The following is a 72089-nucleotide window of genomic DNA, read 5'->3' as shown; positions in this document are numbered from 1 at the left end:
ATCAACTCTGTCAAAATGAGTCACGTGTCATGCACGTGAACCTGAATCAAAGAGCAAATATGGAAAACCAAATGAGAAAAATGTAGCAATTGTCCCTCAACTTTAACCCAATTGGAGCAATGCTCCCTCAATTTTATCCCAATTGTAGCAATGGTCTTTCCACCATGACTCATTTTGACAAGAGTTATAGTGGTGTAAAAATAATCATAGCTACACGTTTTGATGAGTTAAAGACTAACTATTCACAAAATTTTAGTTATGAGATCATTGCTCAAATTTGATTAAAGTTGAGAAATTATTGCTACAATTTTCTCTACTAAAGAAATACAACATATGTCCCAAAATCTTATTAAAAAAATGGTATGATCCGAAATTTCCCTGCACTTAGTTGCAAACCCAACAAAACATCTACCGTGAAAGTCATATATATCCATAACGTTTGATAATTATCCTATTTTTTTGGTTTTTAATTTTCACTTATTATCCATCATTTCTCTCATAATCCGTTTTTATATGTCAAATACAAAACTGAAAACCATTTTTTTATATACACTAAGATATTCTATTCTAAGAGGAAGATAAATTAGGCTATGCCACAAATTGTTCTTTTTTTTTTTTTTTTTTTTTGTCAAACGCACAATTGGTTAGCAACTAATTAGGTATCAAACTTAACACAAATATAATATGTCGACCTGAAAAATCTCACTTGTAAATGAAAAAAAATACTACCAAATTATAGTACTAATTGATGATGAGAACAAAAAAATTTATATTTATCAAACTGACAATTAAAGTTATTGTATTTAATGGGTCAGTAATCAATAGAATAAATTGGTGGGTCAATAAAACCTTAAGGCTATATGTTAGTAATTTCAATTTGAGATCCCGACCCGAGCCTCTACACTCAGACTTTGTTTATTTACATGCACTTCCTATATTTAAGCCATTATATCAATCGAACGATTTAAAACTTTAAACGTCACCTAGAATTAAGTTTAGTTTTTAGGAGAGTAAATAAAATTCTCCCGAACAAAGTCCAAATGCAACACTTTTTATAAAGGAAAACTAATGAAAAGAGCTTGAAAACATTGAGTTATAACGATAAGAGCAAAATAAATGGTAAAATGAATAGTACCAGGTTTGACTTTTTAATGTAAAAATATGGTTTTTCGTTAAAGTGAACTGTATGGTGGACTTTTCATTAAAACTCTCTTTTTATAATAGCTTAACGGAATGTGGGTAGATGCGGAAAGTCAAAATATAAATGCTTGGAATCCTTCCGATGTGTGAAGAGACATACTACAATTAGTCATAAGTTTGAAGTTCATGTGACAAATAACGTTATCAGACAGTCATAAATTAGAAGAACAATTTTGAAATTCCTGTGAACTTTAGAATATGAATAGATTAATGACTCTATTAGACATAGTAACTAATTCCAAAAAAAAAGTTGTCCTTCCATACAGATCTTTGAAGCATATAAGCTCAAAATTCTTTTTTTTTTTTTTTTTTTTTTCAATTCCGCCATGTTTTAGAATAGAGTTGAATAATAACGTCATTAGAAAGTGTGACGAACACTTTCCAGTCTCACATATACCTCACCGCTCACACAATAATAGCCGTTAATTAGCCGTTGATCCCGTTGTAGGCCCCGCCCTGATTGTAGAATCCGAGACTAGTTTGAATAATTTCCACCCAAAAGCATACACATGACTCACCGACAACCTAGCTTACAGACTGTCCACTCCTCTCTCTCTACCTGAAAGAAATAAAAAACAAAAAACGCCTGTGGTACATGTGAGGGTGATGCTCAATATTTTGTTCATTATTAAATGGTGGTAATGTTCGTCATTTTATTTATCATTTTTAATGAGATTAAATTTTAAGATTTATATTTATCTATTACACATATTTGGAAATTAAACTCATTTAACTGTTATAAATAGAGTACGAGCATTATCATCATTTGATCATAATAAACAAAAATATTTCCCCAGTAAAAAGATAAGAGCAAAAAAATTAAATAAATAAAAAAAAGGCCATTGCCAGTAGTACCATAGAGGGAGGCCTGCCTTATTCTTCTCTTGCTGCCCTCTCCTCACCAGTCACCACTCTCGACCTAACCCTTTATATAACAACCCTAAACTCCCTCCCTCTCCCTCCCTCTCCTCCCTCACATTCTCTCTCTCTCTCTCTCAGAATTAGGTTCTGCTCAATTTTCTCTGTCTTTTTTCATTCAAAGTCTTTTGCTTTTAGAGTTTAATAGATAGAAAAAAGATGGCACATTGCTTTGGATTTTCTAAAGCACTTTTTAGAGTTGTTCTAGTCTCTGCAATTGTCTTGTTTGCCCTTCTATCCCCATCTGCTGCTGCCACTCCCAAGCCCTCGGCTGCTGCTGGAACTCCTTCCTCCGCCCCTTCTTCCGCCGCCGCCGCCCCTGCCCCTGGCTCTACCAGTGATGGTAACTCACATTTTTGATTTCTTTTGTTTATAATTAGATCTGCAAAGCATTTTGTCGATTTTTGTTTTGGGAAATTTTCTCCCCTATTTTTGGCACTTGAGTTTTGTTTTCCCTTCTTGGGTGAGCAATGAGCGCGTTGGGTTCTCTTTTTGGGGTAAATTGCACTAACAGTACAGTAGTTTACTCGAATTTTCACTTTCTAACGTATTTTCGTACTTGTAGTTTCATTCGGTTAAATACCATTAGTCTAATCCGTCAAAAATCGACTTAATTGACGATTGGACTTAAAGTGAAACCAGAACGAAACTATAAGGTTTAGTTTATAATTTTGGTTGTAAAATGTGCAGGGACATCAATCGACCAAGGGATTGCATATGTGCTGATGCTAGTGGCTTTGGTGCTGACATACCTCATTCATCCTCTGGACGCATCAGCATCCTACAATTTCTTTTGAGTTGGATTCTTTTTAGATTAATTAGTTAAAAAAAAAAAAAAAAAAAAGAGAAAATGGTGGTGGTTTTTTCCTTTTTCCTCTATTATTTATTTGAGTCTGTGTGTGGTTGTTTGTGCATATTTAGAGAAATGGATGATTGGTAATATTTGAGGCTGATTTAGCTTCTTTTAGATAATTGTTGTCAAATTATTGTTCCTTTCTTCCTCTCTGTTTCATTCCTTGCTTTTACCATATTCGCATTGACGACACAAACACGCTTTATTGTGTTATCCTGTCACAGACTCTTATCTATTTGTAAGAAAATCTTATGAGTTGGGATTAAAGTCTACTGCGCTTGTTTTGGCCCTACTCAAATTTAGGTTCGAATCCATGGATGTGACCTGACACGCCTGAAAAAGTATTATGCATTCATCTTCTCTTTACGTTTACAAAGCATGACTAAGATTAAAAGTCGAGAAAATACAAGTAGAGGAACTAGATCCCAACAAGAAACATGCAGTTGTGATACACTTGAGTCTGGGCATACAGAAAGCGAAACAGATAGATAAGAAGTGAATTGTCTAGTATGCTCTGGTTATTTTCTATTTCGGAACTTTTGGTTGTTAGATCTTGGAGCAATCATATAATGATTAAGATTTAACGGTGAAAACCCTTAGAGAATACCCTCAAGTATAATAGAATTTTTCAAATAAGATGTTCAGCAACGCACAATATAATGGAGTAGGATTCTTTCCCCTCCTATTCCCTCCCTCTCATCCCTCTCCCTTCCCTCGTCTCACAGATTACTTTTTGTCTTCTTCTAACTATTAAAAAGTTATTACAAAACGTTGATGTAGCTTAACCGTAACCATTCAAATAGGAAGGAAGGAAAGGAGAGAGACTAGCAAGGGAGAGAATCCTTCTCCCAATATAATTGAATTTTCTGATAAGATGTTCAATCATACACAAGCTACCTTGCTGCGGGTTCTAGTTGACGAACGTGGATTCTGACAAAATTCTCCACCAAATGAATCAAAATCTTATAGCTCTAATCACATGAACAGGATACCAATTTCCGGTATGCAATACCAAAACATGCAAACTCACGGCCAAACATGACTAAAAACAGGCAGAATAATATGATGTATAAAGAACTAAACCAGGAATAAATTCTGGAAAAATGATTTTCTTTTGAGCCATTTCGAATTGAATCTGGGTGATTACTTACAGAGTAAGCAACACACATGTAACTGACAGAAAACTAACAAGAACAAGATTAATTTTTATATTAACTAACCACGAAAGGCATACTAAATGCATCCCTTACCACCTAAATATTCACATTTCGAGATCCACTATCGGGATGGAAATTACAAAAAGAAAAATGACATTAGTGTGGAGCCTAAAATAATCTAAAAAATTCTAGAGGCAACATGTGAACCTTTGCTCAAGAAACACAAGATTGCCCTCATTAAATGGGCAGGCTTCTCAAATACTCCCATGCGTAGCTCACACATTGCAGCTAAATACGACATCAATTAGGGATAGTTACTCTATTATCTCAAGATATTATTTCCTATTTAATATTTTGAGAATATTTCTCCATAAACTTTGACCAGTAGGATGCTGTCATGTGTAGAGAAAAACTCTAACACCATGGCTAGCCACTCCCCTATATATACCCCTAATTTTAACAAATTTCGGTAAACTTTTGCTACCCCTAAAAGCCCTAAACACTTACTCTTTTTTAGAAAAACTAATTTAGGCATCAGATATCCATTGGCCTAACCCCCCCTCCACCTCGTGGGCGCGTGAGGTTTAGGTCCTTGATCAAAGACGATGATTGTGTTGCAAGTGCATTTTCGATAAAGTTAGAGATGACGGAAATTTACATCAACAATTAGTGTAAAAAATATCATTGTTCAAAAAAAAAAAAAAAAAAAAGAACAGGACTGCTTGAACACGAACCTGGCACAGGAACCGCCCTTCCGGAATTTAAACAGATATGACATTGGTGAACACATTGCCACAACAGGATAGAGGGATATAAGGCAAGCAAGTTCAATGCACACTAAAACTATTCATCCATCGGGCTTTAGGGTTTGTCAAAACGAAAAAAATCACAATCCTCAACAAACACACACATCCATACATTGAGAGAGATGTTAAGATTATTAAAGTACAAATTTGATTTGTGTCATAACATCTAAATTTGATTCGATTTCTGAACCAATAATTTGAAATCTGATACACACTAGAGAAATAAAATGCATGCGTGTAGAGACATGTATGCCATGAAAAAAAAAATCAATGTAACACGAAACACGAATTGACACACCACAAATTGAAATACAAGTGGATGAACATCAATGCGGTTTTTCGACTTGTGACCGGTCATCTCCGACATCTCAAATGCGGTCACTTTACAGGTTTCTATTTTCTTCTGAGGCCGCTTTTTGGCGGTTTTAGACGACCACAGTATTGGGTTTGATGTACTATTTGGATTTAGGCCTGTTTTCTGGAATGCATGCATAAGTAGCATCCCATTGTATGTTACAATATTTTTCTAGGGCTTTTACACTACTAAATGAGAGTTACTAGATCAAATAATCTAATGGCTTTTATTAGAGCATCTCCAAGCTAGAGGTGCTGTAAGACAACCAAAACTCTGTTTTAAATATCGGTTTATTGGTATTCTTTTTCATTTGTAAGTAAAATATTTTAGGTTCAATTCTTATCATGGGCGAATTTGAATCATATTATTGCTAGTCCATTGTGAGGCTTAGTCCACTCCGCCATCCCCTTAATGTATTCTAATCCTAATCCTAATCCTACACTACTTAAGTTCCAGCTGCTAGAGCCACCCCTTAGGATATTTCAAAGGCCATTTGCACCAATGCAACCTCAACCACCTCCGACCCAACCAAATTCAGGTATGTCTTTGGATAATGATAAAGTTATTCAATTACTCACCTCTTTGACGTAGAGAGTACAAAATCAAACCAAAGAGATGTAAAATCAAGCTAAAGAGGTGGACAAATTGAAGAAAGAAGAGAAGGATTTCAAAACTGCCAAGGTTATCACATTAAGAAATGGAAAGGAAGTTGGAACCGACCCACAACAATCCAAATCAAGCCAAAAGGAAGATGAAAAGCTGTTGCATGAGGAGGAGGAAAAAGACAAGGCCACGGCAAGGGTAGAACAACCTTTGCCACAGCCTTCTAGGGACCCTAAACCATCCAATTCAGGTAAGTTAGGTCCAAGTTTGGTTAATTCTAACCCTATTCCACCAAGTGTGCCTTTCCCTCGCAGATTTATGCAATCTAAGAAAGAAGAGAATGACAAGGACATTCTTGAGATGTTTAGAAAGGTGCAAGTCAATATCCTGCTCCTTGTTGCAATCAAGCAAGTTCCAAAGCATGCTAACTTTTTGAAAGAACTTTGCATAACAAGGAAGAGGATTTCGAACAAGGAAGTTGTAAGGGTAAGTGAGAATGTTTCAGCAGTTTTACAAAGGAAACTACCCCCTACATGCAAAGATCCAGGTAGTTTCATAATCCCTTGTGTTATTGGCAATACTAAGTTTGAACATGCGATGCTTAACCTAGGTGCATCCATTAATGTCATGCCTTATTCTATTTATGCATCTATAAACTTAGGAGAGCTGAAAAATGATAGAGTTATTATTCAATTAGCTGATCGTTCTAATGCATATCCGAAAGGAGTTTTGGAAGATGTTTTGGTGCAGGTTAACCACTTGATATTTCTAGCGGAATTTTATGTGCTTGACATGGAAGATTCAACCCATTCTCCTCCTTTGCCGATCCTACTTGGAAGACCATTCATGAAAACAGCTCGTACCAAGATTGATGTGTTCAGAGGGACATTGACAATGGAATTTGATGGCGACATTATTGATTTCAATATTTCTAAAGCCATAAGGTATCCTATTGATGATCATTCTTATTTTTCTATTGATATAATGATTCATTGGTGCAGGAATATCTTGAAGACCTAAATGAGGATACCCTTGATACAACCATTATAAAAGGAATGAGACTCAAAGAACAAAGGACAGAACCTAAGCACACTCACGGCATGCATAAGAATTCCCTTGCTGTGCCCAATTGTGAAGAAGTGGAGATGATGGCTGCCCTTGAGTCCTTGCCATAACATATTGGTAACTCTCCAATCCCAATTCCATTCCCGTTTCTACTAATAAGTTGTTACCCTTAATGATTCAGGCACCTTCCCTTGAGCTTAAACCGTTATCAAATCATTTGAAGTATGTCTTCTTGGGAGATAAAGAGACTCTGCTCGTCATAGTTTCTTCATCACTCACGGCATTGGAGGAGGAAAAACTAGTTTGGGTGTTGAAAGAGTACAAAACAGCCATTGGATGGACCTTGGCCGATATTAAGGGGATAAGTCCTACAATATGCATGCATCGCATACTTCTAGAGGAGGGGGCTAAACCAACTCGAGAGACTCAACGTCGACTCAACCCTCCAATAATGGAAGTTGTGAAGAATGAGATTATCAAGCTTCTTGATTGTGGAGTGATTTATCCAATTTTGGATAGTCGTTAGGTTTCACCGGTTCAAGTTGTTCCAAAGAAATCTGGAGTCACTGTGGTAAAGAATGAAGAGAACGAGCTTGTGCCCACCTATATCCAAACAGGTTGGAGAGTTTGCATTGACTATGGGAAGCTCAACGCCACCACAAGGAAAGATCACTTCCCTTTGTCGTTCATTGACCAAATGCTTGAAAGGTTAGCTGGTCATTCTTTTTATAGTTTTCTTGATGGTTATTCGGGATATAATCAGATTGTTATAGCTCTAGATGATCAAGAAAAGACCACTTTTACTTGTCCATTTGGTACTTTTGCTTATCATCGAATGCCATTTGGTTTATGTAATGCACCAGCCACCTTTCAAAGATGCATGGTAAGTATTTTTTTCAGATTTTGTTGAGAAGATTGTTGAAGTTTTCATGGATGATTTTAGTGTTTTTGGTGACTCGTTTAATGATTGCTTAGCTAATCTCACTTTAATCTTGAAACAATGCATTGAAACTAACTTTGTTTTAAATTGGGAAAAATGTCATTTCATGGTAAAACAAGGCATAGTTTTGGGTCACATGATTTCAGAAAAGAGAATTGAGGTTGATAAATCGAAAATAGATCTTGTACGCTACTTACCCTCTCCTACTTCGGTGAGAGAGATTCGTTCTTTTCTTGGACATACAGGATTCTATAGACGTTTTATCAAAAATTTCTCGAAGATCTCTACACCTCTATGCCGACTCTTACAAAAGGATGTGCCATTTATGTTCGATGAAGCATGTGAGAAGGCCTTAAATCACCTCAAGGAAATGCTAACTTCAGCCCCCATCATAGTTCCACTAGATTGGAGTCTTTCTTTTAAGCTCATATACGATGCCTTTGATTATGCAATAGGAGCTATTTTAGGCCAAAGGAGGAACAAGCAGCCACATGTCATCTATTATGCATCCCGGACCTTGAATGACGCTCAATTGAACTACTCCACCACTGAAAAAGAACTTCTTGCTCTTGTGTTTGCTTTAGATAAGTTTCGTTCTTATTTACTTGGCATTAAAGTTATTGTTTATTCTAACCATGCAACGTTAAAGTACTTACTCACCAAGAAAAAGGCCAAGCCAAGGCTAATTTGCTGGATGCTTCTACTCCAAGAGCTTGATATTGAAATTCGGGATAAGAAAGGAAGTGAAAACGTGGTGGCTGACCACTTAAGCCGTTTGGTGCACAATGAAGAGTCACTACCTATCCAAGAAACGTTCCCAGATGAGCAATTGCTGACCATTGAGGTAAGTGAACCATGGTATGCTGATTTGGTGAATTATTTAGTGACTAAACAAGTTCCAAGCAGCCTAAATAAGCACCAACGTGATAAACTCAAAAAGGATGTATGATTTTATGTGTGGGATGACCCATACTTGTGGAAATATTACTCTAATTAGATTCTTCATAGGTGTGCACAATTCTGAGTTTAATTCAATTTTAACTTTCTGTCACACTTATGCATGTAAAGGTCATTTTGGCACACAACGCACATCCCTTAAAGTGTTAGAATGTGGATTTTATTGGCCTACTATCTTTAAGGATGATAGAACTTTTTGTATGACTTGTGATCGTTGTCAAAGAACGGGCAATATAGGTGTAAAATATCAAATGCTGCAAAACCCTATCTTTTCTGTTGAGATTTTTGATGTTTGGGCATTGATTTCATGGGTCTTTTTTCTTCATCTCATGGGTTCAATTATATTTTACTTGCGGTTAATTATGTATCAAAATGGGTGGAAGCAAAGCCACACGTACCAATGATTCCAAAGTGGTTGCAGATTTTGTCAAAACTAACATTTTTTCCAGATTTGGGATACCGAGAGTGCCAATAAGTGATGAGGGTTCCCATTTTTGTAATCGAACCATTGAGGCGCTGCTCAAGAAGTATAACGTCACATATAAGGTTTCAACACCTTATTATCCTCAAACAAGTGGGCAAGCCAAGGTTTCTAATCGAGAAATCAAGCAGATTTTGGAGAAGACAGTTGGGCCAACTCGAAAGGATTGGAGTTTACGTTTGGATGATGCATTGTGGGTGTATCGTACAGCTTACAAAACACTAATTGGGATGTCTCCATTTCGGCTCATCTATGGGAAACCATGCCATCTTCCCGTGGAATTAGAACACAAAGCACATTGGGCAGTCAAAACTTTCAATATGGACATAGATGTGGCTGGACTTCATAGGTAACTTCAATTGAATGAGCTTGAGGAGATTAGGAATGAGGCTTATAAGAACACTCGTATTTACAAGGAGAAAACAAAGGCATTCCATGACAAGATGATTCGTAGCAAGACATTCTCAAAAGGGCAGAAAGTGTTACTTTTCAACTCCCACCTTCGATTGTTTCCATGTAAGTTACATTCTAAATGGATTGGTCCTTTTGTTGTTATTCATGTTTTTTCTTATGGTGCAGTCCAAATTCAAATATTAAAGACCGGACAAGAATTCAAAGTGAACGGACACCATTTGAAGCCTTACTATGAGTATTTTGAGGAGCATGTCATGGAGGATGTACCCATCCATGTCGTAGGTCCTAGTGAAGCTTGAATGGAGGTATCACCCGACTAGAAGACGTTAAAGCAAGCGCTTCTTGGGAGGCAACCCATGCATTCAAATAAAGAAGACCTAGGAATCTCCGACTCCAAAAACCAGATTTGTGTTCCTTAACCCTACTCTTTATTGCTTTTACTTTGCCATAATTTTCATATTTGTTAGTTGTGTTGTCTGATTGTTTGTGTGTGAGTCTATGTTTGAAACATTGAGGACAATGTTTGGTTTAAGTGTGGGGGGGGGGGGGGGTAAATAGATGCTTTCATAACTTATTTTTGAATTTTATCACCTATCACTTCTAAAAGTTGTTACTCACTGTTTTATTGTGTTTTGGAGTGTTTTAATGTGCCCTATAACAGAAAATCCGAAAATTTTGAAATTTTTTTTTCGAAAAGGCTTTGAAAAACCCATGAAGAGTCATTTTTTATATTTGTTGTGTCTTAGGGTACCTTCCAACACAATGATGAGGATTTGGTTTTTAATTGCATGACTGTTAAAGAAAGTTACAAACATGGATGGAAGTTTGATTTGCTCTTTGGTTTATGCTTAGTTGTAGTTGTCGTTTACGAATTCACATGTAATCACAAAAGGGAAAAAAAAAAAAATCAGTTTTTGCAACATGCTTGAAGGAAGGAACTCAAACTAACGCTACAACCCTGAGAAACTTGAGCCTAAACTTTATTTGGAGAGTTATTAATCTGTGATTTTTTTGTTTTCTAAAGTAGTTGCATGATCTCATTGTTTCTTTGCTTGGTTTGTACTTAGAATGCGTTTTCATCATTATAGATCCAAATACTAGAACTCATGCCCGTTTCATTCAAAGATTAAAATTGATTGCATAACATACAATAAGATGAAGTTGTTTAGTTAAACCAGAGCCAAAAAGTCTTATCCCTTTGCATTTGTATTGTAGGTTTAACCCCTTTAATCCTTATTTAGCCTATTTTCTTTGTTAGCCGCATTATCATTACCTAGCCTAGAATAGGACTATCCATACCCTTGTTCTTAAAGAATAGTGGAGCATGACTAAGAGGGAATTCTTTTGATCTACATTATGCAGAAAAACAAGTGTGGGGGAAGGTTTCTCGTTGGAAATATATTAAAAAAAAACGTGAAAAAGAAGAAAAAGAGTTGAGAAATAAGTGAGAATGAATTCATAAGTATTGGTTGTTGAAGAAAGGGTCCAAAAGTTTGAATCTGGCCCTAGTTGTTGTGTGAATCTTCAATGGGTGTTTAAAGTTGGTTTCTGCATTCAAAAGTGAATTCTAAGTATTTATTTCATTACTTTGCTTACTATTGCTTTAAGAACCCTTGTTTATCCTTTACCTTTCTTTGTTAGCCAATACCTTAGCCCCGTTACAACCCTTAGACTTCTATCTTGATTGTTATGTGTTTAAATATGTGGAGTTTGAAATTGGTATGAGCATATGGAATCTCTGGTTCTCACTTCTAAGTAGTGACATCCCGTTCATGAGATCATATACATGTTCATATCAATAATTCCAGAAAGTGCTTTCTTTGTTATAATATCAATCTTCTCACATATACCTAGTATAGGGAGTGTAGTAAGAAAATCTATGTGAAAATAGAGAGTATATCCGGTGAGGAATTGAGGGAATTCTCTAAGGTATGTTACTACTTTTAAAATGTTGTTTTAATTGATTAAATGCGAGCTAGTTAGTGGTGACTATGGTTAAGTGTTTACTCAAGAGTAGGGATGGCTAAAATATGTGGGAATAGTGATTTTTAATATGTCATGTTTCATTGAAAATCCCTGAGGTAAATGTTGGAAGGTCTAGATTGTGTTTTGTTTGTTTTGTTTTGCTCGAGGACTAGCAAAAGCTAAGTGTGGGGGAATTTGATGGGAGCATATTTGTGTGACTTTGTTAGCTTATTTCCTTGCATTTAGTGAGTTAGTTTCTATTTATTATAGTGATTTAAGCTATTTTTGTGTGTTTGTAGGTTCAATTGGCTAAAGTGGCAAGAAAAGGCAATTTGGAGCATTTTAGAGCAGTTTTGGGCTTGGAATAGATATCACATGCATGGAGCAAGATGGATGGACAAATTTGAAGTTCAAGAAGGGCTAAGAATATGCCAAAGAGATGGAAGAATTAATTTAAGACAAAGAAGATTTGGAGCTTAACAAAGAAAGAAGGTATATGAGCCAAACTAGCTTATTTTGTCTTAGCCAATCCTAATCCTACACTACTTAAGTTCCAGTTGCTAGGGGGATCCCTAATTATATTAGGACACCTAAATATATGATTCTAGAAGGCTTAATCCTAATTATACAAGGTGCCGCACCTATTCCTTCTAGAAAACCAATTTCCTTGCCGTGCACTCCTTCCCCTTTTCCTTTAGGATCCTGCCGCATCTTCTTTCCCTTTTCCCTCTTGAATTCTAATTTTAATTAGCCTTTTTCCTTGTGGATTTCGATTGCAAATCCTTCTCCAAAATTAATTATTAAGGTTTCTCTCTTTAAATAAATGTTTTCTTCCACACAAAAGAGGGACCACTCATCCATATCTCGCCATAATTTGCACCACCCCATCCACAATACACTTTAACCTAATTTCAGAGACAAACACCTTTGTGCCACAACTTTGCAAGGAAGGAGAGGATAACTTGGAGTCGTACCTGCCATTCAAGACTTTTTGGATTGTTGGAGCGTTTCTAGGTGTATTCAATCTTTTGTTTTCAATGTTTAAATTTAATTGTACGTGTTTAATTGCAAACACGAGGAGCTAAACTTGTTTTAGCTAGGGGAGAATTCAAAGCCATGAACATATATGTGATATAAATTGATTTCATCCAATTATTGTTTCGTAAAACGTGAATGTGATTTACTTAACTGTTTGATTGATAACTTATTCTTGTATGTTGATTAAGGATGCATACTTAGTTTGCATGCATGAATTTGATGCTAAAATATAAGGGAATTTCACCTAATCGTTATGAACTTATATTTATAAGTAGTGGAGGCCGCTAGTCACGATTGTGTTAAGTAAATTCCTAGCAAGAGTATCATGCTTTTCGTAGTTACGAATGCCTTGTCAATGCTTATGATTTTCATAAAACTTAATGATCTTTGATATGTATATCTATCATGTTGTTCATATAGGGAACTTGATAAGAATAATTTGATTGCGTCCCTGAGTCCAATTCAATGAAATTAGGGAAATCTGAGAGTTAATTTGTGCAGTTCACAATTAATTTGGGGCATTGTCATTCATGGTTTATTGGAATAATAATTGGAAATTGATTTGTATGCATATGTGTCATGTGTGGAGAAGAACCCTCCAACTAACCTTTCACCCATCAATTCAACCCAAATTCGTATCAATTTACTTTGTTTAAGTTTTAAATTCGTCAAAACCAACTCCCCTTTTAATATTTTGTGTTTACTTAGTTAGAACCTATTTTAATTTGTTTTTATTAGTGTTTTGAATCAAGTGAAGTCAAAATTCGTCCAAAGTTACCCTTAGTTTCTATTTTGAGTCAATTTGCTTGTTTTGTGCTGTTTTGAGTCATTCTAGTTTGTTTCGAGTCATTAGAGTCTAGTTTTCTATTTTTGAGTCTAGTTTAGTGTTTTAGAGTTTAAAATTGAGAGATTAGCAACGGATTAGAAGAAAGTATCATACGTGAAATTTACTCTTGCCAGGAAAAGCATTCACAATTAAAGACAGTATCATGCGTGGAATTTGCTCTTGGCAATAGTTTTAGCATTGACATGGCAGTAGTTTCATGAAACAAAAATTTGAAGTGATATAAAATAGCACACAAACTTAAGCCCTTTTTATCTAGTAGTATGAATAAATAGGGATCGTTATAGGGCGGGGTTTAGAAGGGATGCTAATCTCTCAATTTTAAACTCTAAAACACTAAACTAGACTAAAAAATAGAAAACTAGACTCTAATGACTCAAAACAAACTAGAATGACTCAAAACAGCACAAAACAAGCAAATTGACTCAAAACAGAAACTAAGGGTGACTTTGGACGAATTCTAACTTAACTTTGACTCAAAACACTAAAAGAAACATATTTAAATAGGTCCTAGCTAAATAAAACACGAAATATAAAAGGGGGGGGATTGGTTTTGACGAATTTAAAACTTAAACAAACAAGTTACAGAAATTAAATAAGGCAGTTTTAACAAAATGCCCACAGTAGTGTTCACTTTAACGAAAAACCACATTTTTACACTAAAAAGTCAATCCTGATACTATTCACTTTACCCTTTATTTTGTCTTTATCATTAAAACTCAAAGTTTTCAAGCCCTTTTCATTAGCTTTCCTATTAAATAAAGGGTACGAATTTAGAGTGAATTGATGGGTGATAAGCTAGCTAGAGGGTCATTCTCCACACATGACACATACACATACAAATCGATTTCCAATTATTATTCCAATAAACCATGAATGACAATGCCCCAAATTAATTGTGAACTGCACAAATTAACTCTCAGATTTTCCTAATTTCATTGAATTAGACTCAGCGACGCAATCAAATTATTGTTATCAAGTTCCCTATATGAACAGCATGATAGAGATACATATCAAAGATCATTAAGTTCTATGAAAATCATAAGCATTGACATGGCATTCGTAACTATGAAAAGCATGATACTCTTGCTAGGAATTTACTTAACACGATCGTGACTAGCGACCTCCACTACTTGCAAATATAAGTTCATAACGATTAGGTGAAAATCCCTTATATTTTAGCATCAAATTCATGCATGCAAACTAAGTGTGCACCCTCAATTAAGATACAAGAATAAGTTATCAATCAAACAGTTAAGCAAATTGCATTCACGATTTATGAAACAATAATTGGAGGAAATCAATTCATATCACATATATGTTCATGGCTTTGAATTCTCCTCTAGCTAAAACGAGTTTAGCTCCTCATGTTTGCAATTAAACAAGTACAATTAAATTTAAACATTGAAAACAAAAGATTGAATACACCTAGAAACGCTCCAACAATCCAAAAAGTCTTGAATAGCATGTACGACTCCAAGCTATCCTCTCCTTCCTTGCAAAGTTGCGGCACAAAGGTGTTTGGCTCTGAAATTATGTTAAAGTGTGTGGTGGATGGGGTTGTGAATTGTGGTGAAAGATGGATGAGTGCTCTTTTTTTTGTGTGGCAGAAAACATTTATTTAAAGGGAGAAACCCTAATTAATTTTGGAGAAGGATTTGCAATCCAAATTCACAAGGAAAAAGGCTAATTAAAATCAGAATCTAAGAGGAAAAGGGAAAGAAATGTGTGCCAGGATCCTAGAGGGAAAGGGGATGGAGTGCACGGTAAGGAATGGGTTTTCTAGAAGGGATAGGTGCGGCATCCTTGTAGAATTAGGATTAAGGCTTCTAGAGTCATATATTTAGGTGTCCTAATATAATTAGGGATTCCCCTAGTAGCTGGAATTAAAGTAGTGTAGGATTAGGATTGGCTAAGACAAAATAAGGTATTTTGACTCATGTTCCTTCTTTCTTGCTATGCTCCATATCTTCTTTGTCTTGAATTAATTCTTCCATCTCTTTAGCATATTCTTAGCCCTTCTTGAACTTCAAATTCGTCCATCCACCTTACTCCATTCATGTGCTATCCATTCCAAGCCCAAAACTACTCTAAAATGCTCCAAATTGCCTTTTCTTACCACTTTAGCCAATTGAACCTACAAACACACGAAAATATATAAACTAACTGAGTAAATGCAAGGAAATAGGCTAACAAAGTTGCATAAATATATTGTTTTCCAAAGAAAAATATCTCAAAAGAGTTATGTCCAAAAAATGCTATAAAAGAGTCTCTATTATAGCCTACTGCTAGTAGGTTTTGAATGAATGCCGCAATACATTTATTTGTTTATATAAATAGAATAGGTCACTGGCTTGCTTCTAGTAGATTGTTACGTATACATATTTGTTTTGTCTTGTATGACTTGTTGCTTCTACTTGTAATACTTGTAATCAAACGGTCTTTTGTTCCCCTCCACCCCCCCCCCCCCCCCAAAACACCTAAAAAAACATCAGTAATTACTTACATAAATACATACATATATCATCATCATCATCATAATCATGCGTTATCTTTCCATGATTGAGATGTGAAAGCGAATTTTTATTTTATTTTTATTAAATACTTTGCTCACAAGACTTGACTCAGAAACTCTAATGAAATGTTTAAGAGATTACATTGGTTCCCATAGTGAAGAAATGGAGAAGGAAATGTATTATAGACCAAATAATACATATTTTGATTAAGGCAGGGGGCATAAAAATAGTTAATGCACTCTTGTATGCATGTTTATTGCAACATTTGTGTGTTCTGCCTTTTGCTCTTGAATATAGTTGCTTTTAAAATGGAGGGAATTATGGTGGTTATGCTACTGATCATCTTCTTACATGTAAGTCTCATGTGACAAACTGACAGTCCATGTAATTAAGCTTGATCTCCGAGGCCACAATCTTTTGGGAGGTACGATGATTAGTCCTAAATTGGTTGAGTTGAAGCATTTGAAATATTTGGATCTTTTTAGAATTCTTTTCAATCAGAGCCAAGTTCCAGATTTCATGGGTTCTCTAACCAACTTAACATACCTCGATCTTTCTTTGTGTTGTTTTGGTGGAAATTTTGCAAGCCATATTGGAAAACTTACCAATTTGCAGTATCTCATTCTCAGCACTAATGACTTTGCTAATGTAGAAAATCTCAATTGGCTCCCTCGTCTTTCTTCCTTTAACATATTTGGACTTGAGTTCACCAATCTCAGTAATGTTTTTGATTGGCTAGAAGTAGTTGATAAACTCCCCAAACTAATAAACGTGTCATTACTGAGGAGTAGCCTTCCTTCTCCTCGAGTTCTTTCCACTATTTCAAACATAAATTCTTCTAAATCTCTTTCTCACGTTGATCTTGCTTTTAACATCATAAGAAACGTAGTGTGGGAGAATAAATTTCTGTGTGTATTCATCACATAGGAATTACAAGTTTATACAATGACTACCACAATTGTATCCTATTATGTTGCCTACAAATAAGGCTAATCAAGGACTAAACAAGACAGTAAATAACTAAATATCAATTTACAATATTGACTAATCAATCTAAGATCCCTTCCTTAACACTCCCCCACAAGTTGGAGTGTATGTTAATGACACCCAACTTGCTGAGTAATGTTTCAAATTGTGTCGAATTCAATGCTTTGGTGAATATATTAGCTGGCTAATCACTCGTTCGTTTGTAGGCCGTACGTATCATTCCTTTTTGAACATTCTCTCGCTAGATGACAATCAATCTCCATGTGCTTTATTCGTTCATGAAAAACAGGGTTCGAAGCAATGTATATGGTGGTTTGGTTGTCGCAAAACAATGAAACCAATTGTTGGTGATTCATTTTCAAATCCTTTAAGATATCATGTAATCTCACAACATGTAGTGGCTATAGAACGGTATTCGGCTTCTATGTTGGAGAGAGATACGATGGTTTGCTTCTTAGTTTTCCATGAAATCGGTGCTTGGCCAAGTAAAACAAAATAACCCATTATCGATCTTCTAGTATCTCTGCATCTGGCCCAATCAGCATCACAAAATGCTTATAACTATAATGAACCTGTGGAAGGGAAGAAAATACCTTGCCCAGGTGCATGTTTAATGTATTTGAGTACCTTGTGTGCAGCATCAAGATGTGGTTGCCGAGGCTTCTCTATGAATTGACTCAACACATGCACGGCATAGGCCAAGTCTGGTATTGTGATGGTCAAATATATCAATCTACCCACAAGCCTTCTATATGAAGAGGGATCATCCAACAACTTTCTTTGCATTTGCATGAGGGCCAAATTTCAGACTAGAGGAAACCGGGAAGGTTTCACGCCTAGAAACCCAACATCATCCAATACCTCCAGCGCATATTTTCATTAACATAGAGTGATTCCATGCTTTGATCGTGCAACTTCTATCCCCAAGAAATATTTGAGCATCCCCAAGTCTTTCAATTTAAAATAGCGAGAGAGAAAGTGTTTGGTCTTTTCAATTTCACGTAAATCATACTCTGCCAATATTACTTCGTCAATATAGACCAGCAAAGCAATGAATGTACCTTGACGACTTCGGACAAACAATGAATAATCTGACCAAGATTGGTGAAACCTAGCATCCTTGAGAGCATTGGATAATTTGATGAACCATTGCCTCGAAGCTTGCTTTAAATCGTAAAGAGATTTTTTTAACTTGCAGACTTAAGTTTCCCCCTTTCGTCCGAAACCAGGATGCAAATTCATGTAAACTTCCTCTTCCAAGTCACCATGTAAAAACGCATTGTTCACGTCTAGTTGGTGAAGATGGCAGCCTTGCAAAGTTGTAACACTTACACGGACTATAGTCAACTTAGCCACAAGAGCAACAGTTTTGCGGTAATCAACGTCTTCGATTTGACTGTACCCATTTGCAACAAGGTGTGTCTTGTAACTTTCAATGGTCTCATCGGGTTTGAGCTTCACCTTCTAAACCCACTTGCATCTAATGGGGTGTTTGTGAGGAGGGAAAGGCATGAGCGTCCACGTTTTATTGGCATGGAGGGCTGCAGGTTCATGTTGCATGACATCTCGCCAGTGTGGAACTTGGATAGCCTATGAAAAACTAGTAGGTTCTTTAAAGAGGGTGAGATTAGCAATATAGGCTTTATATGTGGGTGAGAGATGGTCATATGATAAGTGACTAGAAAAGGGATGAGAAGTACCTGACAACGACCGAACCACGTTCGTTAAAGATGTGAAAGCAGTCTTTAAAGAGAGAGAGGCCTCAACGTGAAAGTCCTGCAAAAAGGATGAAGGTTTGGTGGGTCGTGTAACGCGTCGGGGTGGGGTGGGTTGGGTGTGGGCAAGGTTGTATGGAAAGGAGATGAGGATGTTTAGGTTGCCGTGTGTTCTAAAGGGAAAGGCATAGGGGTGGGGTGGTGGGGTCGGCTGATGGATTATCTGAAGGTAGAGAGATTAAAGGCATATGGGATGATGATGGGGATGTGGCAGATGTAGTATCTGAAGGTGGTTTATTAGAGAAAGGGTTAGGTTGAGATATTGCATGGAAATAGTCCATGTCAAAGTGGAGTAAGGAGGCATGAGGGGTGGTTGGAGGTGTATGGGCAACGGAATTTTCTAAGTGTTGATAAGGGAATTGGTCTTCGAAGAAAATGACATCCCTGGAGACAAAAACGTTTTGAAGATGAAGGTCAAACAATTTATAACCCTTTTGACCATAAGGATAGCCTAGAAAAATGCAACGACGTGCACATGGATTAAACTTGGAAGGTTTTTATGCATGAGTGGGCGCAAAACAGGGACAACCAAAATCTCGTAAGTGAGAATAGTTGGGTGTTTTGTGAAACAACTTTTCATATGGTGTTTGCCCTTGAAGAATGGGTGTTGGTGTTCGGTTAATGAGGTATGCCGAAGCAAGGATTGCATCCCCCCAAAATCGTTTAGGTAAATTGGCTTGGAAAAGCAACGCTCGAGCAACATTGAGCAAATGTCTATGCTTATGTTCAATGACACCATTTTGTTGTGGTATGTTGATGCAACTTGTTTGATGGATGAATCCTTGTAAGGCAGAAAACTTGTCAAGTTTAAACTTGGGACCATTGTCACTACGAACCACTTTGACTTTAGTGTTGAATTGTGTTTTAACCATATGGATGAATTGGGTGAGAAGCTCATTTGTGTCAGACTTATGTTTCATCAAATAGATCCAGGTGCACCTAGTATGATCATCAACAATGGTAAGGAAGTATTTTGCACCGGAAAGAGAAGGCACTTGGTAACCACCCCAAATATCAACATTTATCAATTCAAAACATGATGTAGTAGACATGGAACTTAATGAAAAAGGCAACCTCGTTTGTTTAGCCAAAGGAAAATTAAACATTGATTGGTTTCGCAAGTTTTATTTTGGAAAAAAGGAAATTACATTGTAACTTTATGGGATGGATGTCCTAGGCGTTGATGCCAAAGGCTAGGAAGAGTTGTTTGGATGGCATTGCATGTCCCTATCTTTGGTGGATCGAGGTAATAAAGTTTCTCCCGTTCAATTCCCGTCCCAATCATCTTCCCCGAGCATAGGTCTTGTATGACACAAAAATGATTTAAGAAAATCGTAATGGAGAGGGAAATCGTAGGCTGATTTGCTAATAGATATTAAATTCAACTTAAAAAGTGGGACACATAGGACGTTGTCAAGGATGAGATTAAGAGACAAAATAACTTGTCCAACATGAGTGACCGTGGCAAGGGATCCATTTGGTAACTCAACGATGTGATTTTTAATGGGCATTGAGGACGTAAGGGAGTCGGGGCTACAAACTATGTGGTCTGTAGCACCACTATCCAAGATCTAAACATTTTTCTTGCCATCATGTATGAATGAAAATGCTTTACCTGAAAGGTCTTCGTGATTCGATGAATTATCGACGTGATTGGCAAAAGAGGATTTGTTCTTATTCAACATTTGGAGGATTTGTTTGCAATCTTCTTGAGAGAATGGAAAATTGGACATCACCTCCTAGTTGGCAACTTGATTTCCCTTGGAAGAATGCATGGTTCTATTTCTGCGACTGTTTTTCTTTTGCAGCAATACTCGAATGAATAGCCTATCCACTCGTAGAAAGTGCACTTGAGATGGGCACGGCAATTCTTTATATTGTGGTTCGTCTTGTTTCACTTTCCACATCGCAGACCACCATCTTTGGATTTAGTCTCTCGACCTGCACCTTTCACAGTGAACACGGCAGCTTCTGGTTGGGCAGTGCTCCTTCCACTTAAGACTTCGGCTTGTCTCTCATGGCGAAGAACAAGTGAATAAACCTTGTTTATAGTGGGCAAGGGCTCAAGAAGAAGAGTATTGCTACGAACGGTAGAGTAAGACTTATTCAAACCTATGAGAAACTTCATCGTTTTCTAGGTTTCAACGTAAAAGGTGATCTCCTTCTTCGTATCACAGCCACAAATCGAGATAGAACATAGCACATTTCGTTCATCCCAAAGGCTTTTTAGTTTGGTGAAATATGAACTCAACATCATATTGCCTTGTACACATCATGAATTTCATTTTCTATGTGAAATAGTTGGATAATGTTCACATGAGAAAACCTCTCTTGTAGGTCGAGCCACATCTGCTGTGCATCCTTGCAGTGTATGACACTTCTAGAGATTTCCTTCAACATGGAACCGAGCAGCCATATTTTCACCAAGTTGTTACATCAATTCCATTGTTGTAATTCTTCAATTTGTTCTTCACTTCGCTTCTTGATCGTTACATCAACAAGCCCTAATTTGTTTTTGACCATTAAGGCCATGGACATGGATTGATCCTATGTACCGTAGTTATCTTCCACAAGCAGCAGCGACACATTGCACCAAGTTGATCCGAGTGGTGGAGGTAAAGTGGCTGATTGGGGTTTCCCACTTCTGATGTGAAGTCATGCCTGAAGAGGTTGACTTGTCTGGTTTGTCGCCCATAGCTATGTTTGGTAGGTTTGTATTTGTTTCTTGTTTTTTTTATTTTCCAAGATCGATCGCTCTGGTACCATCATAAGAAACGTAGTGTGGGAGAATAAATTTCTGTGTGTATTCATCAAACAATAATTACAACTTTATACAATGACTACCACAATTGTATCCTATTCTATTGCCTACAAATAAGGCTAATCAAAGACTAAACAAGAAAGTAAATAACTAAATATCAATTTACAATATTGACTAATCAATCTGAGATTCCTTCCTTAACACAACCATCTCTCTAATTCTTCATTATTTCTATGGTTGTCCCACTACAATAGTAGCCTTGTTAATCTTGATCTTTCATTCAACCATTTGACTGCTTCGATTCCAAATGTTTTTGGAAACATGAGCTCTCTTGCCGATCTTGATCTCTCTTTTAACCATCTTGAAGGAGCGAAACCTCATTGTTTTTCTGGGTTATGTATTTTGAGATCAGTGAAGCTTTCAATAAATAATCTGAGTGGTCAAGTTTCCAAGTTTGTTCAAATTTTGTCTACATGTACTCAAAACTACAGAGTTTATACCTCAATGATAATAATCTTACAGGGTCACATTCCTAATCTTACAAACTTTTCATTGTTGAAAGTCATTTTCCTTTCCAACAACCAACTAACTGGGTGGAAGAATACCTGAAAGTATTGGCCAAATGTCCAAGCTAGAGGATATTAGTTTTGGCATGAATTCTTTGGAAGGGGCCATTTCGGAAACTCATTTCTCAAAACTTTCCAAATTAATATATTTGAATTTATCCTTTAACTCACTAGGTTTGAACCTCAACTCTAATTGGGTTCCTCCTTTCCAATCGGATCACATAAATTTGGGGTCTTGCAAGATGGATCCGTATTTCCCAAAATGGCTTCACACACAAAGGGGCTTTACATACCTTGATATTTCTGATGCTGGAATTTCCGACATCCTTCCAAGTTGGTTTTGGGGTCTGCCTTGTAACGTGACATTCATTAGTCTTTCCCATAGCCAAATTGGAGAAATGTTTGCAAATTTGACAGTGGATTTTACAAATTAGCCTGAACTGCATTTAAGTTTGAACCAAATTGAAGGTCCAATTCCTGCAACTCTATCACATGCGTCATATTTAGATCTCTCTAATAATAACATTTCAGGGTCGATTTCTTTCTTGTGTGCAAGTACAGCTATGAGTTTAAGTTTTCTTATCAATCAACAATCTCGCTGGAGAACTTCCAGAATGCTTGACACATTTGGGCAATCTAGTCATGCTTGGTTTGAGTTACAATTTCCTGAAAATTTCCCACGACGATAGGCTCCTTATTTGGGATCGAAACATTGAAATTATGAAGCAATCAGTTTATGGGAGAGTTGCCTTTATCCTTGAAGAATTGCACAAGTTTAAAGGTTATTGATGTTGCAGATAACCAATTATCGGGATCAAAACCTAAATTGGTTGGGGGATAGCTTTCAGAATTTGGTTATCTTAATGCTTTCCTCTAACCGCTTCAATGGAAGCTTGCCCCCGCAAATTATACATTCAAATTTTGGATGTGTCTGTGAACAACATCTCTGGAGGTATACCAAATTGCCTAAAAAAGTTGACTACTCTGGCTCAGAAAGGAAATTCAAGTCTAACCGTCGAACATTCTTATATGAGAAATACTGATGGACATTCATCCATGGGGACTAGTTATGAGGATGACGCAACTTTCATATGGAAAGGAAGCATGCGGGTGTACACAAACACTTCGGGACTTGTGAAGAGAATTGATTTCTCAAGCAATAAGTTAAATGGGGATCCAACTGAAATCAGCTGCCTAGTTGGCTTGGTTTCTTTAAACCTATCGAGAAACCAATTAACGGGTCAAATTACTCCAGACAGTGGAAAATTGGAGTCATTGGATTCACTTGATTTGTCAAGAAATCAGAAAGATGGAAGATTTCCAGCAAGCCTTGCTCGCATAGATCGTCTTGGTTTCTTGGACTTGTCATACAACTACATGACTGGAAAGATTCCAACTGGCACCCAGCTCCAAAGTTTTGATCCCACTGTTTATGCTGGAAATCCATAGCTCTGTGGACCTCCACTTCAAAATCCGTGTGTAAGTGAAGAAATAGGTCCAGATCAAGTTAGTAATGAAGACGACAAGGATGATCAGCTTATAAGCTACAGATTTTACATCAGCATGGGGCTCAGGTTTGCTGTTGGGTTTTGGGGAGTTTGTGGAAGTCTGATATACATCAGGGAATGGAGGTACACATACTTCAAGTTCTTGAATTTGCTGAATGATTGGTTTTATGTGAGGGTAGTGTTGATCAAGGGGAAATTAACGGACGCTTAACAGATAAGCTATAGTGTGTGGTACGTAATCTCCCTATCAACAATCCATCACGATAATTTGGTTTTTATGATTAATTGTCTTCGTCGAACTTACTGGTGCTTGTTTATTTTTATATGTAGCATCACGCATCTTCTTCACTCCACTTCGATTGTGTGGTTGCCATGACCAAATTATCTGCAGAAGCTTTCATGTATTGGATTCTGCTTAATACCGAAATAATGAGATCGCACAAATGTACTAGGGATATGTTTTCCTTGGTAAATGATTTGATACCGTGCCTTGTTTGTAAGAACTTAATTCATAGGGACTTCTCCAAGCAACTGTTTTTTATGAATATTGTTCTAGTTTAATTGTTTTACATTAAGAGATTTCTGTAGCAAATCGTTTTAGATGAATTTGTTTTTTAACTTTATGTTTTCTCTCTAGTAAGTTGGGTTCCCCTGCCGTATCACTTGCTCTATTGTTTCCTTGGCAAGGTTTGGTTTTACGTTCCCCTCATTTGTATTTCTCTTTTAATTTTAATAAGATTAAGGGGATGAACGGTGAGTGCTGTTGCCTCATCCCTTTGAATTTTCTTAAAATTAAAAATTTCTGCAGTAAAATAGTAATTCATATTTTGATTTTCAGCGCATTCTAAACTAGTTAAGAATTCAAATATTAAGTTAACTAGTAATTCAAGCCAATACAACGCAGAATTTTTTTTAATTTCGTTGGAGGATGGTGTCTAACTTAAAAATTAATTTCAGGCAGCAGCACATCATCCATGTCCTCTTTCCTGTTTTGTTTTTGTATATACTAATATGTTTCTCTGATTTGATCAGCCACTGCTAACTTTTCATTGTAACTCGTAAGCATAGTTTTCTTTGTAGTCTATTGGAGACGAAATCGAAGACCAACTGGAGGAGTAGAACCCAGATTTAACTAAAATAATTAAGTAGCAAAAGAAATCCGCGATCAAGTAAAACGGACATGATAGCCTCACTAATGGTGCAAGCAAGTTATATCCCACATAGCAGCAGATAGATACTGCGGTCCTGTTCTCTGTTTCTCTGGTCACCTATTGCTAGCTTCTCCATGTAACTCGTAAGCCTAGCTACTTCTCTTTGTACCATATTTGAGAAGCAATGTCACCCAGATTCGGCTGAGATGATTATATACCGAAAGAAATTCACCACTGTACAAAATCGATATGATTGTGATTTGTGACGCTAACTGTACAAATACAAGTCCATCATACACCAGTACTGACTGAAAACCGGATTGATATATATTGTAGCAGATATTTTTGCTCCTCATTCTCTTTTAATTTGCAACGACATGTTCTTGTCAATATAAATTTGATGCAAGCTTGTATTTTGAGATGTAAACTACTTCCATGTGCATGCTTTGGTTGTGCTCCAGCTTCCGCGTTGAGTACTATATGAAACTACACAAATTTCGAATGACCAAAATCTAGAAATGTTCTCTTGGTCACCAAGTGACCAAGAAATATATTGCCACTCACCCGTGAATTGATATTCAGTAGTACTCATCAATTTAGCTTTTGTTGTTGACAAAGTAACACTGTGTTGTTTAACAGAGGCCTAAGAGAAATGACACACTCCAACCCTGATATCCCTAAGTATCAGGTTAGGCACGTGTTGGCTGACACTCGAGGGTGACAAAGTCATTTTAAACATGCCTACGAATAAAATATGTAATTAGAATGAAAATGCTAATGCAGGAATGTGTTCAGAGCATACAACTAATTAAGAATAATTGTGAACACAGAAATTCCTGACGACGAACGAGACAAGAACACGTGTACAAAATATATTTGTAGTATTAATGAATATTGAGGTTACAATCTCTTTGTAATTTGGTCCTCTGATTCGATCTCCGTAAGATGTTGGTTTGTTGACGTGTTGTTGATCCAAGGGCTGTCGAAGCTTGATCTTGGATAAATAGTTGGAAGTTTTTTTAAGGGCCGTCGGGCCTTGATCTTGAAGAACAGGGATGAACAGATCGTCGAGGGTTTTTGGGCTTGATCTTGAAGTTATTGATCCAAAGGGCCGTTGGGGCTTGATCTTAGGATGAACAGGTGGGAGCTTCTTCAAGGGCCATCGGGCTTGATCCTGATGTAAGAATTTTTGTTTGAGAAATGGTCCAAACCATTTAATAAAGGAAATATGGTTATAGTATACGTTATATACATGAAAACTCGTCTAGTGGCAATCAAATACAAGAGACTTCCAACCAGTTGTCTATACATGTTCTCATTTGTTTTCTCTCTCATCATCCTTCTTGAACTTGTAACTAACCACCAATAAAGTACTAACAGGCTTGCAGTCCTTCAATCAAAACTTTTGCAGCAAACTAGTAGCATATTTTCTTTGGTTAATGAAGAACCCATTCTCATATTACAGGATTCCCATTCCAAGAAAATGATACAAGAGATTCAAGTCTGTCATTTCATACCTATTCATAATGTGATAATTCCTATAAGTTGAGTACTCTTTTGAAATGTGTGAAAATATTGAGCTTAGTTTCGAATCACACAAAAAGGGAGGATTTAGGTACTTAATCCAAAAAATAAAGAATTCTAATTTGCAACCCAAACTTACAGTGAAAAGAACATCGGTATTGACAATTTTTGTTGCAATGAGGAAAATATTTGCAGTGTTATGCTGCAATCAAAGACTTAAAAGTTTCAAAGGAAAAATAAAATATATCCCTGGCGTTCCCAGGAACAATGAAGAAGATCTTTTATTCTCCAAAAATTGTTGTGATCTTCTGTCGCTTTTGTAAACCTTTCCCCACCATCATGACAAGAACATCGTGATTCGGACAGATGAAATCGCATAACTGAGTGATTTTGCTCCTTCAAGGTAGGTCCGTCTACGATTAAAAAGCCCGGTGAGCTTTGTACAAGTATACCAGAATCCCGAAACTAAAGCACAAGAACGATCCATGAATGTGTTAGTTTGGATCATTGAGTGGTCAGATGTCTATAATGTAGAAAATACTTGACGACTTCATATGAGGAGACAACTATGCCAACAGAAGGGCCAGCACGACCAACACGGGGAACGACTCCCATGAACAACCCCTTCATCCCTCCGTCCCTATCCAACACAAAAAGATTGAGGCTATGGTTGGTTAAAAACATTGAAAAATAAACATTAATTTAGAGAATTCAAATCATGTGATTGATGGCTTATATTGCAGTTGAAGTCTCACGTACCTCCAAATTTCGAGCAACGTTTTTCTTGTTGTCATCATTAATGCTCTTGTCGGATCCTTCTGCAAAAACAAAACTGTTAAAATTCAAACAAATAATCTTTTCAAATTTTGGTGCGCTTGAATCTCGTGAATAAACTCTGTAGCATATTTAGGATTGCCTTGCTGTTTCTTTCAGTACAATGCCAAGAAAGGAAAGGAAACAAAACCATGGTGAAGCTTTTTTAGATAAATAACCTCTATTTGTCTCCGGGTTTTTGCCACGTCTAGTGGACATGTAGCAGCAGCTGCAAGGCTTCCTGCAATAAATCCAGCAGAGAAATTTGCCCCGAGGACACTGGCTGCAGTGGGTTCATCACCCACCAGACCAAGAATTCTTCGCCTGATCTGCACAGAATGGGCAAAAGAATAAGTTGAATCAAGTTATCTACACCTACTGGTGCAAGGCATAAACATAAATGGAAGTCAGAAGGTTGCTCCTGAATTTTCTTGAAATAATGCGACTCACTGGCTCAAGGGTTGACCAACAGATTGCAGAAAAAGGAACATCGCGAGCAAGTTGCGCCCCAAGGCCAGTCCACAAGAGGCGATAGTTTTGTACTGTTACATAAGACAAAAAGAAAGGTCATCAAAATCAGCTGCAAATCCAATTACTTAAGATAGATGGAAAAATAGTGATATAAATCAAAACTAGAAGTAGGGAGTTCACATACAGTTTTGAAGGGGGGTTTTGTTCTTGACAGGGTCAATGACCCTATTCAGCGTCCCCCAAACTCCTGGAGGCTTCACACCGGCTTGGCTTTCCCTGAATGCCTACATTTCAAGAACGTAGAATTGAGAAATTTCAATTCTGGGAGAAAATGAAAGAAAAAAAAGTTACCATCCACATAGAGTAGTTCTCCTTACCTAATCATCAAGATGAGTAGTCACTACATGAAGGACCGTTTATCAAAGATTCGGAGACATGGTTTCTATTGGGTAAAATATATAGTTAAAGAAACTAATCACTAAACATTAGTTAATAGCCATCTTGTTGTCTGATGCTAATTGTATTTCTATGCTGAAATAGGTCACAGATCCTCAATAACAATTGTTAATTTTTTTTCAATTTCAAATCACATCATAATTTGTACTCATGCCAGAAACTAAGATGATTTGAGGTAGAGTTATTGACATCACATTCATGGGATTGGTCGAGAGGTGACACAAAAGATAAATGAGGACATCAAATCTACATATAAGATACCTGCATGCGCGTCCTTGCCAGCTCAACAGGGTAACAAGAAATGCAAGCTAATGATCGTGCTATTGACCCTGCAACTAATGGCACATATGGTGTTAAATTTGGAGCATTCTGAGTCGTGAAATCTTCCATCCAATTGCGGAAAATGTCATAGCAAGGCATGTAGATCCCCACCTGATTGACATATAGAAAGTAACTACTAGCAGCATAACTCCCAGAACAAAGTGCGTGGAATCTAACGCTGCAAGGAACCATTTGGATAAAGAGGTAATTCTTGGAAAGAGAAAGACTTACAGTTGGCATGGCCAATGCTAAGCTTGCAGTAGTGCCTCTCCAGAGTCTCCAAAATCCTTCCTGTGAAACCCCTCTAATATTACTATAAGTTTGCCTACAAACTGAAAGACGATGATCTGAAAAATAAACAGATTGTCCCTTAATGGGGATACATTAGGCACATGGACAAGGCACTGAAAAGTGTCTTAACATGAAACATACCCAGTTACTCTCTATCTAAGACTGTACACAGCACTTTCAAGACGTCTGCAATTAATGAGAGAGAGTGAGTAGATTTTTACTAAAGGTTAATTAAAAAACCTATGCCTGGTTTAACCTATGAAACAAATACTTAAAGTCGACACTTTACAACACAATATGACAGGAGCAATCTATTGGATTGCAAAAGTTGTTTTAACGATAGATATTTTGATTATAAACACAAAGGAAGATAAGTTACTCCCTTTCAGATATGAATATGCTAGATAGAAATACTGCGTATATATCCACTACCTGGCGTATGACTTTGTACAGCACATCCAGTGTTCCTTTATACTGGTTACACTCCGGAGGGCAGACAGTCTTTGTTCCAAGTACTGACCTTATGCGTGGCGTGGAAGATCTCAACTCTGAAAGCATCTAAAGACAATCCCAAAGCCAAAATTAAAGTTGCTTCAGTACAAGGAAATATCCATGCATGAAGGGCTGGTTTGGTATTGCTGTGCTTTAAAAAAAAGCTGCTTCTGCTGTGCTGTGAGAATAAGCAGTTGTGAAATAAAGCAGCAGAGTGCTTGGTAAACTTTTTTGTAAAAGTGCTTTTGAAAAAAAAAAGCAGTATTATAATGTTTGGTAAACTTTTATGTAAAACAGATGTGAAAAAAAACCGTTTTTTCAAAGCTGGGTTTTGCAGCTTCTTGTTTTTGGCTTTTTTTCACCCAAAACTGTGAAAAAAAACTGAAGCTGAATGTTTACCAAACGCAAAAACAACTCCCAACTTTTTTTGATACCAGCTTTTTTCAGAATCACCTCAATACCAAACCAGGCCGAAATAAGCTAGCTACGATTCAAGCTTATTCCAAAGTAATTCTGAATTGAAGATGAACACAATAAAAGAGTAGTAATAAACTAAGTAATTGAAAGCCAGTTGCACACATACCTCGTTTGGTTCCGGACAAGCCACATCACACAGCCCTTGATAAGGAACTCCAGCAGCCTGTGCTTGCAACCTTGTCTGAAGGCAATGCAATAAAAATGCATAACACCAATCAATTCCCATAACACAAACATTAAAGCAGAGAACTTTCTAAACACGCAAGGGCAAACGCCAATCAGTTCAAAAGGGTAACTTCTAAATCAATAAAATTACCCTTTTATTAATTCACAGCAGAAAAAATAATTGAAGTTTTAACAAAACACTTCCGATAATCTTCACCTTTAACGAAAAACCACATTTATACCTTTTTCTGGTATTATTTGCTGTATCTTTTTTATCATTAAAAGGGAAATTTTTTTAGACTTTTCGTTAATTTCCTAAAAATATATGATCTTGTCAATCACAGCATATGGGAAAATGGTAATTTCACTATACAAATTGTCCAAAAGATGAAGAAATGAACAAATTTAAACACAAATAATCCAAAAAATTAGAAAAAAAAAAAAAAAAAGAAAAAGAAAAAGAGACAGAAATTGCGGAACCTTGGCAACGTCAAGAGGGTTAACGATAATCGCAGAGACGAAGGCGGCGCCGGCGGCGGCGAAAGCCCGCTCTCCGAAACCCAAATTGGCGTCGGAAACGCGCACGGAATGGAACTGTTTCTGCTGATCTTTGGATTCTCTGAACATGGTATCCACGTTTCCTTCGAAATCAACCCTGCTGGCAGCCGCGGTGCTCATCCGTGAAGGCAGGCCATGCCTTGAACCCACCATTTCCTCCTCCTCCTGGTCTTTGTCTGTTGGTCTTGCAGAAAGCCCGGAGATTTATTGAATATTTGGAAGAAGATTGTGAAATTGTTCATTGGGAAGACGCCAGAGAGTGAGTCATTGCGTATGAGTTTGAAACGACGTATGATTCTTGGCATAAGTTAGCGTGGAGCTGAGGGCGCCAAACAAATTGGGGCTTTTAGGACTTAAATGTATGATTCTTGGCATAAGTTGCGGTGCTGCTTGCTGGCTGTCGATGTGGACTCCCTGTGGCAGAAATTTGACTGGGCTTTTAGGACTTAATGTATTTGGGCTAAAACTGAGCCCAAATTCACTCTTTCGTAGTGAATAATTGATCTCACTCATGCTCAAATTTAACTGGCTACAGTATTGTAATAGATTCATTATATAACGGTCAAATATGATAACTTTTTCGTTTTAGTTGCATTATGACCGTTCAATGGTAATGTGTTAAGTAAATGCATGTATTATTTTTGCTTCTTTTAGTGCAGTCATTCTTCGAATCTCTCACTCTAAGAACCGTTGAATTATATGACAGTTGAAGTATTAGTAAGAATCGTTGGATTATATGATTGTTTAAAATTCAATGGCCCAGCCACGTGTGCCAACCGTTGGGTTTGAATTCAATTTTTTTACTATTGGAAATCCAATGATTAAAATCCAACGCACAAGAACAAGCCACATCACCATGCATTAGGAGCACTGTAGCACGGGCCCCACAGACCTTTTTTGTCCCCTGACACACGTTTCACTCTCACGTTTAATGCACGCGCCTGACGCAAAAAATTATAAGAGTCATTTTGGTTCCGGTCCCTAATCAACCTAATTATTAGATTGAAACCTTGTTTGTTTAAATATTTTGATTGAGGTCCTTAGCATCATTTAAGAGATTTAACTCATTCAATTATGCATTTAATGTAACACAAATTATGAAATCTAAACAAATTCAAATTACATTTTTAAAATATAATAAATAGTTAAAAATCAATTTTAGAGTAATATTGTTCTTCACAAAAAGTATAGCAAAAAACAAATAATGTACCCACATAATAATTAACATATTTTTCTAAAAAAATAACTATTGATATATTTAAAACATAAAATAAATACATATAATTAGCATGGGTACATTTAGCAAAATTAAAAATGGGTACAAATACAAATAAAAGTTAAAAAAATATGGGCACAAAAAGGAATTAATACATGGGTACAAATTAAAAAAGAAAATGGGTACAAATTAAAAAAAGGGCTGCAAATTAAAAATGGGTACAAACTAAAAAATATATGATAAAAAAATTTGGCCATAAATATGGATATACCATATATCAAATGTAAAGTTTCTAACATTAAATGAATATATTTACTTATTTAGAAATAAAAAAAATATTTTATTATTGATTAATGACGTTTATTAAAATCTAAGGACCTTGATAAAAAAATTGAAAAAGAATAAGATTTTAATCAATGGAGGAGGAAAAGTATGGATGAGAACCTAATTTTTCCGCTTTGTTTATTTTGGTTCCGGTCCCTAATCAACCTAATTGTTAGATTGAAACCTTGTTTGTTTAAATATTTTGATGGATGTACTTAGCATCATTTAAGCAATTTAACTCATGCAATTATGCATTTAATGTCCCACAAATTATGAAATCTAAACAAATTCAAATAATATTTTTAAAATATAATAAATTGTTAATAATCAATTTTAGAGTAATATTGTTCTTCACAAAATTATAGAAAAAAAATTTAATGTACACCCACATAATAATTAACATATTTTAAAAAATAACTATTGATGTTACATCCCACATTGCCCAGGGGAGTAGATCCTATAAGCCATAGATGTAAATGTTGACCTTAAAAATTATAAAGCCTACGTGGCGCGCAGGCCGAGTAACTAATGAGCTAACTACGTCCTTCGATTGATGCAGGGCATGCCAACTCGTCAGCCTAGCTTGGCCGAGGAGTACAATTTGTTGATGTTGCGTTGAGAGCGCTGTTGACTTCTTAATCTTGTGACTATGGCCGAGGAAGAAACACGTCTCGGCCTTCGGGTTCTAAAGCCTGAAGACAAGGCTGCTAGTTCTGTGAAGTTCAATATCAAATCTGGCTCTCAGGGTGCTGAATGTAGTAACCTGGTAATACATCACCTCGCCGAGAAGGCTAATAAGATGACCTCTGCCAATAAGGATTCGAAAATCCTTCTCAACCGAGACTTGGATAGATAACCAGTCGGCCTCGACACAATGTTGTTTATCCAAACTGAAGGTGCTCTAGGAACGGCTGATTCTACGGCAACAGTATTGTTTATCCAAACTGAAGATGTGTTGGCGAAAAAAAAAAGAAAAAAAAAAATCTCAACATGTTTGAGAGGTTTGCGCAGGGCAGTTGTGTGTTGAATTAAAGGTCCTCTTTTACATTGCCACTACCTCTGTATTTATAGGGACATATGCGTGTTGGTTGATAAGCTGATATAGGCTTCCGCCATGCATTAGAACTCTTCCACCGATTGCGTCAGATAAGCCTTACTACTCCCAAAACTCTGAAATTAGTCAAAATTGCAACCCCATTCAATCCTTGTGCTCAGCCCTATCACATCAAATCCCAAGATAGCCTGCATGCTTGGATTTGATCAAATAAGGCCCATCAAAATAACCACCAATCCACGTACACCGCTGTGGTTGGTTGCTTTCTGGAGATAACCATCACAAACTTGTGGTGCATAATTACCTGGGAAATAATCTCCCAACCTTCCACGTATATGCATGTGCTGATTTAAAAAATTGCAAATGAATTCAATTCTTCTACTTAATATTATCCCATGCAGAGAAGGGCTAAAACATATTAAAAGATAGTGCCATGATTAAAACCACAATATATCTTTCAATAATAGCAAAATTACCTTCACTTTTCATCCGATGGTTGGAAGTACGCGTACTCAACGGCCTCGATTACTCGAGCCGATGGTCTAATTTTGGGTCCAAACAGTATATTCCCATTTTTACCTAGCATGAGGCCTTTTGGGAGCTTACTGGCTTCGGAGTTCATCAAAACTCCGAAGTTAAGCAAGTTCGGGCGAGAGCATTCCCAAGATGGGTGACCCACTGGGAAGTTCTCATGTGAGTTCCCAGAAACAAAACCGTGAGGGAGTGGTCGAAGCCCAAAGTGGACAATATCGTGCTACGGTAGAGTCGAGCCTGGGATATGGTGGGAGCCCAGGTCAGGATGTGATAATTTGGTATCAGAGCCACTCTGTCATGTGGTGCGAGTGTGCCGACGAGGATGTCGGGTGCCTAAGGAGGGTGGATTGTTACATCCCACATCACCCAAGGGAGTGGATCCTGTAAGCCTTATATGTATATTCCCATCTCTACCTAACACGAGGCATTTTGGGAGCTCACTGGCTTCAGAGTTCATCGGAACTCCGAAGTTAAGCGAGTTCAGGCGAGAGCATTCCCATGATGGGTGACCCACTGGGAAGTTCTCGTTTGAGTTCCCAAAAACAAAACCATGAGGGTGTGGTCGGGGCCCAAAGCAAACAAATATCATGCTACGGTGATGTCGAGCCCATGATGTGACAATTGATATATTCTAAAACATAAAATAAATACACATAATTAGCATAGGTAATTTAGCAAAATTAAAAATGGGGTACAAATACAAATAAAAGTTAAAAAAATATGGGCACAAAAAGGAATTAATATATGGGTACAAATTAAAAAAGAAAATGGGGTACAAATGAAAAAAAAAGGGTTGCAAATTAAAAATGGGTACAAATTAAAAATAAAAATGTGATAACCCATCCCTAATTTTACGATTTTATTAATTTTTAAAAGAGTGAATTGACGAAAATGCCCTATTGGCGAGATTGTTGATTTTCGTTGACTGTCATTTAGTGCCGCATGCAAGTTCTTATTTTACTGTACTCTCAAAGTTCTCGACGGGACGATTGCGTAAGCGTAATTTGAATCGAAACCGGAGTTACAATAGGGGTTTTACGGAACTACAAATCCGAAAAGTACTTTTGTAAAGATTACTATTTATTATTTTATATATTTCTTGTAATTATTATATTATTATTTTAATATTATTTTGTGAGAAATGAGGAATAAAGGAAGAATGAATAGGAAATGAAGGGAATGGAGGAAAGAGAGAATGAGAAGAACAAGCCGGGTTCCCTTTCGACCTGCGACCCGATTGTGACCGGTGAGTTTCTCTGGAGAAATTCACAATTTTTCCAATGAATTGGGCCAATCCACCACTCCCAATCATCATCTCGGCCATTCCTCTACCATTTCCACACCAAATTTGAGGAGATTGGGTTCAGAATTGTGGAAAATTGCACCAGTGGGTGCAACGGGCTTTGGGGCGGCGATCCATCAAATCCGAAGGTAACTCCACCAACCACCACCACTAATAGACTTCCCTCAACCCCAGGAACAAAACCCAAAAAACTGTAAGGGCGGTGGAACACCGGAGAAGACGAATTAAAGTGCACCCATTTCTAGGGGTTCGGCGGGTTCGTGGTGATTAAGGCTTTTCCCGACCAAATTGGACTTGGCCACAAGTATAAAACTTACTCTATTCATTGAGATATTCATTCTTGTAAAATTTGAGAATTTTTGGAAATAGTTGAATTTTCCGGCAAGCCAAGGCAGCCCGCTGCCGCACGTGGGCAGAGACACCACTTGAACTCCCTAGGATAAAATGGATGCCCTGATTCCATATTAGACATCCGATTGACGAAATTCCATTACTTGGTTATATTTCCTTTAAGGGCCGCCACTTGGTTATTATATGATACAATGATCCGACCACTGGACCGTCACCAAACTTTAATACGTAATAGTACATAATATTTAAGGATATTAGGAATTGACGAATCAAGAATCTGACGTACGGATCTTTCCGGATGGGTTTTCTAAGTTCGTAAATCTAAACGTCGGCCGCCACTTAATTTTAGCGATTGGTGGAGATCCGACCGTTGGATCGTTTCGAAACTTTAGGATATTGTTCTAGAAGCTTATTGAAACTCTTGGGAAGTTACAAATCTAAAATATGAGATACGGATCTTCTGGATCGAGTTACATAGGGTAGTGGATCCTACCGTCGACCTTTGACCGACATTTGACTTTTGGTCAATGGGCTACAAATCATTCTAGAACGTCTTTAGGGATATATTTTGTGTAAGTTACGTGTTCTATCAATAATAATTTTGAGACATGATTTGATATTTGTTCTAGGCGATGATCGTTCGTGACACCTCGATATTCGTGCTAGAGAGTTGTAGCGCGGACTTCAGGTGAGTAGGTCTTTTCTTTTATATAGTATATACATATTTGTTAGTTTTCATTTGTACATTGAAAGAAAATTTACTACGTATGCCTAGCTTAGACTAATGCTTATAAGAATTAGCGAAATAACGGAAAATTACGAAGTGATCATAAATCCTACGGGATGCACATGTATGCGTATGTTTATTGATGCCATGATTATACGTACGGCCACGAATGATATTATGTTGATTAGACCTATTAAACCATTATGGCATGACTATATTTATGTTTTATGCTCATCGTTTGCTGCACTGGTGTTAGTGCTCGCCCAGGGCCAGGGCCAGTCTTTCACGTGTATGTTCGCATTCTCACGGCACGCTCGCCTTGGATCTAAGTAGGTCCTAGTCCTGTCGTACAGGTTACAATAGGCAACTCCGACTCGTATATGACCGCGAATAGCGCCAGTCTTCACATGATTGTAACACTAGAGCGTATATCATTATTACACCCAATCCTGTTCATGTCAGATTAACTCTGCATGAACTCGTGTGTCAGCATGTGTCGATGAGCACTTGGTTTGATATGTTTGCTTATGCGAAAGTATACGATTACTGACGTCATGCACTTATATATGAACTATTGTGTCGTATTGATATCTTGATATTTTACAGGCTACCGTGAGTATTTTCGTACTATATGTAGTATGTATAACTTGGAAACTATACATGTTTTACGGCAAGGGGTTATAACGTTTTCAAAGATTTTTATTAAAACTTTATTTTCAGACCCACTAACCCTTGTTTTTTGCCCCTCCAGGTTTTAGTAGCTGAACTTTCCTATCGACGAGGATTCTTGGCAACTCTTGGTGGAGACGATTACCTTTGATGGTATAATTCTCATCTTATCGTACTGTACTGTACTTATGCTCTGACATTAGGTGTGAAATGGGTTCATTCCCGCTCATAGCACACTCTTATATTTAGGCAATTTAGGTTTAAATTTATTCACAAATTCCACCATACTACACTTTATGGCTTCGTCACCTTCCAGGTGTTGGCCAGCACAGTTTGATTTGAAGTCCAAGTGGACATTCCGGGTCGGGGTGTGTTAGTTTGATATCAGAGCATAAGTTTAGGCAGTATTGCATTCCTCAAACATGTGATGTCAGCATTCTTGATTCTTGAGCCTAAATGTTGAATTTTGCCACGTCGTCGACTACGAAAAACGTGTTAGGTTTTCCTAAGTTTCGAACGGATTAGGCGACTTGTTCACATTCGAGAAAATCGATTTGGCGACCTCCTTTAAACTTTGAGTGAAAACTTTCCCTACCAAGGAAAGATGTAGATTTGAGATAAGTTGATGGCCCTGAGGCAGGGCTACCATATCGATAGTTGTGCATTACGAGGGATTTACCTACCAATTCCACTACCATTTAGTCATTTCTACCAACCTTTTCGAGAATGGAAACCATAAATAGTTTTGATTCCTTGGCAGCATCCGTTAATATATCATTTATTAGAATTCCTACAAAGTTTACTTCGTCAAAATTTCCAGAAATGTCTCGTGTGACAATGTCATGCTAAAACAGTAGCACTCGACGGGAGAACATCTTGGGATAATCACTTTTGGTCCCCAATAGCACTAATCTTTTCAAACGCATTAGTGATCATTTCAAGAGGAAGATCGACTTCTGTTTAAGTCCGTTCTAAAGTAGATTAATAACAACTTCCTTTCTGACTTTAGGACGTTCCGACCAATACTAGTTTTCCGAATTTCTTTTGGTAATGTACTCGTCATTTCGACGAGCATAGGCACAGGTGTACGAGTTGTTATACCTACAGTCAGTAGAAACCCCCAAAGTAGTAAGTATTTTCCCTAGAATTAATGAAACCAACTCACAGGACCAGTTCCTTACTAATCATTTGAAACTAACTACCATAGTGGGCTCTAGCCTATAATCAGCCTATAGTGGCGCTACTAATTGATTATACTGTTCAATATCTAGGAATTGTCAACCAATATTCAGGTGGTATGATTTCTGATACCGGACATAGGTACTAGTATCTGGGAGTGATACCTTTCTACCAGAATGTCGGTTCACAGTTTCAGGGTAGCGAACAATATCAAAATATCGTATATGTGTTAATTAGTGGCATGATTGATAGACTGATTAAGAGTGACTACCTGAGCCAAAGAAACTAAATCATGGAAACTTAAGATCAAGTTTTGTAAGAGGATTGTAAACTTGCAGTTGTTTTAACCATGTTTTCCACTTAGGTATTCAAAACCTCTTCAACCAGTCACCTTTTCAATCACTTCCACAGGTATACAGTAAAATCGGAGTACGAGTTGATTTCTCACTGTTAGAGTGATTTGAGTATCGAGAAAGATACGAAGATCTATTTGCACATGGCGTAGTGAAAGGAAGTAGTATGGTACGTCCGAGGACGTACACCTCTGGCGTCAGATTAGATATCACCAAATGGTGGAGTGAAGTACATCATCAATCCACTTTCACTTACTATACCAGTTTTTCCTTGCATCCTTCGAACAAGTCCTACATCATTGTGAGAACTTAGTTACAAAAGTTTACTGATTAGAAATTTACCCAACCAAACACCTTATCTAGGGAACCTCGAACCTATTTGCGAAGGCGAAAGACTGAACCTTAGGATCGTACCTAGATTTTAGCAGCCCAATTAGGTGACGATTATAACCGTTAATACCCATACTTCGAATTACTGGCCGACCCGACTGACCTTTGTAACCCGAGTTTTCCTTCATGGCCTGACGAATTCGTAGTGGTCTTATTGACGACCTTTTCATCTACCTCGACAGTGAGACAAAATTCTCTAAATATCAATAATCGCTTTAGAACAAAGTCCTTAACTGCTAACTTTGATTAAATCGGTACTTTTCTTAGGAGACGTGATTTCCATAAACAATAATCTTTTCTTTTTCCAAAAAGGGTTTAGCAGAAGAAAGTTGAAATTCTCACAAAGTGTGGTGAAATTCGAGATATCTTTGGTCTTGTCTATTTTATCAACAATTTGTTAGTGATCCTTCAGCTATATTGTTTTTCCTCATTTACGACTGAGGAAAGTTAGGTTAGTTGCGATGTTGATTATGAATAAAGTTTCTAGCAACTGTATTGTTGTCTTATCTTACCATCGTTTTACACCTTTTGATGATAATGATCATTTTGGAAATCCAAGATGACGTGTTCTTTGGACATTTCGGCTATATAGAGGCAGCATGACGGAGTATCGCTTATATTTCCCAACGTGTAGGAATGAACCATCTTATTCATGACTTAGAGTCAACAATTACCATCATTACTTGAAAATCGGATGATACTTCTCTGTAGAGAAACATGTCCAAAATCTCTATCAATCTTAGACCTCGCAAGTACATATCCATTTGAAAAGAATTATATTTCTGACAATGGCGATAGAGGAACCAAATCAACATCTACGATTACACAATCGTGTATCATCCCCGTTGTGTAAATGTAATTATTGTTTACCACAACAAAAGACATTATCTACTCTTGAAATGCTTTCGGCCTGTCTATTTCATTTTAGTTAGAACTCATGAGCGTTGGGTTGACATTGCTTACAAATTATCAAGAAATCGTTTGAGTGGTTATGCTCACTTTCTGTATCTGAATGGAGATGGGAAATATCACCATAAGCTCCTGGTACGAGGTATCTTGTACATGTGGATATCATGATAATGTTTCAGTGATTATCGATCAATTTGACAAGTCAGCTCACTTTCTGTTGGTCTAGAGGGACTACATTTTAGACCATTTAGTTAAATTACTCATTCTTGAAATTTTTAGATTTTCTGACGTTTTGATCAACATCTACTTTGACTGTGATTTCATATTCACCTTTTATGTCGGAAAGCATTCCAGTCACCCTTGCGTACGTGTCTACCCTATTGCACTTCGTACTAATTTTGAAGCGAATAGACCGTTTAGGTGAATCGCCCAAACATTTAGATTTTAGTTGTGACTATTAATTCCTCAATCACCCAACAAATACTCTGATAAGCGAATCCTTACCGTTGGTGATTGAATGTTCCAGAAGCTACCATTGTAGCGAGATGTCATGCATTAATTTCAATTACCTTGTATTCTAGATTTGATGGACTTGTTTGACCCTCAAATTCTTGATTGTTCTTCTTGGCATAGTTTTGCTAAACTCGAGGGAAATTCAATATGAACCTGCTCACTATGGCGTTATGAACTACATTGTTTGGTTATATGGTGTGTGTGTGTGTGTGTGTGTGTGTGTGTGTGTGTGTGTGTGTGTGTGTGTCCCTACTATATCTCACCGTGACACGTGTTTCATTTCCAAGTCTTGGGAAGCCTTCTTGAAGGCCATGTGTATTAAGCTTTGTCACGTACCACATTTCACCCTCAGACTAACGATTAGTATGAAACGAGCTACTCAAACCTTAGTGGACATGTTGCATTTTGTTCATTCTACAATTAGCATGGTGGTAACACATAGTTATCTTTATTTTAGTTGCTTGCAACTACAATTATAATTACAATTTTTGGTTTTGGGTATGGCATTGTTGAGACATAGTATGGAAATTTTATGCATAGCACATGATTGGCAAAAGAGTATTGTGAACAAGTAGTTGAATGATCAAGATTACAATGTAGCAAATTGTGTGCTATTTACGCTGTCGCCCGAGAGGGCGGTACATGAGCGCGATTGAGGCACTAATTGGATGATTTATGTGTATTTTCCAAGGAGGGGCATGATGGTAATATTGCACCCTCGGGAATTTGTTACTTACTTACCGAGACAACTGTGAGTTGTCGGTATTGCGGGCTGCAGAATATTATATCGATAACTTATTCCTTGGACTCGTTAAGCAAGTGGACAACTAGACCGTTTACGTTAGTTTATTTATTTATTGTTTGGGCTCGACCCAAAGTTACTACATGCTTATTCTCGGAGTACGTGACTCTACAAGTGCGTAGGTGAAATTTTTCTATGTTCAGTTTTGACTTCATAACAATTATTTTAAATTGTACGTTATATTATATACGTATTTTGACTATATGTTACTATATATCTATTTTGACTTGATGTTTTCATAAAGGATTTTATATTGTGGTATTGTATTGAAGGAGAATGAAAGTTTGAGTTTCGAGGCATGAAAGAGGAATTACTGCAATCTGATCGCGACGGAATGGCATTCTCTTTTATGCAACCACTCTAACTTGATATCTTCTTTACATATTTATTTTTATGCTGTCTTTTCACTATTTTTGTATAACAAATGATTTTGAATTTCGGGGATGAAATTTTTTTTAAGGTGGGTAGGTTGTGATAACCCGTCCTAAATTTTACGATTTTATTAATTTATAAAAGAGTGAATTGACAAAAATGCCCTACTAGCGAGATTGTTGATTTTACGGAACTACAAATCCGAAAAGTACTTTTGTAAAGATTACTATTTATTATTTTATATATTTCTTGTAATTATTATATTATTATTTTAATATTATTTTGTGAGAAATGAGGAATAAAGGAATAATGAATCAGAAAGGAGGGGAAATGAGGAAAAAGAGAATTAGAGGAATCGTTTGGGTTCCTTTTCGACCCGCTACCCGGTTGTGACCGATGAGTTTCTCCAGTGAAATTCACTATTTTTCCGATGAATTGGGCAAATCCACCATTCCCAATCATCATCGCGGCCCTTCCTCTACCATTTCCACACCAAATTTGAGGATATTGGGTTTGGAATTGTGGAAAATTGCAATAGTGGGTGCAACGGGCTTTGGGGCGGCGATCCATCAAATCTGAAGGTAACTCCACCAACCACCGCCACCAATAGACTTCCCTCAACCCCGGGAACAAAGCCTAAACAACTATAGGGGCGGTGGAACATCGAAGAACGCGAATTGAAGTGCACCCATTTCCAGGTTCATGTTGATTTGAGGCTTTTCCCAACCAAATTGGACTTGGCCACATGTATAAAACATGCTCTACTCGTTAAGATCTTCATTCCTGTAAAATTTGAGAATTTTTGGAAATAGTTGAATTTTCCTGCGAGTCGGGGCGGCGCGTGGTCAGAGACACCATTTGACCTCCCCAGGCTAAAATGGGTGCCCCGATTTCATATTAGACATCTGATTGATGAAATTCCATTGTTTGGTTATATTTCCATTAAGGGCCACCACTTGATTATTATACGATTCGATGATCAGACCATTGGATCATCACCAAACTTTAATACGTAATAGTACATAATATTTAAGGATATTAGGAACTAACGGATCACGAATCTAACGTACGGATCCTCCCAGATGGGTTTTCTAAGTTTGTAAATCTAAACGTCAACTACCACTTAATTTTAGCGATTGGTGGAGATTCAACCGTTTGATCGTTCTGAAACTTTAGGATGTTGTTCTAGAAGCTTATTGAAACTCTTGGGAAGTTACGGATCAGAAATCTGAGGTGCGGATCTTCCGGATTGAGTTACATAGGGTTGTGGACCCTACCATCGACCTTTGACAGACTGTTGACTTTTGGTCAATGGGTTACAAATCATTCTAGAACATCATTGGGGATGTGTTTTATGTAAGTTACATGTTCTATCGATAAGAATTCTAAGACGTGATTTGATATTTGTTCTAGACGACGATCATTCGTGACGCCTCGATATTCATGTTAGGGAGTTGTAGCGCGGACTTTAGATGAATGGGTCTTATCTTTTATATAGTATATACATATTTATTAGTTTTCATTTATACATTGAAAGAGAATTTACTACATATGCCTAGCTTAGACTAATACTTATAAGAATTAGCGAAATAACAGAAAATTACGAAGTGATCATAAATCCTACGGGATGCACATGTACGCGTATGTTTATTGATGCCATGATTATACCTACGGCTATGAATGATATTATGTTGATTAGAACTATCAAACCACTATGGCATGACTATATTTATGTTTTATACTCATCGTTTGCTGCACCGGCGTTAGTGCTCACCCAGGGCCAGGGCCAGTCTTTCACATGTATGTTTACATCCGCACCGCACACTCGCCTTGGATCCAAGTAGGTGCCAGTCCTGTTATACAGGTTGCAATAGGCAACTCCGACTCGTATGTAACTGTGAATAGCGTTAATCTTCATGTGATTATAGCACTAGAGCGTATATCATTATTACACCCAGTCATGTTCATGTGAGAATAACTCTGCATGAACTTGTGTGTCAGCATGTGTCGATGAGCACTTGGTTTGATATATATGTTTGCTTATGCGAAAGTATACGATTATTGATGTCATGCACTTATATAACTATTGTGCCGTATTGATATCTTGATATTTTGCAGGCTATCGTGAGTGTTTTCATATTGTATGTAGTATGTATATCTTGGAAACTATACATGTTTTACGGCGAGAGGTTATAACGCTTTCAAAGGTTTTTATTAAAACTTTATTTTCAGGACTGAGCTTTCTTATCGACAAGGATTCTTGGCAAATCTTCATGTAGACGTTTACCTTCAATGGTATAATTCTCACCCTATCTTACTGAGTACTTATGCCCTTACATCACGTGTGAAATGGGTTCATTCCCGCTCACAGCGCACTCTTATATTTAGCCACTTTTAGGTTTAAATTTATTCACATATTCCACCACACTACACTTTATGGCTTCTTCACCTTCCAGTTGTCGGCCAGCACAGCTTGATTCGTAGTCCAATTGGACATTCCGGGTCGGGGTGTGCCAAAAAATATATGATAAAAAAAAATTTAGCCATAAATATGAATATACCAAATGTAACGTTTCTAACACTAAATGAATATATTTACTTATTTAGAAATAAAAAATATTTTATTATTGGAATAATTAATGACGTTTATTAAAATCAAAGGACCTTGATCAAAAATTGAGAAGAAATAAGGTTTTAATCAATGGAGGAGGAAAAATAGGGATGGGAACCTAATTTTTCCTTTTTTTTATTGTATCAATGAGAAGTCTCAAATTCGGTTCTCATGAATTCTAAAGATGTTGTATATTTGTGTGGAGTTGGATATATATGGCTAGCTAATTGTGTTGCTTAACTTAAATCACTCTTGGTCTTTGCTTACAATATATATGGTTACTTGATTTAGGAATGAGAATAAATGATTGTGAGAAGAAGTACATATTGGATAAACAACCCTCACAAGTCACAACCTCTTGTTTATCTCATACCTTCAATTTTCATGTAGTCATATCCAAAATCAATATGTGATGGGTTGTGATGAAGTGGAGATTGAGTCTGACTCTTAAGTGATAATTAGTATGCTTAATGGGGAGTATGTGGTAGATGCTACTTTGGAGTGTTTTATCCATGACATTGGTCATTTGGCGTCTCAATTAGGAGGGGTGAGGTTTGTGTTTGTCAAGCGGAATGGAAATGCCACTGCTCATGTTGTAGCCTCATATGTTGCCTCGCATAGAGGTGCTTTCTGTTGAGATGCTTTTGGTCCAAAATTTTTATTTAATATTCTTGCTGAAGATGTAAACATTTATATTAGAATTTAATAAAAGTTATCATTTGATAGAAAAAAAAAATACCCAAAATCAATAGGACCCGCCATTCCTATACACACTTTTATTGTAAAATATCATTATGCATTTTCAAAAGTTTATGCACAAATAAATGCTCTTTGGGCAAAATATTGCTGTATATTCAAAACTTTATGGAAGATAGAACAAAAATAGAAAATAATCAATTCAGTTTAAGAAGGAAAATGAAAAAAATGGAAAATTAGAGAGAAGAATAAGCGTGCAATTTTGCTCACTAACTTCAAGTAATGGTAATGTTCACTATATTACTTATTATCATTGAATAAGTTTAAATATTAAGATTTGTGTCCATTCATTATATAGATCTCGAAATTTAAATTCATCTTACGATAATTAATAAGGTGATAAACATTGTCATCACTTCATAATGGTAAGCAAAAATATTCCTCAAGGCATGCCTACTCATGTACTACTAAAAACGAACTATCCGCATCAGATCATTACAATATTTGTCCACGAATCTTTTTTTCCCTTCAAGTAATGTAATCATTGATTTCTTTAAAATATGAAAGGGGACCAGAATCTTATTAACATCCGTATTTACTTATTTATATATCATTTCACTATCTTGGCCTTTCTTTTGAATTTTCACCGTTTCAATTTTCTTGGAACTAAAGAAGGTGTTCATCATTTCGTCAACAGAAAAAAAAAAAAAAAAAAAAAAAAAAGGAATGAGTTCATGCATGTCTTCATTTCAAGGATATAGATAATACATTGTTAAACACATGTTTTCATTATAGAGAAAGAGAAATGCTGAGAGTATTTTCTCTCAAAGTGGGAATTTTTATGAACTCTATGTCACCTCACCTCATAGTGGAAGAAATGTGAAAGTAAGGGCTGCTAAGCACCCATATCCATAATTCATTAAAAATGGAGTCATTTTGGTTCCGGTCCTGAATCAACCTAATTGTTAGATTGAAACCTTATTTGTTTAAATATTCTGATCGAGGTTCTTAGCATCATTTAAGAAATTTAACTCATGCAATTATGCATTGAATGTCTCACAAATTACGAAATCTAAACAAATTCAAATTATATTTTTAAATATAATAAATAGTTAAAAATCAATTTTAGAGTAATATTGTTCTTCACAAAAAGTATAGCAACAAAAAAAAAATAATGTACCCACATAATAATTAACATATTTTTAAAAAATAACTATTCATATATTCTAAAACATAAAATAAATACATATAATTAGCATGGGTACATTTAGCAAAATTAAAAACGGGTACAAATACAAATAAAAGTTAAAAAAATATGGGCACAAAAAGGAATTAATATATGGGTACAAATTGAAAAAAAAAAAAAAAAAAAAAAAAAAAAAAAAAGGGTTGCAAATTAAAAATGGGTACAAACTAAAATATATATGACAAAAAAATTTAGCCATAAATATGAATTTACCAAATATAACGTTTCTAACACTAAATGAATATATTTACTTATTTAGAAATAAATAAATAAATTTATTATTGGAATAATTAATGACGTTTAATAAAATCTAAGGACCTTGATCAAAAATTGAAAATGAATAAGGTTTTAATCAGTGGAGGTGGAAAAATAGGGATGAGAAACTAATTTTTCCAAATTATAATGTGGCTCAAGTCAGGCTAACATCCCATGGCACTCAGGCACACAATCTGGCATAGATTTCCCGACTCAGTAGTTCGGTGCTTCTGAGCCACTAATTGTCACATCCTGGCCCAGGCCCCCACCACATCCCAAGTTCGACTCCACTGTAGCATGATATTGTCCGCTTGGGGCCTCGACCACACCCTCACGGTTTTGTTTTTGGAAACTCACACAAGAACTTCCCAGCGGGTCACCTATCCTAGGATTGCTATTGCACAAACTCGCTTAACTTCAGAGTTTCGATGGAACCCGAAGCCAGTGAGCTCCCAAAATGCCTCGTGCTAGGTAGAGATGGGAATATACATATAAGTCTTACATGATCCACTCCCCTGGGCAATGTGGGATGTTACAATCTACCCCCCTTAGGGGCCCGACGTCCTCGTCGGTACACTTCCGGCTAGGGATTGGCTATGATACCAAATTGTCACATCCCGGCCCGGACCCCCACCACATCCCAATCTCGACTCCACCGTAGCACGATATTGTCCGCTTTGGGCCTCGACCACGCCATCATGGTTTTGTTTCTAGGAACTCACACGATAACTTCCTAATGGGTTACCCATCTTAGGATTGCTCTTACGCGAACTCGCTTAACTTCAGAGTTTCGATGAACTCTGAAGTCAATGAGCTCCCAAAAGACCTCGTGCTAGGTAGAGATAAGAACATATATATATATATATATATATAAGGCTTACAGGATCCACTGACACACCCCGACCGAAATCAGGGCGTGCTGGCCGTCACGTTTGTAAGGGTTTTGAGCCCCGTCCATACAAGTGAGAAGGAGAGAGAGAAAGAGTTCGAGACAGAGAGAGATACACGGAGGAATGAGATGATGTGGATGTGGGTGAGTGTGTGGTCCAGATGCAACCAACAAAACCACAAAACAATCACCCCAAAATGACAAATACCCACCAAGGGCAAAATCATCATTTCACACCTATGGTATGAATAATTCGGGACGGGCTGTCACATCCACTCCCCTGCGCAATGTAGGATTATAGCTCGAGCCCCCACCACAACCTGGGCTCGGCTCTACCGTAGCACGATATTATCCGCTTTAGGCTCCGACCACACCCTCATGGTTTTGTTACTGGGAACTCACACGAGAACTTCTTGGTGGGTCACCCATTATGAGATTGCTCTCACGCGAACTCGCTTAACTTCGGAGTTCCGATGGAACTCGAAGCCAGTTAGCTCTCAAAAGGCATCGTGCTAGTTAGAGATGAGAATATACATATAAGGCTTACAGGATCCACTCCCCTGAGCAAAGTGGGATGTTACAATCCACCCACCTTAGGGGCCCGATGTCCTCATCATCACACTTTCGGCCAAGGATTGAATCTGATACCAAATTGTCACATCCTAGCCCGGGCCCCCACCACATCCCAGGCTCGACTCCACCGTAGCACGATATTGTCCGCTTTGGGCCCCGACCACGCCATCACGGTTTTGTTTCTGGGAATTCACACGAGAACTTCCCAGTGGGTCACCCATCCTGGGATTGCTCTCGCAAGAACTCGCTTAACTTCAGAGTTCCGATGGAATCCGAAGCTAGTAAGCTCCCAAAAGGTCTCGTGTTAGGTAGAGATGGGAATTTACATATAAGGCTTACAGGATCCACTCCCCTGGACAATGTGGGATGTTACACTAATTGTTCGACTTTTTAGGTTGGGTAATTGGGTGTGGGTTGGAGTTCCACCTGACTTTTTGGGCTGGGTAATTTTGGCCAATTTCCCACCTCAACTCTTAGTTAGTCAATTTCCACCCGATTGCTAGATTTTCAAATTTTCCATCTAATTGTTTGTGAAGTATGCCACATGGTATCCACAAACCTTTAAAGGGAAAAAAATGTCATTTTCTCCATACATTCCTTCTTCCTTTTCTCCTCCCACATTTTCTACTTCCCAAGATCTCTTTCTCCATACGACTTTTTGAACCCAACATTTTGATAGGAGCATATTTATGCGACTTTGTTAGCTTATTTCTTTGCATTTACTTAGTTTCTATTTATTGTAGTGATTTAAGCTATTTTCGTGTGTTTGTAGGTCCAATTTGTAAAGGTGACAAAAAAGGCAAAATGGAGCAATTTGGAGCAGTTTTGGACTTGGATTAGATAACATGCGTGGAGAGCACTTGGGATGGACGTTTTTGGTGGTCAAATGAGGCTAGGAATGTGCTACAATTTGGAAGAATTAGGATTGAGGCTTGGAAGACAAGGAATCAGAAATTAAAGGGAAACCTTATCCAATCTTATCTTATCCAACCTTATCCTTAACAAACTTTATCTTATCCTATCCTAATCCTACTTTACCTTATCTCTAGCTCTAAGGGGGATTCCTTATCACATGAAACCACTTCCTATCTGATTTAGGAGTCCTAAAATAATGCAAACAACCTAATCCTTTTCCTCCACAAATTGGGTCGTGGCCCCTGCCTATAAATACTACCTATTGTCGTAACTTTCAAAAGGGATGAGGAGAAAATACAGAGAGTGCTGCAAGTTTCTGAGAGGAAAAGAGTGATTTATGCTCACAAGGAAGGAGAAGAGGAGTGTCGTGCACCTGCACCTAAGGATTGTGACGAATTTGCCATTGGAGTGCTAGGGAATTCCTTAGTTCCTTCTATCCTTATTTTAGTTTCGATGTTTATTTTAGATTGCTTTTCAACTATGATGAACATGTGTAACTAAATTTCTTTTTAGCTAAAGGTGAATTCGAAGCCATGATCATATGTTTTATATAAATTGATTACATCAAGTTATTGTTTCATAAAACATGAATGCAATTTACTTATCTGTTTTATAGAAAACTTATTCTTGTATGTTTATTAAGGGTGCCCACTTAGTTTGCATGCAGGGATTTGATGCTAGAATATAAGGGAATTTCACCTAATCACTATGAACTTATATTTACAAGTAGTATAGGTCACTAGTCATGATTGTATTAAGTAAATTCCTGGCAAGAGTATCATGCAATTCATAGTTCCGAATGCCTTGTCAATGCTTATGATTATCATGTTGTTCATATAAGGAACTTGATAAGAATAATTTGATTGCGTCACTGAGTCCAATTCAATGAAATTAGGAAAATCTTAGAGTTAATTAGTGTTGTTCACGATTAATTTGGGGCATTGTCGTTCATGGTTTATAGGAATAATAACTGAAAATCGATTTTTATGCATAAGGTTCATGTGTGGAGAAGAATCCTCTAGCTAGCCTTTCACCCAATTTTTATCCAAATTCACTTTGTTTCTGCAATTTAGTTGCTTCAATGCAAAATTCGTCCAAAAACCCCCCTTAGTTCTTATTTGTGTTAGTTTCGTCTAGTTTACAGTTTTTAAGTCCAGTTTGTGTTGATTAGCATCCCTTCTAATCTCCGGCTTAGAACGATCCGTACTTACTCATACTACAATTGTCTAAAAGAGGTTTAATTTGTGTGTTAGTTTTTATCACATCACATTTCTCTTGTTTCTCCTATATTCTCCAAACCAAGCATTTAATTCTAGGTTATTCTATCAAGGCATGGATTGGGTTAGTGATATGAAGCTTCAGTGCTATTGTACGCAGTGATCTGAATACCAAGGACAAAAGCTGTCTCTCCCATATCTTTCATCTCAAAGTGTTTGGATAGAAATCTCTTGGTGTCACTCAGCAATAATACATTATTGCATGCTAATAATCTGTCATCTTTGTTAAAAATGAGAAAAATAAAACAGTTTCCATTCCTTTTCATGTAAACACACTCGTCACTAGGGCTCTCTTCGAAACCTTGTGATGAAACAACCTCATCAAACTTCAAATACCACTGTTTCAAGGCTTATTTCAATACATAAATGGACTTATTAAGTTTACAGACCAAATTATCTCTCCCTTCTTGAATGAAATGCTCTGGTTGCTTCATGTAGATCTCTTTTTCAAGATTTCCATTCAAGAATACAGTCTTAATGTCCATTTGATGCAGAAGTAGATCGAAGTAAGTCACTAGTGCCATAATCACTCTAAAAGAGTCTTTTGTAGAAACTAGAGAGAATGTTTCATTATAATCAACTCTTTTTTGCTGAGTATAACCTTTTACTACAAGTCTAGCTTTGTATCTTTCGATATCACCCTTTGAGTCTCTCTTGGTCTTGTAGACCCATTTGCAGCCTATTGGTTTACACCCTTGTGGAAGCTCAACCAACTCCTATACTTTGTTCTTATTCATGGAATCCAATTCTGATTGCATAACTTCTTGCCAATGTGCATTATTGAGACTCTCAATTGCTGTCTTGAAGTTTAATGGATCTTCTTCTTGACTACTAAACTCAGCTGCTTGCAGATACACAAGGAAATCATCTGAGATTGTAGGTTTTCTTACATGGGTGGATCTTCTAGTTTCCCTTTGCACAGGCTCAATGTACTCATCTCGAATGGTTGGTGTGTTATCCAACTGCACAGATTCTTCTGCAATTATTTTTTCTGGTTGAGTAGCTTGTGTTGGTTCTGCAACTTATTCATTTTGTACTGGAATTGGCACAACAACTTCATCTATCATAGCATCACCTAGGTTTTCTTTTTACATTGCTGTGATTTCTTCATTCCAGTTAAGATTCTCCTCTCATTGATCATCATTAACTTCTTCAATAAACTTGGCTCTCCTAGTTACAATGAATCTCGAAGTGTGATTGGGGTAATAAAACCTGTAACCCTTAGTTCTTTCTGGATACCCTACAAAAAAACATGTGATTGGGGATAGACTTGCTAGGGACCCTATTTAGCAAGTAGTTTGCAGTTTTGATTGCTTTTCCCCAAATAAAAGTCGGTAGCTTTGAATTACTCATCATGATTCTTACCATTTCAATCCAAGTTCTATTTCTTCTTTCACTAACTCCATTTTGCTCAGGGGTACTAGGATTGGTGTATTGAGCAACAATTCCATGCTCTTACATAAACAATGTAAAATGACCAGGCTGTCTACCAGATTCACTAAACTTTCCATAGTACTCTCCACCCCTATCAAACCTTACCACCTTGATTTTGTAATCTAATTGATTCTCTACTTTTGCTTTATAAATTTTGAAAGCAGCAAAGTCAGTAGACTTCTCAATCAACAAGTATACATACCCAGACCTAGAAAAGTCACCTGTAAGTGTGATGAAATACTTATAGCCATCATGTGTTTGTGTTGGGAAAATGTGATGAAATACTTATAGCCATCATGTGTTTGTGTTGGGAAAGGTCCACAAATGTCTATGTGGATTAGTTCTAGCAACTTTGTACTTCTAGTCAAACATTTCTTCTTCTTGTTTATCAATTTTCCTTTAATGCAGTTAGTGCAAATTTTGAAATCACCATAGTTCAGTGATGGCAGGATTTGTTCTCTAGTTAATCTTTGCATTCTCTCTTTAGAAATATGCCCTAATCTCTTATGCCATAGCTTGGATGAGGTATCGTTTGTCAGTGTTCATTTGTGCCCTATTGTGTTAACCACACTCATTGGTATATTGCAGTTAAGCTTGAACATGTCACCAGTCAACACTCCATCACCAATTAGCTTGGAACTTCAAAATGTTGAAAAACCAATCTCATTAATATCAAACTTAAACTTTGATTTAACAAGTCTACTAATTGAGACTAAATTCCTTCCCATGGAAGGTATATCAGCAACATCAACCAAATCTAGCAAAAAACCAAAAAATAATTCAAGCCTAACTACTCCAATGAACTCTAATGCAACTCTAGCTCCATTGCCCATGAACACTGGCACCTCATCCTTGTTTGGCACCCTCTTACTAATGTACCCCTGCAATGAGTTTGTTACATGAATTGTAGCACCAGTATCAAGCCACCAGGTATCATAAGATATCTCAACTAAATTTCATTCAAAACAAACTGAAATTTTATGCACCATACCTTTGTTTTTCTTACTTTCTTTGTTTTCCTTCCAACGTTTATACCTAGTGCACTCCTTTTTCTGATGTCCCACCTTTTTTCATAAGAAACATTTTATTCCAACACCCTTATGAACTTTTAGATGGTTATTATCCCTATTGACCCTTCCTGCAGCCCTTTTATTATTGTTCTGTGGAGGATTGTCTTTCTCATTGGGAGGATTTGCAGGGTTGACATTCTACTCTGCATTGACTTGTTTCTTCCCTTTATCTTGTCGAATATTTTGCTCTTCATGCACACAAATGGCAATCAGCTCGTTCAGGTCCCATTTTTCTTTTTAAGCTATGTAAGTGCCCTTCAACTAAGAGTACTCTAGAGGAAAGGAATTCAGGGAGAGATAAACTAGGAAGGGATCATCTATCTTAATGTTAAGTGCATTAAGTTTTACAGCTACATCAACCATTGAGAGAATGTGTCACATAACCACCAAGGTGCTTAGTGGTTATAAGGGTGTTCATTAGTGTTCCAGTTTCAACCTTCTCGGATTCCTTGAACTTTGCTTCTATGGAGTCAAGGAATGCCTTGGCATTGTCTAACTCAGTGATTACCCCTCGAACCATATCAGACATTGGTCTTTTGATTACTAGCAACGCCATTCTGTTAGCCTTAACCCACCTTTCATATTCATTCTTCTTTTCTGCAGTTGCATCGTAAGCAGGCTTGGTTGGTTCATTCTCTCTTAGACCTAAATCGAAATCCATGAGCCCCAATGTTATTTCAATATCTTGCCTCCATTTCTTATAGTTGGTTCCATTGAGTCTTATAGTTGGTTCCATTGAGTCTTTGAATTGAATTCAAGGAGCTAATTACTGAAAGATTTTCAAACAAAATAATTATTCAAGACTCTATATTCTGTATAACTGAAACAACTTAACCTTTGTTTGGTTTTTCAAGTTTAATCAGTATCATTGCAAAACATATAAGTTGCATAAGTAATGGTACAACATAAAAGCCATCCACCTTTGTTTGGCAATTAACTTTCATAGCTTATGCATCTTGTATGTTTTCACTAAGCTATTAGTAACTGAACCAATGTCGATTAGTCACACCTTTATTTGGGGATATAACCTCATTTTTATGGTTACTGATACAAGCTGATCAATTAAACCTTGAATTTTTTAGTAGTTCTTGAATGATTGAAATGAATTTGTTTGTATTTCATCCATTCAATTACATCTCAAAAACCTTGATCATGTTATAACTTTCAGCATGCTATGAACCTTAAAACTTTTGATCATTAAACATGCTTAACAATCAAGACATTTAAAGCAAACAATTTCTGAGTTTTAATAGGCCAAAATTAGTTCTTACATCAGTTATGCATGGTAGACAGTTTTAAGGTTTCTGTGAATGCAATCATAATACAAGAAGCAGTTATGGCACTTGTTTGCAGTCTTATATGTATATGTTGCTTAGTTTTATATTCAGTCGAGATTCGCATACATGTGCAGGGATATTATCTCTCAAACTTTGTACATATACGTATGCATGCAAGCATTAAATATAGTAGCGGAAAAGAAACCAGAATCAAAACTTGAAGAAACATCAATTCATTCAAGAGCCCTTACTCTCCAATTATAACTGGATTATATACCTTACTTGGAGTCCAAGTTATAGCTTATAACTAAACCCTAATTGCACTTACATTCCACAACAATCCTTATTAACTATATTGACCTATTAGCTGTTGGATTAGAGTCTAACATCCAACATAAAGCCCCATTGAAAATGCTCTTACAAGTTCTCGCGGGGGAATCGAGGAATACCTCTTTCTTTTGTCAGAAACAGTGTACAGAAGAAAAAATGATGATTCGTGGAGCTGAATGGAGCAATCAAATTGGGCCTGCTAGCTGTGGATGAGGATTCATGTGCGAGAAATTTGAACGGGCTTTTATGATATTTGGGTTAAAAGTTAAATCTGATCCCAAATGACTCCCTCGTAGTGAATAACTTGATCTTAGTAGCTCATATTTATTCTGCTTCTTCTATGATATCATTCTTCAAAACCCTCCATCTGAAAGTTTTTATTCATGCTAATCTTCTTAGTTTTTAGCCTTTGACGTATGATGAGGACGTTTGTTTGTTTCTTATGCACAGTTGGTTCGCTAAAAACTGAGTTTTCTTCACAATCGCACCTTGTTCTAAAATTCTTCCTAGTTATATGTGGTGAGTTTGATATCAGCACTCCAGTTGTCATTTGGGTTTATGGGTTATTTTAGGCTTTTGGTGGTTTTAGGTTCTTTAGACTTAGGATAGTGATTAAGTCTAACTTTAATGAGTGTGATTAAGTTGATTCTCGTTGTGTGTATTGTTAAAATTCGTAGTCATCACACATGACCCTGATTTTTAGATTGCTTGTGCATTTTTTATATGTTTTTGTTTTTTCTATTCTTGTTCCAAAGAGCTGTTGAATTTGTATCCATTTTCAATTAAAAATGCCCACAAGAATACAAGATATACACAAAATTTGTAGTTTTCAAGTCCTTCCAACTATCAAATTTTGATTTAAATTTACAAGGGTAGAACTAGTTGAAAATATCATACAAGACATTTGATGACTACCTACTCTTACAAGTGGACAGCACATGCTTACATGTACATGAAAAAGAGAAAGAGATCCGATCTCGTAACATTTCACATTAATGATCATTTGGTCTAGTGACACTCAGTCTTTACTTAATTTCATGTCATGAATTCAACTCTCACAAACTTTAGTGTTACTTAAATTTAATCAAAAAATAAATCTCTAAAGTTTTCTTGACAAACTACGAGAATGAGTGACATAAAAATTAAAAAGAATTAAGAATCATCCCCTACCAAAGAAGACATCAAGAGGGTTCTTTGAGAAGGTTAATAGACTACCACTTTTTCCTGCTTCTTTGAAACTCAAAAATGGAATCATCCTTCTTGAGCTGGTGTATAATAATTGCCTGGTACTGTAAGCAGCAATTACAGAAGAAATGCTCACAGAAAACATTGCTAGTTTCACTGCAATACCATAAACCTTTTGCCACTTCCATGAGACGAGCAACTTTCTTATGCAGTTAGTGAGAAACCTTCTGCTGTGAAAACCACCTGCTGGTTCATTCTTTTTAATCAGTCTCCCTCTAAAATCCCAATTAAAAGGGACATTATTTTCACTGCCAAAACATGCATTCAGTTCTGTCACCACATCAAGTTCCCTTCTTCCTTTATATTCTGTCACCTTTGCTACTAGATTTAGCCTGCTTTCTTCCAAACTGTTGAATGCTGCCTGCCTATCCATCTGCTGCCAAGAACTCATTCTCTGCGTATGTATATTCCCACAAGTGTTAAAACCTAAATAAAAGATCATACAAGTCTAAAAATTGGTCAAGGTGCAATATTGCACATTCCGATTTAGTATATATTTCTTGATGCAGAGTGATATATATACTGGAAAATCGAATGGAATACCCTGAGCTACATTGGAGTTCACCAGGAATTGAGAAAACCACAAAGTTTATTGATTAAACGCGACTTACTATTAGATACAGATTGGACAACTTTGCAGACTTGGGCTTAATCTAGTTGGCTTTAATTAGCAATGTGTTTCTACTTTCTACCTCGGCACAAATGTTCAATTTCCGCTCCTCATAATTTAAACAACCTAATTAGTGTAGATTATCCTAGTGTTTGTCACAAAAATGAATTTACAAATTGGACAACCGCCACAAAGGAGAAGGATGAACAAATAATGGTGAGGGGGCAAGTAATTACCTGTAAAAACATGAATTTGTTCTCAACTTCCTTCACTTGATCTTTAATTGTAATCAGTCTGTTCCTCTCCTCAAATGGGGCCTCTGCAATGTCACAGTAACACCCATTTTCTGAACAGAAACTACACAACCTGCTATTTGCCCCAGTTTCTTTGCTGCTGAGCCTACCATGAAATCCCATGCTAAAAAAACTGCAGCTCTTTCTTTCTTAAAACTCCTCAAACAGATACATTTCCATCAATCAAATACCCGCTACAATTTATGATTTTCAATGGCCTTTTTTCTTTAATATTATTCTTTACTTGCCATGTTAAATTTTATCAGGTTTTCTTTTTCTTTTGCCTGTGGTTTGGTTGGAATATGATGAAGTAGGGCTCCTCTTCTTTTCTAGTTTTGTTTATTCTTTTCTTCAAAGGGAAGATTTGGTGGCTTTAGCTGTTCATGCCCCCCACACCCTCACTATCATCACGTTCTTCTTCTTTTGAAAAATAAAATATAAAGTTTCACATCAAGTTGCGTCATGCATGTGATCCATGTATATTGCATATCATCATAGCTTACTTATGCATAAAACCATGCTTAATTATGACGTGCACAACTTGTATATTAGATTTTATTTCAGAAAAATAAACAAATGCAATTGATTACGAACTTTTAATTAAAAATGAAATTCGAGGAACACTAATACATCAACAAGGAGCATAAAGCTATGGTTTATTATTAGTTCACCTTACGATTAGATTTTCATTAAAACTTGTTAAAATTTCAGAGAGTGTCATTGGGAAAACTACTAATCATCATCCATACTTTCTCCAAGTTAACTACACGTGTATTTTAAGAGGTGTGGAGTTTTATTATAAAATGTCTCGATGCAATTAGTAGTTGGACGATTCAATATAAGCTATATGTAGTTCAATCCCCGATGCGGGATATGCTTTAACAAAATTTATAATGAAGTTTTCTATGTAGTGCACTTCTTAATCCCTCTTATCACATTTTTGTGATTCATTCCTTACAAACTTGGTCTCAATCTAGTGGAACTCAACATTTACTCACCCAAACATGACTTTAGGAAAATGATAAACACACACATTTTTTTTCTCTTACACACTCGTGTTTAATAATGTTTCGTTATTTTCGTTTAATTAATTCAATTCAATGGTCAATAATAAAGAAAAATGTGTGAACCTAAAGTAAGTGTCTGAAAATCAGGTCACTTTCCCTTATTCTTTGAAATCTTTCTAGCATTAGGCCCCATGTGATTTAACTAACATCATGTTGACATGCTTAACATAAAGACAAATTTGGGGGCGGCCCAAGTGCTTTACAAAAGCGGGATATGGACCCAAAACTTTGAATAGACACCACCATCCTTCAATGAGAGCAGCATGAAACACATCGGGACTTCCTCAAGCAGGTTCTGCACATATGCACCATATAAACAGAGAAAAGTTGTTTGGGCTAATATTTAGACTTTGGACTTAAAGGAAAGAAAGCTCAAAAGAACTAAAGAAAGGAGACTTGCCCGAGGCCCAGCACCAAGCCCATCCATCCATCTCAAAGACAATATGACAACCCCTCATTAATGCAAATGTTAGGTGCTTACAAGGGAAGTGACAACCGATGGAAATCAATCTACTCGTAGCCCAAAAGCACCTTCTGAATGGCAGAACATGTAAAAAAGGCGATGACTCACTGAAGTGTTTTCAGGCAAAGCTTGCAACAATGAAGATCATTGCCTATAAAAGGGAAAACAGGGCCCAAAGACAAGGATACTCAACCAATCAAACAAAAAAACATGCAAACTCTGCTCTCAAGACAGATTTGCATCTAAAAACTGTAATCAGCCCACATCTCAATCCTTTTCAGGATCATTCCCTACAAAAGCCATCTTTTGTCTAGTCTAAAGCTCTGCTATCACCCCTAGTGGCGTAGTATCAATTCTCTCGTGTAAACTTGTTTACCATCCATCCATTCCAAACACACAACCCTTTGTAATCACAAAAAGAAGAGACTGCAAGACGTTCAACCTTGCCCGACAAGGTGAAATCTTGCCCAACTCTCTTTGTTTCGTCTTTCCATTAGTAGATCTAGTATTATGATGTATTCTACAGTATATATTCAAGTTATTTCCAGTCTTTTGGTGATCAGAAGCTCCATTGGTCCTCAGACCTGGTTCACTTAGTGGTTTTACTATCATAAAAGATGAATGGGAATTAGACTAATGGCTTAAGCCAGATCTGGACTTTCACCCTTTAAAGCATACAAGATAATAAACTAAAAGTCCTTGGTCTTAAGGCACAGAAAAGAACTTAATGTAGACTTAACTCATTTACGACAATCCTTTGATAACAAGAAGTCAGAATAACTTGGGACGCAAGAAATCGACTTAAACACACTTGTTCTACATCTACCATACTGAGATGGCAATGGCACGCCTAAGCACTTAACTAGTTTCGATTGTGAGCCTCAAGGCCTACACCTAAGGCCCTACAAAGGCACTTTTTAGAACTAACTTCGTTCTCATCTTGCAGTCTCTCAACAAGAAGGAGCACGACAACCAACCAAAGTGCCAACTCCTTGGGGAGCTATGTGCTCGAGCCATGGACCTTTCCTAGTGAAATTCCTAACCGAACATAGTTTTAGCATGCCCAGTGAGACTACATTAGTCTTGTATGCCAAGAAAAAAAAAAGGAAGGAAAAAACATTCAGGTGCAACACGGAGTACAGGCTACCCCAAGCTCTACCAAAATCAAGCATGGCAGACCGCCCAGAGAACGTTCCCTCCTTACAAGACCAGCTATCTTGAGAAGCCCAACCACGATATTGTCCGCTTTAGGCTTACCATTCCCTTAAGGTTTTGTTTTTGGGAACTCACAAGCAACTTCCCAGTGGGTCACCCATCTTGGGATTGCTCAAGCCCCTTTCTCGCTTAACTTCGGAGTTCCTACGAAACCCGAAGCCAGTGAGCTCCCAAAAGGCCTCGTGCTAGGTAGGGATGGGAATATACATTTAAGGATCACTCCCCTGGGCGATGTGGGATGTCACAATCCACCCCCCTTAGGGGCCCGACGTCCTCGTCGGCGCACATGCGGCCAGGGTTAGGCTCTGATACCAATTTTCACATCCCGGCCCGGGACGGATCACTTCCAAGGCCCACTCCACCACCATAGCATGATATTGTCCACTTTGGGCTTACCATTCCCTCACGGTTTTGTTTTTGGGAACTCACGAGTAACTTCCCAGTGGGTCACCCATCATGGGATTGCTCAAGCCCCTTTCTCGCTTAACTTCGGAGTTCCTACGGAACCCGAAGCCAGTGAGCTCCTAAAAGACCTCGTGCTAGGTAGGGATGGGAATATACATTTAAGGATCACTCCCCTGGGCGATGTGGGATGTCACATAACACATCATTTGATTTAAAAGCTCGGTCTCTCTAATATTATCCTTGTTGAATAAGTCACAATAGAGTGTCTTTTCTTGAATTAAGTGAAAATCAAATTGTAGTAATGGTCCCTCAACTTTAATCAAATTGGAGCAATAGTCCCTCAATTAAAAAATCCATTACTATTGGTCCCTCAACTCATCAAATATGTAGTTATGGTCATTTTCGTTAACTTCGTCCAAATTTTGTCAAAATGAATTATGTTGGAATGACCATTGCCACAATTGGGATCCCTCAACTTATCAAAACATGTAGTTATAGTCATTTTTGTCAACTTCGTCAGAATTTTGTTAAAATGAGTTATGTTGGAATGACCATTGCTACAATTGGGTTAAAGTTGAGAGACAATTACTCCAATTGGATTAAAGCTGAGGAACCATTGCTCCAATTGGGTTAAAGTTAAGAGACCATTTCTCCAATTGGATTAAAGTTGAGGGACCAATGGTAATGAATTTTTAGTTGAGAGACCATAGCTACACGTTTTGATGAGTTGAGGGACCAATGGTAATGTTTTTAATTTGGCTATTTCAGTCCTTGTGGTTTAAAGAAAGGAAAACTAATGAAAATGGCTTGAAAGCTTTGAGTTTTAATGATGAAGACAAAATAAAGGGTAAAGTGAATAGTACCAAGATTAACTTTTTAGTGTAAAAATGTGGTTTTTCGTTAAAGTGAACAGTACCGTGGGCTCAGCCCAATGGACATCGTCCAGGCCAATGGGCTTTCAGCCCACAAATAAGGTTATCACAACAAAGTCCTTATCAAGAAAGGTCTCTTGATTAGTTAATAAAAATTTATGAAATCTACAAAAGTATCACATGAAAAAAAAAAAAAAAAAAAAAAAAGCCTTCGCAAAAATCTATATAAATCTAAGGATTAATCTCAGTTTACTATCTTAAAGTTTTTTAGTTTTCAACATTTAATACATAAAAAAAATTTTCATCCCAGAGTGGTACCTAAAGTCATAATTTTGGGACACTTTCACACATCCGGCAAGGTTGTTACATCAGTCGTTAATTGGTGATGTGGTGCTCACGTGGACAATGACTGGGCTATAGGTCAAACATGGATATTAAAAAAAATTAAAAATTAAACATTAAAAAAATTAAAAATTAAAAAAATTAAAAATAAAAAGGGTGTCTTCTTCCTCAAACCCCATCCCTGCTCTCCTCTGCACCTACCCAACATCTGCACACCCATCATTCCCCCTCCCTTTTTGACTCCACCCACTCAACCCTCATCCTCTTTGACGACCCCGTGAGCTCGAAGGAGCGTGCCCCATCAACCAGATTTGACGACAAATCTCGATAAAATCGACCGCAAATCTGGAGAAAAGCTGCGGATGGAGCCGCATTCGCATCTCCGACTTCATTCTCGAGCCCATTGAGCTCGACCTTGACCGTATCTAAATGGTGCAAGAGGTTTATGAGCTCGTCGCCGTCCATACTAGGCCTCCTGAATCCTCTCCTCCTCGATGAGCTATTACCCTCATTGAACGATTCCGACACTGTATCGGCGACGATAGTGTCCGTTACCTGTGAACCGGTGTGGGGAATCAAAGAGGAGATGAGGGTTAGGTGGGTGCAGAGGAGAGAAGGGGAAGGAGGGGGGATTGAGGAAGACGACACCCTTTTTTTTTCAATTATTTTTAATTAGTTTTTTATGTTTAAATTTTTATTTTTAATATCCACGTTACAACAAAAAAACACTGCAGCTAGTCAAACACTATAACACTGATGATTGTGATCTCAGAATAATCCTAAACCCTCAATAATTTCCAAGATGGGGCAAATTGTATACGGCCTTGTTTCACAATTACCACGTTATGCTGGCCGCACGGTGATGCCATATACAACTGCCCCGAAACTAGTACAGTAGTGCAGGCATTAGGGTAAACATACCATCATTCATCAAATCATCACGAGCAATGTCACGAAAAACTTTGGTTTTCACATATAGTTGCTAGGATAAATATCCATTAAACCACCTAAAACATTAACATGACTTATGAGGGGTGTACATGTAGATCTATTCTTCAGTGTCTATCACAAAAGTACGAACCACACTTCTTTTATACATAACAAGAAGGAATACAAACCAGTCTCCTACATGCCCTCGCGACGAAGCACACTAGCCCATAGCATACTTCTGGGTCCAGCTCCTTGCGGTTGTCTCGTACTTTGACCTGTCTGTCTTGTACATATGAGCAATTTCCGGCACCAAGGGATCATCTGGGTTTGGGTCCGTCAACAGGGAACAGATGGATAGCAACACCTGAAACAGGAAACAAGAACCTTTCCCAACCACTTAAAAACCGGCAGATATGAAAGAGTGAAAAGGGTGCAAAGCAATCATTTATTAACAAATGACGGCCATCCACAGTGCACCCATTCATTGTAATCACCATCCCATCTCTAGTTTATATTGAATAGGGAAATTGAAAACAGATTCAGTTATTAAATCACAACGTGGTCACTAAGAGAGCAGAACCTTAGATATGGTGAGAGCCGGGCTCCACTGCTCTTTCAAAATGTCAAGGCAGATACTTCCATTGCTGTTGATATTTGGATGAAAGACCTTAGTCCTAAAGGCAACCTGCAAAAACAATTTGGTGAAAGAATATTAACAAATTAAAATTCATCTAGACGTTTATAGAACTTTTGAGGAAAAGCATTGGAGACAATTCAACACAATGTACTATTGATAATTCGTCAAAATGGGTCAATTCATCCAAGAACCAATGTGCCAGCAAGGTTCAAACATATATTCGCAGGCCATGACCAGCTGAGCCCCAAATCATACACTGAACTGAACCTGCTGATACAATGGTTGATGGCTCAGACCTAGGACTAAGGCTCCTGACTCAGTCCAAGACCCAAGCTAATATGTTTGACTTGAGCGCCTAAGGCCTGGCCCTATATACTTACAGCATCCAGAATGTTTAAACACATAATCATACTATTAAGTAGTTTAATAACGCATATCATATAAGTGGAAGAAAATCAAAGAGCATAAGAGTTAAACAGGACAAAGAATTGATCATGACCAACGACCAAAGCAAACAACAATTTTCCTCCCTATCAAAGAGCATCAACTTCTCTCCGGTTTGTATCATGCCAGAATCAAACAGACAAACATTAAAAATTGTTGGATGACTAAATCACACCCAACCGTTTAAGGCACAGTAAAGAACTCCCAAAAAACTACAGTAGAAAACCGCCACTTGATCTAGTGGTTGTTCTCAAAGGTAACCATGCCTATGTCTGTACATTTGTTGTCATCCATTTAAAAACTCACCTATACACCAGCTACGGTTTCCAAACTTACTCAGCCTCTTATTGTTCTTAATATCAGTAATTTAATAAAGTTGGTTACATTTTCTATACATTGGACAGACTAATGAATAAGAAAATAATAACAAAACACCAATATTATCTTGAAAAGATCAGAAATTTTCAGAAAAGTATCTCTAGTATTGTGACTATAAAACCGCACCATCTATTGGATCTCCCGACAAGGCCTATTGCCTGAATACTACCCCAAACCAAAACCAAACGGACTGCAAAAAAGCGGGTGGGGTAGAGAACAGCAGTTAACCATAATACAATTTCTATTAAGTAAACTAACAACTTCTACAATGAAAATTAAATTGATGTCATACCTTAGGTGGTTTGAATGGATAATCGGGAGGGAAATGGATGGTAACTAGAAAGACACCCCCTGCATAAGGACTATCTGGGGGACCCATTATCGTTGCTTGCCAATGGAACATGTCCTCAGCAACAGGCCCTGACATCAAACACAAGTAACCATTTTTAAAATACATTCTACACATAAATTTATCACCACAAAGTTCAATGCATGCCTTCTTGAGCAACTAGAAATCAAAATGATGGAAGTACAAATTTTGAGGACAAAATTTACTTATTACTTCCACAGTTTAGTAAATTTTAGAAGAAAATAAACTTTTTTTTTTAAACGTGTTTATCTTTGATTCTGTTTCGATTAGGCAACAACTCGGTATAAAATCAATGATCATAAACCATGACAAATTTGCTACCGGATGCAAATTCCCTCCATAGAGCTCAACTCAAATTTCTGTAAGCACAACACAACACTGAACATTCACAAGAATTCAACATCGTTCTATCAACAAAATTTATAAATCCAAAATGTCTCCCAACCCCGTGATGAAAAAAGAGATCCAATATTTCCTTCACAAAACGTTAGCAGAAAATTGCATTTGAATCAAAACAAATTAAAAAAAATGCCTCAAAGATCCAATATTTCAATGCCTCAATAACAAAAACACTGTAGCTAGTCCACGAATTAGCAATCTATCACATAATTTCCACAAAACCTAAAATTCTTTCTACAAAAATTAACTTGAGCTACATCAAACACAAAACCAAACAAGCAAACAATCGAACAAGCACGCAACAAAATAAGAACAACCCATGTCAGAATCTACCATTTTACAAAAAACCCATACACCCAAAAGGATTAAAATTCGTAGATCGAGCTTCGAAACAGGCTGAGGACGATGAAAAATGAAAGAAAATGGCAAAACTAAACAAAAAAAGGTAAATAAGAACAGGGGTCGAAGAAGGGGGGTATTGTACCTGCGCTGCAAGAGGTCGGGGGGTCTTTCTGGAGATCTTTAAGCTCCTTCAAGATCCGTTTGGAAGCCATGGATGGACCTCGTAGATCGTAACGGATCTAAGGAAGGGGCGTTGCTTTGACAAAGAGGAGAAAGAAAGAGAAGAGTGTGCTTGACGAAGTGTACAATAATAATAATGATGATATGATGAAAAAAGGACGGAATAATTATAATAATAATGACTTTTTGTTACTAATGGGCCTGAGAGAGAGGAGAGAGATTCAAAAGAGATTCTTGCTTTTATGTGAATCTGATTCTATTAGACTGAGATTAATTTTAAGCCGTTGATTTTGATGACTTTGTTTTGATTGCGTATTTTGGACGGCCGAGATTGCGTTTTGGATGGTTTTTTAAAATCCTATTGAGGGATTAAAAACGGAAAGTAGAGAGCGACGCATTTAATTAGAAATCCTTTTCAAATTTCACTATTTGGAGTCCAAAGATCAGATATCTAGACCGTTTAAGAGAGCGAGATAATTTAATTTGAAAGATTCTGATTTCTTAGTCTTTGAAAGATTCTGATTTCTTAGTCTTTGGTTTCGTACAATAAGATTCAGAGACGATATCAACTTTTAATGAGTTGCTCTGGGTACAGCTGAACCTTCAAAAGCCGGAATAGTACTTGACCACTTGACCATGCTTTGATTCTTGGTATGGTATCGGGTCAAGCAGAGACCTTGAGCATTTTTGTAGGCCAAAAACAGAAAGTAGAGAGTAATGCATTTAAATAGTGGAGAAATGATGGCAAACTCACATTCGTCAACGATTATGGAACATACTTGGACGTACCTATTTTGGTTAAAGCAATTTACTTTGCGTCTTAAATGAAATCTGCGGACTAGAATCAGTCTTATTCTATGAGATACGATAGTATGGTAGAAAGATCGAATGTTATGGTCAGTGGTAGAGCTAGAATTTTGGCTCAGGAGGGGCCAAAAATTTCACCTAAAACGCTCTTCTGATTTAAAAAAAAAATAAGGATATGCCGTGTCCTAACTACAAACCACCATCATTTGGGTTTAGTATGATGTCGTTCTTGTCATTCTCTTCCTCAGCTCAACCCCGTATTATCATGACTCAAATTCAAAATAACAATCCCTTTAGTGGAAGAAGAAAGGAATGAGGAGGGGAATAGATAAATAAATAAATAAATAACCAAAACAAAAGTAACAGTATTAAAAGACTTCAAGGAATTAAATAAAAAATAAAAATGAAAACCAGCTATCTTGCCTACTTCCTCTCTCTCCCTCTTTTGATCACCTTAGTCTCTCAAAATTGACTGTGACGCTGGTTAATTGCATTAGTAGCCACCAACCTCAAATCGAACCCATTAAGGCCTCGTTTGGCAGCTCGGACTGTACTGACTATTTCTGTCGGATAGGATAAATAACCACCAGATAATACTGACTAAATTAGTCGGGTGTTTGGTGCAATATCGGACTAGTGATCGTATTATTTATACTGTGTTTGGTATTATACTAGATAGGAGGAATTAAACTTAAAAAAAAATAAAAAATTTAAAAAGTGAAATCATTTTTTTGTTCCCAGATCTCTCCGCACCCCCCAAACACCCTCCCTCTCTCTCCCTTCTTCTTCCCCGACTGCAAAAGAATCCCAAATAATTGTTCCCCAGCTCTCTCCGCCACACCCCCCAAACTCCCTCCCTTTCTCTCCCATATTCTTCTTCCCCAACTAAATAATCCGGGCGTTTTTGTTGGTTTTATTAAGTGGGTGTATACCGTGTTATCCTATCCGACCGGTTAAATTAATACGGCGCTTATTTAGTACGAGTGAACGCCAAACACCCGAGTCCGTATAACTAATCCTATCCGATCTGCCAAACAAGGCCAGGAATACGGAAAAGATTTTTGTTAGGGCTCTAATACCTTGAAAAATCTTTAGCAATTAAAGGGATAACTCTCATTGTTTATGTGTGAAAAAGATGTCAAGGTAAACCATTCTAGTCCCTTCATGGCTCCACCCTTGGTTATGGTCCCGCCCAACCTCTTGTTCACTGCCTTCTCTCTCTTCTCTCGTTCTCTCACCAATCCGTTCCCAAAATTGTTTAACACCTACATTACTCTCTCCCCCTTTCTCTCCCTTCTTCTTCTCCAACTCCAAAGCAAGATCGTCGTCCTCACTCCTCACTCATGTGGCGCCATCTTGTCGCATGTGGGTGTCGTGGGAGAGGGATTGAGAGGAGAAGAAAAGGGATTGGAGTAGGCAGTGTGGGTTGTTAGGAGGTGCAGAGGTCTGTGAAGGTGGAGAAAAAGAGAGGAGGAAGAAAATGAGAGATGTGCAGAATTTTAACCGTTCAATTTGTGGTGAAAAATTAGGATCCATTGATCCTCAGGGTCTGCATATAAAGGATTCGGAGAGGATTTTGTTCCGCATTAGAGAACCATTACCACGTTAAGGCAAGGCTTTCAGCACGGCTACTTCGGTACATAAGACCCGAAGCTCCGAATCCCCAAGTACAAACTTTCTTAGGTTGGATGGGTCACGCTCACTACTTTAGGTGATCAAAATTTATGAATCCCAGTCTGCGGAAATGAAGTCAATTCCCCACGACACAAACTGTCTTTCTGGCCTTTGCTTCCTTTCCTTTATGAGGCAGCCACTCTTTTGTAGTCGTCCATAAGTTGTCTCCAACTTTTACCGAACTAATAAAAAGATGTCACACCTTAATTATATGATTACATTCTTTTTAGTTTACAAATAAATACATATGGCAAAATGCCAGGAGCCAAACAAGCTTTATTATAAGAAAAAAATAAATAAATACATCAACATATGGGTACAAATTAAAATCGGTACAAATAAAAAATAAAAAAAAAGTTTGCAAATTAAAAATGGGTACAAACTAAAAATAAAAATATATGATAAAAAATTTAGTCATAAATATAAATATACTAATTGTAACATTTTTAACACTAAATGAATATTTTTAGGTAAAAATATTTCATATATATATATATATGAAACTGAAAAATAATTAATTTAATCAAGTCTCCAAACCAGTCATCGAAATTAAATAAATAAATAAATTAAAATTTCAACCCTTGCTCCTTCTAAGTTGATCAAACTCCAATTGCATCAGAAGGATCGAAATCATGTTAGCCTGTGTTTTGGAATTTAGATGAACATATAGATATTGCCCCCTCCTATTCTTTTTCCTATTTTTGAAACACCAAAGAATATATGATTTTTGTATAAGATGTCTGCTTGAAAGTTGCAGGATCCAGGTATGTGATCGATGAGCTGACCGAGTCAAACTCTCCCTTGTGTTGTCATCAGTTGAACATGTTATGTGAGGATCATGACATCAACGAATGTTGATCCTGCAAAAGTGCACGCACACAGATCGACATCATTACTACGCTTAATATTCCATACAAGAGTATCAATTATCAAAGGCCACTTGGGGCCGCAACAAAAAAATCATCATGCACTCTTCTTTTGAAATTGATTATATTTATTGAGCATGTAAATGGTAGGCATAATAACATTGTGTAATCGAGATGTCAAATTAAAATATTTTTGATTATTTATAAAATTAAGTAGGTTAGACTTTAATAATAAGATAATTAATATGTAAAGAAAATAAAGAAATAAGTGGGACCATAATTAAAATAAAACAAAAAGAAAATAATTTTACGTTGCCTTTCAATTTGACATCAAAGTGAAGAATGTCAATTCATGTAAGATCTTAACATCTCCTTAAGAGCCAGAAAACCACTTATTTTTGTCAAAATATTCCACATAGAATTTTTTACATCCCCTCCGAAAATGCCAAGTATATATTTCAATGTGATTGCTAACAATTATGGACCTTTACTTTTTGAGAATGCTATTTGAACTGCCCAAACATCTCTAAGCGGTGAATTTTCACGGTGATTAAGAATTTTTTCTTCAATTCACTACATTTCGAATTCCAATCATGCTTCTTCATTTAATGTAAAGTAATGTATAATATCGCTTTGATCTCTTGTCATTAAAATTCAAAGACAATCGGAACTCAATAACATGACAAAGAACATATTTACAATTGGAACTTAGTAACATGAACATATTTCTATTCCACATGATGTGACTGGTGTATATGCCATATTAAAAAAAAAAAAAGAATCTAAAACACGAACACACATGCAAAATTCAAAATAAATAATTAAAATTCCGTACCATTTGAATGCATTGATGGTGCACTTGGGCATCTCCCCTGCATCAACCACCTTCAACTTCACGCCGCCGCATTGTACATTGATCTTCACCGTTCCAATCCTCCAACCTTTGATCACGTACCCAACCCTCGTCTTTCCCTCCACCGCCACTTTTATCTCCTTACTCTTCAGCTGCGCCGCCAGCCTCCGCCCCACCGTCTGATCCACCACTTTATTCCTCACCCTCATATCCATGTTGAAATTCGTCGTGTTCCGGTGCCTCTGCGTGAACCTTCTAAGCTGCTTCGACCCCAGCCCCATCCCGACATCGTTCTCGTCCCCAAGGATCGCGTGCATCTCGATCCCCTCGCCGTAGAAGATGTCGAGTTTCGGGTTGGGGTTCCTCACCTCTACGCTGGTAACAGCCTGGACGTCCAGGTGGGTCCCGTCGGTCTTGGAGACGGGGTCGAATTTGGGGATCTGGAAGGAGAGGAGGTAGAAGGCCGGGAGGCGGGGGTCGAAGTAGAGGTAGAAGATACCGCCGGCGAGGGCGACGACGATGATGACGATGAGGAGGAAGGTGCAGAAGACGCAGCAGCATATGCAGCAACATCTCCTCCCCCGGCTGCGTTTTGGGCGGAAGGAAGGGGGGAGATTGGGTTTCCGGGGTGGTGGTCCGGGTACGGGTCGGCCCGGTTGATATGGGTCTCGGTATCCCGGCGGTTTGTGCACCACCGGTCTTATTGGCAGTTGTTGCGCCATTATATTGGGAAATTTTGCAGAAGAAAACAGAGACCCAAATGCAATTTAATTGAGAGCTGAACGAATTTAAAAAAAAATGTGGATTGAATTCAAGGAATTGGATTGATTTGTGGGTACTGAAATTAATCGTACGGAGCAGGAAGAAGGTGGCAGCACATTTTGAAAACAAAGGAATTTGAATTTTTGGGATTTTGGAAGTGTGATGAGTTTTTGAATAGCGGATTTGAATTTCTGGGAAAAGACGAAATGGGTAGTGAAATTTGGAGGATGAAGGTGAAGAATGGAGGGAGAAGGGAAGGGGAAGGATTGAATCTCAGGAAATCGGATCAACAATTTATGACAAGGAGATAAAAAAAGAGAGGGAGGGAGGGGCAAGCAGTAAGGTTTGGATGCTGATATTGGCGGTTAGGATTTTTGGACAAGCTTTTCTTTATTCTATCCTATTTTTATTGTTTTATTTGTAAATAATTTATTTCAAATCTGATCCTCAACTTTAACGGGAGTAATACTATGCTTACCACATATTTGTACCATCTTTCTAATACAAGCATAGTCCATCAACACATATAGGTCTCATATATATTAAGAAAATGGTACAAATGTGCAATAAAACTAGCATTTTTGCTTTAGTAGTGGTTTCACTTTGTTCTTCAATTTTTTGTCCCAAGTTGATCCATGAGCACTTAAGAATTTGTAACATGAGGACAATAGTGGTGGGTGCTATTAGAATCGAGCAAGAACGGAATCATAAATTTTTTAATGGGTAGTAGGCTAGCTAAAAATATAGGCACAAGAATTTACGTAGTAGTAGGCAGATGACGTTTTGATCAAAAGTATGTGGAACAATTAAATGCTTTTAAAAAATTACCGTGTGCCATTCTCTCAACTTTTGTAACAAAAGTTTCTTTCCACATTTGTTAATTACGCAATCAAAAGTTTAGGGACCAACATGAGATGGAAAGAACTTTAAAAAATAGATTTGTGAGTGTTTCATTTGTTACCTGATTAACACGTGACTAAATCCCAAACAATACTAGCATTCCTCTCAAAGATCTTCCCGATTTCATGTAAATATTTTATTTAGGTTCGCATATTTCAACCATCAGAGTGGCGCAGCGGAAGCGTGATGGGCCCATAACCCACAGGTCCCAGGATCGAAACCTGGCTCTGATATTGAGTGGCTTCCGTTTCAAGTTCACAATTTTTTTTTTTTTTTTTTTTTTTTTTTTAATTTGGTCTAATTTCACATCTTCTTGATTGAAATTGTCCAAGCTATACTTTCCCTTTCAACATTTTTTGATGATCATTTGTCAAATTTTGCACTGAGATCATCATCTTCATCATCTGTAGCATAACATAACACGTTATTCTTTGGGCTAATAGCACAATGAAAACCACCTCCTACTCTTTCACAAAAAATTAATAGAAAGCCGGGTCTCGGTGTTTCATTTTGTGATCCTAGTTCGAAGAATCCAAGTTTAACAAACTACAACAGGACTGACCCCTTCTGCAGTATCCGCTAGCGGCCTAGCACTACGTAAACTCAAAGCACCTTACCCTATATATAATCTGTACTGGTCTTCCAAAACCTCCCTTCTAAAGATCAAGGTGCTCGCTACAGAAGCTCGAAGGCACAACTGAGAGCTGCAGTCGCCCTGTCCACTCCTCGCCTGGCTTCAAGGTGGTTGGTTTCTCTATTGCTGCCCCATCCACACAAAGCATTTGTTTGTACTCCACGTCACCAAAATCAACCATAGATTTCGACTTTTTCTCCCACGGGTTCCAAACAACTGTGCGAGGGGAAATGAAAATGCAAACAGAAAGCCAAATTCAGTATCAACAACATATGTCTTGGAGGGCAACGGAAAGATCACGCATGAAGTCATCTTTATGTTCAACATGTGAATGTGATATGCTTAGTTTTTCAACAGTCCATTTTTTTTCAATCGTACTGGTTGACATAACAACACTAAGAATTTCACTTTCCGTAAGTATAAAAGAGTGAAAATATCAAATATGTGCCTGCTTACCAACATCTGGTAGTCCTTCCTTTCTGATTACATATGTTCGCTTTTTCTCATGATCAAGGACTGCAACTACATTGGGCGAACTTAGATAAAGTCGACTGACCTGCAAGGGGAAAGTTTTTGTTTCTATAAGCCAAAAACTCGTACTGCATCAACACTGCTAGCAAGAAAAGCAAAAATTAGCTAATAATTATTTCCAAAAAATTAGAAAGTCGAGACTGAATGAGTTTGGAAGAAACATTATGAATATAATACTGTTCTGGGAGGTTGAATACTACTTATTCTTCCATACCGCTTACAATTAATATCACCATATGCAGAAATCAATTAATGACTTGTTGCCAAATGCCAACTCCAATTGTTTCCGAATTACCTTCAAATTTGACTCAAAATTTTAGAAACAAAATGAGTGAGACAATGGACGAAGTGAACGTATGGGATAAACTTTTCACAGACTTTGTGCAAAGACTTCACCATATTCACGGACTTCAACTTCCTGCATTATATGTAAAAGCAATTTCATATGCATAAGAAACATGCCTCAGACTCAAATGTTATGGCGTCTCCTTGTTCTGTAAAGCATTTTCTTTCGCGAAGGTTGTCTAAGTAGTCAAGTGTCTCCAGCCCCTCTATCCTCACCTCACTATGGACAGAAGTCATTTTCACATTAAAAAATCATATCGCACGCCAATAATGGAAGCAAATATGCAACAGCCAGAAGGCAGATGATTGTGAATTCAACAATAATAGCTACATACCTTATGTCAGAAACCGAAAAATAAGTGTGGTAGGCAAAGGAGAAACTAAATGGCTTGCCGTTCACATTTCTAACTCGTGATGTCAGGTTCAGATCTCCATTTGTTGCAAGAGACACCCTAAGTCGAAACTCAAAACTGCATAGGAAACAAAGAAACGAGAAAAAAATTATCTAGGATTTGCATTTTGTGAAAAAATAGACCATACAAACTTCAATCGACAGGAAACGAGGTGTTTGTCCCCTTTACCTAATGAGAGAACTTATTGTAGTTTTATCTAAGAATACTGCATCCAAGCTCATACCTATGTGGCCAACACCTCAGGTCATTTTCAGATGGTTTAAGTAGTAGATCAATGAAGGATTTTCCATTGGAATCGTGTGGTTGACGCATTTCAGGATTATCATCAATTGCCCACACCTTATTCCTCGCAAAACCATGTTGTTCTAGCAATCCACAGTTCCCAAACTTCAAAAAGGATTAAGTAAAAGCATTA

At 37.2% G+C, this 72089-nt stretch overlaps 6 protein-coding genes and 1 pseudogene across 6 annotated transcripts in view; 3 read left to right on the top strand and 4 right to left on the bottom strand.

The window, feature by feature from the left end:
- The first annotated feature begins 2150 nt into the window (after positions 1-2150).
- On the top strand, positions 2151-3227 carry LOC137733214 (arabinogalactan protein 16-like). Its single transcript, XM_068472369.1, has 2 exons — positions 2151-2461; positions 2809-3227. Exons 1-2 carry the CDS (start codon positions 2278-2280, stop codon positions 2913-2915), a joined length of 291 nt encoding a protein of 96 aa, XP_068328470.1. The 5' UTR covers positions 2151-2277; the 3' UTR covers positions 2916-3227.
- Positions 3228-5790: 2563 nt separating this feature from the next.
- Positions 5791-6912, top strand: LOC137734341 (uncharacterized). Its single transcript, XM_068473623.1, has 3 exons — positions 5791-5827; positions 5918-6836; positions 6894-6912. Exons 1-3 carry the CDS (start codon positions 5791-5793, stop codon positions 6910-6912), a joined length of 975 nt encoding a protein of 324 aa, XP_068329724.1.
- A 9629-nt stretch (positions 6913-16541) lies between these two features.
- On the top strand, positions 16542-23920 carry LOC137734340 (receptor-like protein EIX2; annotated as a pseudogene).
- Positions 23921-26523: 2603 nt separating this feature from the next.
- On the bottom strand, positions 26524-30711 carry LOC137735288 (mitochondrial carrier protein MTM1-like). Its single transcript, XM_068474701.1, has 10 exons — positions 30351-30711; positions 29812-29886; positions 29169-29294; positions 28677-28736; positions 28386-28556; positions 27853-27952; positions 27648-27739; positions 27377-27526; positions 27144-27202; positions 26524-27024 (listed from the first exon to the last, which is right to left on the bottom strand). The coding sequence occupies exons 1-10, from the start codon at positions 30579-30581 to the stop codon at positions 26889-26891; spliced, it is 1200 nt and encodes a 399-aa protein (XP_068330802.1). The 5' UTR covers positions 30582-30711; the 3' UTR covers positions 26524-26888.
- Positions 30712-61157: 30446 nt separating this feature from the next.
- LOC137733657 (ubiquitin-conjugating enzyme E2-17 kDa) lies at positions 61158-64037 on the bottom strand. The gene is made up of 4 exons (XM_068472803.1): positions 63852-64037; positions 62891-63018; positions 61720-61824; positions 61158-61503 (listed from the first exon to the last, which is right to left on the bottom strand). The coding sequence occupies exons 1-4, from the start codon at positions 63919-63921 to the stop codon at positions 61360-61362; spliced, it is 447 nt and encodes a 148-aa protein (XP_068328904.1). The 5' UTR covers positions 63922-64037; the 3' UTR covers positions 61158-61359.
- Positions 64038-67214: 3177 nt separating this feature from the next.
- LOC137734339 (NDR1/HIN1-like protein 6) lies at positions 67215-68811 on the bottom strand. Its single transcript, XM_068473622.1, has 2 exons — positions 68072-68811; positions 67215-67230 (listed from the first exon to the last, which is right to left on the bottom strand). The coding sequence occupies exons 1-2, from the start codon at positions 68809-68811 to the stop codon at positions 67215-67217; spliced, it is 756 nt and encodes a 251-aa protein (XP_068329723.1).
- A 1350-nt stretch (positions 68812-70161) lies between these two features.
- LOC137735322 (putative glucose-6-phosphate 1-epimerase) overlaps positions 70162-72089 on the bottom strand; it is a 3734-nt gene continuing 1806 nt past the window's right edge. The window contains exons 4-8 of the mRNA XM_068474739.1: positions 71898-72061; positions 71597-71731; positions 71379-71481; positions 70842-70941; positions 70162-70601 (exon numbers count right to left, since the gene is read on the bottom strand). Of these exons, the coding sequence (XP_068330840.1) occupies positions 70408-70601; positions 70842-70941; positions 71379-71481; positions 71597-71731; positions 71898-72061 (696 nt within the window). The 3' untranslated portion in view covers positions 70162-70407. The remainder of the gene's footprint in view (positions 70602-70841; positions 70942-71378; positions 71482-71596; positions 71732-71897; positions 72062-72089) is intronic.

This window comes from Pyrus communis, chromosome 5 (genome assembly GCF_963583255.1).
Source record: "Pyrus communis chromosome 5, drPyrComm1.1, whole genome shotgun sequence".
NCBI lineage: Eukaryota > Viridiplantae > Streptophyta > Magnoliopsida > Rosales > Rosaceae > Pyrus > Pyrus communis.
This window is presented reverse-complemented; position numbering and strand designations above follow the sequence as displayed.

Excerpts from the sequence above, each read along its gene's own strand:
- LOC137734339 (XM_068473622.1), bottom strand. The coding sequence starts at position 68,811 with ATGGCGCAACAACTGCCAATAAGACCGGTGGTGCACAAACCGCCGGGA.
- LOC137734341 (XM_068473623.1), top strand. The coding sequence starts at position 5,791 with ATGCAACCTCAACCACCTCCGACCCAACCAAATTCAG. Across the intron at positions 5,828-5,917 it reads TCCGACCCAACCAAATTCAG|CTAAAGAGGTGGACAAATTG; the intron begins GTATGTCTTTGG and ends TGTAAAATCAAG.
- LOC137735288 (XM_068474701.1), bottom strand. The coding sequence starts at position 30,581 with ATGGTGGGTTCAAGGCATGGCCTGCCTTCACGGATGAGCACCGCGGCT. Across the intron at positions 29,295-29,811 it reads CTTGTCCGGAACCAAACGAG|ATGCTTTCAGAGTTGAGATC; the intron begins GTATGTGTGCAA and ends GATTGTCTTTAG. Across the intron at positions 27,527-27,647 it reads GTTGGTCAACCCTTGAGCCA|ATCAGGCGAAGAATTCTTGG; the intron begins GTGAGTCGCATT and ends CATTCTGTGCAG.
- LOC137733657 (XM_068472803.1), bottom strand. The coding sequence starts at position 63,921 with ATGGCTTCCAAACGGATCTTGAAGGAGCTTAAAGATCTCCAGAAAGAC. Across the intron at positions 63,019-63,851 it reads CCCGACCTCTTGCAGCGCAG|GGCCTGTTGCTGAGGACATG; the intron begins GTACAATACCCC and ends GTTTGATGTCAG. Across the intron at positions 61,825-62,890 it reads ATCCATTCAAACCACCTAAG|GTTGCCTTTAGGACTAAGGT; the intron begins GTATGACATCAA and ends TTGTTTTTGCAG.
- LOC137733214 (XM_068472369.1), top strand. The coding sequence starts at position 2,278 with ATGGCACATTGCTTTGGATTTTCTAAAGCACTTTTTAGAGTTGTTCTA. Across the intron at positions 2,462-2,808 it reads CCCTGGCTCTACCAGTGATG|GGACATCAATCGACCAAGGG; the intron begins GTAACTCACATT and ends TAAAATGTGCAG.